A 72089-nucleotide genomic window follows, 5' to 3' on the forward strand; every position below is an offset into this window, starting at 1 on the left:
ACTGATTTTTAAAAGCAATAATAATCTAACAGTGAAATCCAAAAATAGCAGTGGCATTTTATGTTTTGAAAATGTAAGCTTTATAACCTCTGCTATTTCCATCTCTGATAGGGTGAGACACTCTCCCCTGCCCCAGAGTGACCCACAACCCACATGTTATATCCTATGTCTTGAAACTCACATAATGATTTTGGCCTTTTTTACTGAATCACACAACTGTGGTCCATTCACATTTTATCCTGGTATTATAATGTTGTAATTCAATTCAACAGAGTGCTATAATAATCTATAATCTTTTACCATGTATGATAGTTTTCTTCATCTCTTTATCCTTGATTTCAGTGCTATTTATCTAAATTGGGGGATTTTTCTCTCTCCATTTTTTTCCACACAGTCTTCTCAAATTACTCCCTTTTTTTCTGTTTTATTATTTCCCTCACCCCTGCTTGCTTACTTGCATTATGTTCTTTAATGCAATTTTATTTTATAACACCAAATATAATAATGCCATGTATTCTCACCAAGTGAGTCAACTCTCAAGGTATGGATTCAAGAGAATACTCATTAAAAAAAAAATCACATGCCTACTATTATGTTGGTTGCTGGTACTAATTTTTCTTACTCCCATTGTTCATAAGTACCAGTTGCTACATGAAGGCAAGTATCTTTAAGTAATGTATTTCTTTCCAGAGGTTTTTTAGGTTGGAATTCTAAAAAATATTTCAGGTCCCTACGAAGAGGCTCTAGCCATGGGCTGTGGTGGATATGTCAGATTGAAGCCCAAGGGCATAGCCACATCGTTATGACAATAGTTTAAGTAGTTAAGAAGCTCAAGGACCAACAAGTGAGAATGTAATTCTCCATCAAGATTGCCAGCTGTTTTTAAGTGTTTGGAGACCAAGATGAAGACCACAAGAATCAGTGGCAGATTGTCAAAGCAATGATGCAGAAGCCTACCATTACCATTACGAGCCACAAGAGGTACAATTGTGTTTCCTGCGATGATGAAATCCTAGTTGAGCTCATTGAAAGCTGTGGTATAATTAGTTTGTGAACATTTCTAGGATCCAAAACTTTTTTTTTTTAAGGAAAAGAATTATCTGAATATATAGCAAATGAAATAGTGTCTATATTTGTGAGTGAAAATGGGGATAGAAAATAATTTGCACAGTTCTCTTGCTGGCTCAAACATTCTTAATTAGATTTGTGAGTTATATAGTGGAATTGGTAACGGGGCATACTGTGAAAAAGAAATGTAGGAGACAGAAACCTTTGCTCCAAAATGTTTTACTTTAGAGCTAAATGTAGATATGTGTTTTTCTACTGGCAAAATTTAACAAGGCAGAAACATTTATCAGAATTCTTATTTTTAAATCTACCTCCATTCAAGGCAATTTTAAAGATTATGACAGTAATCTGAAACTTGAATTTTATGCAAATCTGTCTAAGCTTGGAATAGTTATGCTAATTCTGGAAGAAAGATATTATCACTTTTATTCATCTTACTTTTAGTATCTTTTAGTGAATTAGATCTTTTTTATTAAATAACAAAAGTCTTACTTTCAAAATGACAAATAGAATCCTGGCTTAGGGTGGATGACTATTAAAATAACCCTTGCCTAAGCAACAAAATTATACATATTTTACTCTACCTTATACAATAATTTTTCTCCTAAAAAGTCTTTCTGGACTCTACTAGAAGATTCAATGTATGGTTCCAACAGGAAGATTATATATAAGGCAGTAGATAGGGGTAAAGGTTTTGAAGTTGGAAAGAATAGTAGCTGGGCTCAAATACTAGCTCTTACATATACTAATAATACAACCTTAGATAACAACTCTAGAGCCTTTTTGTCCCAGTAAAATATCTAATATCTTGGGTTATAGAGAATTACGTATAAATTTCTTAACGCACCACCTGACATTTAGTAAGGATTCAAGAAATAATGACTATCACAATTGGAATTATGGTGAATCTTGAGTTATTCTGTTTCCCTGTGACTCACACAAAGTCACTCCTGCCTCTTTTTAAACATAGATTTACCATCGACTGAGGTCGAGGCAGTCTGGGATATCTCTATTTGAAGTGGTTGGTTCAATTTACTGCGAACGCTAAGATCTAAGATGGCTCTCATTGCACAGTGTTAGGTAATTATCTGCTAATTTCTATTGTGTAATTTTGTTTTCTCTAAGATATAGTCCTGTTTTATCTTTTTAAAAAAGCCTTCCTGAAGTTAGAGTTTACTATACTTTGGTGGCCAATGTTTACTGTACTGTGGAAAGCATTTTGTACATGGGAGAGGGACGTACTAGTCTACGTCTTTGAATATAAGTAAGGGGTTTGATATTTTCACCTGAGATACACAAGACCATCCTGTATAAACTTCTTATCTAGTAGATGATATAACTGGGGAGTAGTGGAGTGATATGATGTGATCAAATGACTAGAGCTATAATCGGAATCCAGGACTCTTGACTTTTGGTTCTGTAGCATATGGCTCCTCTCTACAATTCTTATTTTCTTAAGGATTATAGGAAACATCCATTTAAATGTGCCCATATAAAAATTTCTTACATTGAATGCTATTTCTAAATTGTAAATGGTATGTTTATTAGGCTATGTGAGATATTTCAGATACTATTCAGTTATTAGAAATAAGTATTTGACTCTGTAAATTCCTGTCAAAGAGAAGTCTAATGCTTAGTAATGAAAGTCTTCTTCACAACCTTGATGGTACTATCCGGGTTATTCCTGACTTCTTTTTCTCTTTTCACATCTTGTGATTTAAGTGATTCTTGGTTACTCAGTACTTAGGAAATACTAAATGCCTTGCCATCAAGCATGGTTCCATCAGTATATTTGGAGGTGGCCCAAAACCCCAGCTCACTGTGAAAATTGCCATGACATCACTGCCCAGGCTCTATCTCCCTGGGATAAATAGTGAACTTCAGTTTCCATTGCTGCCTGTTTAGTGCCTGAAATGAATGGACACACATTTCTTATTCCTAGAGTTGAAAACCAATGGAAAAAAATACTTAAGTAGTCCACTGCTGAAAACAAGAGGTTTATACTTAGGGTGGATACACATTTCTTGGATTTTATTAGAGGTTATGCAACCATTTTTGGCTTCAGTTGTATCATTTGCTTTCATGTTAACATGAAATAAAAAAAGATAGGGTGGAAGAAGTGGAAAATATAAATCAGTGTACCTGGCTATTTACATTGTGAGAATAGAACCGTGATTAATGTACTGAATGGTGTTATGTAAAACTAAACTATTGAAATCACACAGATGATTTAAGTTGGATTAATATCCTGAAGCTGTATGTTTAGTGACTTATTAAGGGCATGAATTATTTTGACCATCTTAATGATTTACAAGGTTAGTAGCAGCTATGACAATAGAATGGGAAATTTTCTTAAGATGATAGAATATGAGATAAATGGTTTTAGTTCTAGCAAATTTGTATCAATAATTTTTTACTGTATTTCATGGGTGGGGGGAGAATTGTTTTGTATTAGTTGTGTTATTTAGACTATGTGGTCAGTGCCATGCAGGTTTCATATGGCACATGGCATTCTATAATCATGTGTCTCCCATTTCACCACCAACAAATCCACATAAAAGCCCCATAAATCACACAGAAAACTGCTCTGGGCAGTCTCACGGTGGCTGGGGTGTTATTCGTAATACTAAATGTTATGACTTGAAGCCCTTCAAAACCTTTTCTCTTCCAGGAAAAGGCATTGTCATACCTGTGATCGTCACATCAAATGCTAACAATATAATCTTCATAATCTATCAAGGTAAGCCTACTGCATGTTTTATAGAAAAAGGAAATTGGGGCATGGAAAGCTTAAGCAAATCAGAAACTATCCTAGGCCAATCTGATGCCAAAACCTGTTCTTAGTCAATGCTCTAGATTCTCTGTGTTACAGGTGTCAAGCCTTCGCTCCCTTTGCATTTCAAAATCCTCCTATTTTATTGGTTCCCTTTATTCTCACTTCTAATTAGACCTCTGCGTAAGCTCCCATTCTTCATTCAGCTATCTGGTATTAGCTGGCCAATTTCTTACTTTTGAGCCTAGCTCTGACCTTATTGCTCTAAGGAGACCCAGAAACCTTATATTAGGGGTACCTTCTACTTGTGGGGTTGTTCCTGCTGTTTTGTTGATTTGGAGAGGGATATTGATCACTTTCCTAATCAATCTACACTTGGGAAGTCAGAATGACAAAGTAGCAAGAGCCAAGATACAGAGTAAGATCAAAGTAGATTCAAATCCTGGGCCCAGTGTTTGCTGCTTAATCACTTCAGGCAAATTTTTGTGCCTCACTGAGCCTTCCTTTCTTAGAAGATATGATTTCTACAAAGATTTAGTGAAGGAATATATAACAAAATAATCTGGAAAATTAGTTTCTTTTCTACCTAATTGGTTCAAAGCAGTGGTATAATTCTATTCTTATTACTGCTTAAAACATCGCCATCATTTATTATTTAATACTCATTCTACCTCTACATGCATGATCTGCGTTGTGGTGTGCTAGAACCGGGACTTTGTCAGAGCTTCTGAGGATATGAGAAATGTAAGTGCCACTAGGACCATGTCCAATATGACGGAAAAGTTTACTGTCCCCAGAAAATTCAATTATTTTCCTACATTCACCTCCCTCCATAAGTCAGGCAGGTTCATTTGACTATTTCTGGCCAATGGGTTGTGAGGGGAAATAATGTGATTCTCTTCCAGATAAAATACATTTATGAGCAGGTATGTGGCCTTCATCTCTCTGGGAAGTGGATTGTTCTTTTTGACATCATTAAAGATAAAAGTAGCCCAAATCTCTGTGACATTGATTAGAAGCTACAGAACCCATAAAGGATCTAGTATGAACAACACCAAACCCTTTTACTTATGTGGAGATTCTGTGGTGTGTTTGTTATTGCAGCTAACTTTACTAGTACTTTGGAGAAGTCTGTTTTTTTTTTCTTTTTTTAATACAGTAGGGTTATAGGTAGCTAGAAAATATTAAGAAGAATTGCAATGGATTACCCAAGTGATATAAGTAAACACTAATAGGAAAAGTCACTCTTACCAGTAATAATGTGGTTCCATATAAAGAGAAAAAAATTTTTCTAACATTTTTAAATTGAAAATATAAACATATTTTTTTTTCTTTTTTTCCCTAACATTTTTAAAGCCACTGTTTTATCGTACTGAATATTTTCTTATAGGATTTCCTATGGGATTGATTCAGTCCAGCCATGTTTGGTATTAAATTCTCCAATAAAAAGAAAACAAAATGAAACTAATTATATCATAGCAGGTCAAGTTAATACTTTGTCTAATCTAGGATTCACATCTCTTATATTGTCAAAAATAAATATTGTGAAACAAGAGTGGGAACTCTAGAACTGTTCACTACTGAATATCATCTATAACAACAATTGAATTTACAAAAAAAAAATGATGTACGAAAGTTTCACAATTCAATCATTTCGCTTTTTGTAATGACAAAGTTAGAGTAATGACACAGCTACCCAATCAACATCACAGCGATTTCCCTATAACTGGTTGGATAGCTTATACAGATACTATGCCCAGCAGGACAGTTGAACTGGAATGCTTTAATATCTCAGACTTTCCTAAGTTATCTGCCCAAATATTGTATTTGATAGTGTGGAGACACAGATTAAGTTTTTATTTCATATTCTGTATGATTTGCTTTCGATTTTGTGGTTGATGAGTGGATGACATTTAAACTATAGATGAGATTTCTTATAGTTGATGAAGTTTTGGATTTAATTGGAAAGGTCAAAAAGATATTTCACATTATTCTTTAATTTTACATTTCTACGCCAAAAATTTTAATTATTGTTGTTTTGTTAATGATGGTATAATGAATGAGCAGGATATTGGCAGAATGGAGTATACCAGAATTACAGTTGAGCTGGAAGTCAGGAGTCCTGTGGTTTCCTCCTGGCTTTCTTACAAATGGATTTGGTTACCCGAGTGACCTTGGGCTGGTCACATAACTGTTCTGGGCTTTATTTTCTTTACCTGTAGACTGAAGATATTGATACTCTCTACGGTTAGACTCATAGGATCAATGTGCACACCAGATTAGCTAACTCTTGTGAAAAAGCTTAATGATATACACATGTTATATTTACATTTTTTAATAAAACTTGTGGACAAATAGATAAATAGGGAATCATTTATTTGGTGAGTCCATTCTCCTGGTCCTTTGTCTTCCAACTTCCACTAAATCTGTTTCAGTCTCCTCTTGCAGACGTTTCCTGACCTTTCACCCCATCCCCAAATCTTGACCAAATGCTCCTTATCTATGCTCCAGAGAACCCTCTGCGTAACTACATTATAGCACTTACTGCATTACATCGACAGGATATATGTCTGCTTGTCTCTTCTTCTAGACAGTGGAATTCTTGAAAGCTGTTGCAATGTAGTTTGTATTTTTGTATCTCTCATTCCCAGGATAATGCTTGGCAACGTTGTCAATGCTCCTAAATGTTTACCAAACTGATCATAAAGCCTAGAGACACTATGATGACTACTATATTTTTAAACAAATATTCTCATTTAAAAATATCATTCTACTTGCCTGGTTGACAATTTATAATACATAGGATGTTGCAATTTCTAGTTGGAAACCTTTTAATTTCTTAATTAGCTTCCTACAATTTATGTTACACCTAGTAGAGAGCATTAAGAGGGTAATTATTTTTTTCTACTTCTAATATTACTAGGACTATTTTTTGCAAAACATGAAAATTCTTTGCAACTTTTTCCTTTTAAAGTTCTACCAAGCAGTTTATGGAATGGCAACCTGCCAAATGGTGATCCATTTTCTCAAAAACATCGTTTGAGATCATGCCAACCAGGCACACTGAGCTTATCTACTGCATCATAGTACAGTCACATAATTCGTGCAAAATTATGTTTGACATTAAATTATAAACCCTTAGCGTAATAATAAAAAAATAAATAACCCTAAAAGCAAATTAAAAATATGTTTTCACTGGAGCAGGTTATTAGCCCACTGGAAACTTGATCTGTAGTAGTCAATCCATGGGCATGCTTCCATTTCTGGAGGGGTTTGAAGTTTCTCTCTGTGCAGAGAAAAATCCCTAATTCATGAAAGGAAAATTAGCTAATAAAATAATTTTTTCCTCCTGAACTGCTCTGTTGATGAAAACATGTCCACTGCAATTTTAGAAATGAGTGACTTTTCAAATAAAGTAGTTTGTGTTGCCATAAACAGAAGGATGGTAAGGCCATTGACGTTCTTTGCCAAAGGAAAGAGTAGCCAGCTGTGTCCAGCTTTTTTTTTTTTTCTCTCTCTCTACTGCAGTATTCACATAAATAGTCTCTTCTTTGGGCTGTAGTAGGCCAAATGAAAGCCCATCAAAGAGAATCTGGATTCTCTCTGAATTTGTGCATTCTGAAGCTTCGCTCAGAAAAGAGAAAAAAAAAAACACGTGCACACAAGAAAACCCATAAAAAATCTTAATATGTTGAAAAATACTTCTATTTTATGACACCTACCATTTCAACCTTTGTAATTTTGTCTGTCTCAGTTGTTTTTTTCAGAGGTAGATGGGCTGAAAATTATAGATTAAGATTTTAGTGGTATGTAAATGGTCATTCCTAGCTTCTGATATATAAATCCAGGAGTTTGTGTTCTGGTTAAAGCACAGCTCTCTGCAGTGTGGGCTGCCCTTAAACTGGAATTAAATTGTTATGTAGGTACCTTCCATGATAAACCACAATAACAACTATGCAATCGCAACCAAGTGTATCTCCAACTTATTTATTTATGAGGTTTAATTTTAATTGGTTTTCATATAAGTATAATACTTACCCTTGCTTAGCTGTAGTTAAAAATTAGTATTGTTTTTCTTGTAGTTAAAATATATTTTCTCATCTGTATAAATGTTTATGAAAGATAACGTGTATTCCTTTATGAAAACATCAAAACGGGGTATGTTTTCTTTAATGTAATGAGAAGTAAAGCCCACAAATCAGACAGACTGCATCTGTAGGGAAGATACAAGACTGCATTTTACCCAAGATAACATTTCAAAATGATTGCCAGGTAACCCACAAAATTGAAATGTGTTCTGCTGCCAAATTCATTTTAGCATCGGGAATTAATTTTTCAATGTGTTTTTGGAAGTAAGAGGTGAATTAATTATTGCAGGCACTATGATACCATTGGAAGTCTGATGCTAGAGTGTGATTCAGATGAACACGGAACCGATAATATAATTGAACTTAGCTCCTTTCTCTTTCAAGGGCTCTTTTACATGACAACACAATATTCACACTGCTCCTAGGGATACCTTTGGCACTTCTACAATTCTAATTTCTTTCCACGCTTGCACAGTTCATTGTTGATTCTTGGAACCCAAGCAGGATGGAGGGGAATGGAGCAGAGCTCGGTGTCCAACGGCCTTTCTCGAGTAAGCCCTGGGTCCCTGGTTAGTTCAGGGAGCATTTGCAAGTTTTCCAGAGAGAGCAACTTCTCTTCTTAGTGAGGAATCAAAGCTTTGCTAGGAATGTCAATGGGATTCATGAGTCTAGAGAGGTTGAAGGTGAATTCACCCATCAAGGCACTAGGATTGATCGTGCAGTCTCCTGGGAAAGCTGTACATTTAGGCCCATGATGGGTATGCACAACCACCTTGCAGGAGCAGAAGACAGATCAGGTGGTTTAAATTTTCCCAACAGACAGGTGTGGAATGCTGTCAAGTAATACATGTTTGCCCTTGATATTAGAGATCCAGAAGACTTTCAGCAGTTAAAAATAAGTCCCAGGCCTACAGATGGGAATGGAATGACAGTGGCTGAACAGGCAGCATCATCTGTCTCTACTGGCAGTTACTTTTCCTCTGTTTCTCCTTTCCCTCAGTCTTCTGGTGTATAATGTGTTTGTCTTTCTCTTTGTTTGTTTCTTTCTTTCTTTTTCTTTCTTTCTTTGTCAGTATATCATCTTTTGGAAGAGATCAGTCAGCATAGCATATTAACATTTTTCTGATAGTATTGGTTAAGAGGCTCCCATTTTTTTTCTTTCAAGAATAATGTGTATTAAAAAAACTTTAGATGGCAACGCAAAGATTGTTTGAAAAAAAAAAAAGCAGTGGCTTAAGTACTGCAGATGGTTTTCTGGGACAACCGGCTTCGTCAGCTCCATCTACTCGGTCAAAGGCTCATTGGTTATGAGTTAGTGGCACTTATATTTGGCCTTTGAGTTTCAGATTGAACATCTCTTCTCTGACTAAATTTTATTACTATGTAATAAAATAAAATCCAAGGTACTTAAACTCTTTTTAATGAGGACTACCAAAACATTTTTAAAGTTATTCTGTGGCTCTCCCCTTCTCCTCTCCATATTTTAATGAGTTTTGCAGGGGGGAAAAAAAAAGAACATTTAGACCTTGTCTGTATAACATTAATATAGTGATGGAGGCATAAAAAATTTAGATCAGCAGTCATGTCAAATATGAAAGAAAACAACCAAGGTTTTCTCTTCTTTTTCCTGCTGAATCAATCAGATTAACTAGGTGTTTGTTCAGAATGAAGGCCATTAAAGCTGTTTTCACGTACACACTATTTCTCTTAGTTGTCCTTTTGTTTTTCTATCTTGACCATTTGTTTATTTTAGCCTTGGGTTTGGACCTCCATGTTCCTTAAAGAAAACAACAAACAAACAAACCACAAACTGCCAATTCTAGTATTTTCTGAAGCCTTTTTTTTCTTTTTTAAACTGGGGAATTGACATTTTAAACTATGAGACTCAGTTTATTAGCTAGAACACAAAGTTTGGGTTCTTTGCTGATACACCCAGTCAACTATTATATACATACATGGACATGCATCTACTCTGTTAAAGAGGACTGGAAGCAGCCAGTCTCTTGTTATTTCTGTTAAATATCATATTGACTACTTGCCTACATGGTCATTCTGTTGTAGGCTTCCTCTCCACTATAAAAATAAAGTGGACAATTAAGGCAATATCATAGCTAAATCAGGTAAAATTACCTTAGCCGAGTTATTGAATCGAAAGGAAAAATTTTTTTAAATGATTCACTCTTAACGTTTCAATAAGAAGCACTATGGGCTCTTCTTCAGGCATTCTGCATGCAGTTATTTGAAATTGCACTAATTTTGTATCAGATAAAGAAAATTACACATATCTTCCCAAACCAACACACACAGCAGAGCACACTGGCTATGTCTCCTGCTAGCATATGGTATTCATCATTAGCAGTAGCGGCAGCAGCCACCTCTTTTAGTTGACTGGTAGAAAATAGAGCTCCAACTCAAATCTCTGTCTGTTCACCATAGCTTTTTCCAGTTAAATTGGTACCACAATCTGTATGGTTTCATCACTCCATTGGCAGTTTAATATAAACATCTGTTTCCAGTCTTTTATATCCTATCTGAGATTTATTCAGTCCCTCTGACTTATCTGTCCTTCTCTCCTCCTCCATTTATTTCCCTTGACTTCCAAATGATGTTATATTTTCCAATATTTCCTTGATCTTTTGCTCAGATGTGTGCATCACTAAATGTATTTAATTAACCTGTTTTTTGTTGTTTTTTTTTCTTGTGGAGCCAGGACTATTTGTTTATAATCTGTTCTCTCCCTGGGCATCCTGAAGCTCTTTACTCTCACGGCGCAATTTTCCTTGGAAATAAAATAACATGACTTCGGGTTTCAATGGTGGAGGAGATTATTTCATTGTGATCGGTGTCAAGATCAAATTGTGAAGAATTTCATTCAAGTTAAATGATTTTGTCTCTTCTCCTCCCATATTTGCATTTACTACTGTATCATGCAAAGATTTGAAAGTCCTACTGCTCAGGATTCATATTATTTTGCTTTCTCTTCTATTAAATTTCTAATGTCGGAAAGTAAGGGCATTTCCTGCGAGGTAATAATCTAGGGTAGAAGCAGAGACCCTGAATCAAAGACAGTAGAGTCTTTTAATTCAGCTATTGGTTAAATGTCAGGAAATGTCCGGCCCAGAGGTCATTATTGTTAAGTCAAATAGAAAGCTTTTATTTTCCTATCGCCTTTTGATTTTGGGAGCTGTTCATAAAGACTGATGCTGGGTAAGTCACTAACTACATGGTAATGGTGGAATTCTGTAAACAATTGGCAAGCAGAACTTTGTTCTTGTTGTCCCATTAAGCTGAATATGAGGTGTTAAATATAATGAAATGTGGTGAGTGAAGTGTTATTTTCCTATTGGTTACTGTAACAGTCATTAACAAGTAGGACACGACTAGTACGAAAATAGAATACTGTATCCATGACAACACAGAGTTCAGCTTTTCCATTTTCAGCAAATGGGGCAGCAATTACTTAATATTTTCTTGATTTATTAATTTCCTTATAAGTGGGAGTAACAAGGAGACTCTTGAACTGGGCAGTTAATAGCCCAAATTAGCTACAATTTTTAGTTACATCATTTATATAACCATTTACTCATTCATTCTTGCTAACATTTGTTGAGATTCTACTACATGGTAGACACTAAGCAAACAGAAGTGAGTGAGCATAATTTCTGTCCACAAGGTATTCATGGCCTAATTAATGCAGTGGTTCTCAAAGTAAGGTCCCCGAATGAGCAGCATCAGCACCACTGGGAACTTGTGAGAAATGCAGGTTTTCTAGGCCTTTCCAAGACCTACTGAATTGCACATGCTGGAGTGAGGCCCAGTGATCTGTGGTTTAACAAGCCCTCCAGGTGCTTCTGGTGTTCCCTAGCATTTGAGAACCACCAGGTGCATGAGGATATTGAAAACTTTTCAACTAATAATGTCTTACTTTATATCCAAAATGATTATAAAATAAGAAGATACTTCCATGTTAGAGAGTTATAATTGTATAGAAAGTCGAGGTTCTACAAATATTTACCCTTTTAGTTTATGGCCAAGAAGTACAGGCCATTGATTAACTTCATGTGAGTGAGTCAAATCACAATGAAAATTTAAGATCTGACTGAAAATCTTATAAATTCCATGGGTCTTGCTACATCTCTTTTGTGAGCATATTGTTTCATGAATATTAAAAGACTATCTTTTAAGATAGAATTATATATTAATAGATGCTTGAAGGAAGTATTACCATTGTATATATAGTAAAATCCAGAGTCTACCACAATGCTCGACAGATAAATGTTCAACAAATGTCCAGCCCGTTCATGGATTTAAATCTTGAAAAAAAAAACACATCACATTTCCACTTATTTCTTCTTTTGCAAAATGAAGGTGGAAGTAGGCATTATAGAATGCTCTCTCTCAGATCTTTCAATCTGAGTGTTTTGTTATTCTGTCATTGGAAGCCTATGTTTATTAATACAAGCTTCCCCCATCCCTCTTGTATAAATGTATATATATAGACACACATGCAAAACATATATGTGCACATAGAATCAATTTTCCTGTCTATATTTCTCTATTACTTATTAAACCTTGATTCTTAGTATAATTACATCTGAGTTTTTCTCTATAATCACGGCCTTGAATCTTCGCCCACTCAGAGCTGCATGTGTGTTCTTCCAAGCCATTACTCTATACCCGGAACTGCCTTCTCTTGAACACGCCACAGGATACTTCACCCTTTTACTCTTAGGAGCCCATCTGTTCTGTGAAGCATTCCAATGACAATAACCACCTACCACTTTGTGCTGTTATACACTTATCTTTTCCCTTCCTTCCTCCTGTTGATCTTGAGTGTATTACTTAAGATGTGTACTTTTGTTCTTCCTTTGCTTTTAAATTATAACTGGTGACATGTGCTGTAAACTCACAAAAAAATGATATTTCACAGAGGGACATCCAACATTTCAGGTAGAAGAATTTATAACAATAGGACAGCCATACGAAGCAAGAGTTGCATGCAGGTGGGGTAATAGATCAGCCCAATGGTTTAGCATAGTGTCAAGTTATTTATAGTTCAGGTGTGAGCCCTGTGGGACCACTTACCTATCATCTGCTAGAGTTGAAAACTGTAGCTCTGTCATACACAGACATTTTGAAATGAGGATGATGGTATGGGCAGTGTGGTGGTGGTGGTGGGGATTGTACGGTGTGCAAACAGTGTACAAGCCATAGGACCTGGGTTTGGATTCCCTCACCACTATTCCGTTGCTCCGTAATCCTAAAGAAATGAAAGGATCTCTCTGCATCTATTTCCCCAAATTTAAAGTTATGAAAATAATCTTCACATTTTAGTATTGCTATGAGGTTGAAGTGAAATAACGCATATTTGGAAGAATGCATCACAGGGCCTGACATAAGCCAGTTCAACATATGTCTATATCTGTAATCCAAACTTCTATCAAGAAACAAAAACCTGCCTACCTCTCTCTCCATATGAATTGTACCCCAAGTCCTTGGTATCAACATGCGGAAGAATAAAGGCATCCCACCCTTTCCCTGTAGTCTACTGCTGAGTTCTATCACTGGGTGAATGGTGTTGCTATTCAGATAATATCCTAAGTCAGAATGTCTCTCATCTCTCACTTTGTATAGTTAACAAAGACTAAAAACAGATGGCTTTTACCTTCCGTCTTTACTCCTGCAATTAACTCCTTAAATACTCAAAGTAACTTGCTTGTATCGCAGTATAGTCTCTAAGGCAGCCTTTCAATTCCCAATTTAGGATGTTCAATTCATTCTCCTTATGAACGGAGATCATACCAGGGAGATATTTTTTTTTTTTATTTTTGATTTATTTTAAAGATTTTATTTATTTATTCATGAGAGACACACAGAGAGAGGCAGAGACACAGGCAGAGGGAGAAGCAGGATCCATTCCTCCATGCCCGATGCAGGACTTGATTCCAGGTCTCCAAGATCCCACCCTGGGTTTAAGGAGGCCCTAAACTGCTGAGCCACCCAGGCTGCTCTCAGGGAGATCTTTATTTTTTATTTATTATTATTTTTTAATTTTTTAATTTATTTATGATAGTCATACAGAGAGAGAGAGAGAGAGAGAGAGAGAGAGAGGCAGAGACACAGGCAGAGGGAGAAGCACCGGGAGCCTGATGTGGGATTCGATCCCGGGTCTCCAGGATCGCGCCCTGGGCCAAAGGCAGGCGCCAAACCGCTGCGCCACCCAGGGATCCCCTCAGGGAGATCTTTAAAACAAAACACTTGATCATGTTACTCTATTTCAAGTCAGTTAATGATTTCCTACAATCTTTTAGATAAAATTCAAATGTTTTAATGTAGCACTCTAAGCACTCTCTATTTTCAAGAATAAGTCTCCTTCTCCATTCACCCTGACCTCTCTCGTCACTACTCACATTTCTCTACAGTGACCTTGAATACATCACTTTTTGTCTCTCTTTAGGTTCTACCAAGAGCAGAGCTGCCTGAGGCAAGGGCTTGGTGGCAAAGAGTTTATTTGTGTGGTTAAATAAGGGAGCAGGAATAGAGAGGTAAGGTGTTTTTGTCAGGGTATGTCATTGAAGTGCCTATGTGGGCCACAGGGCTTCATTCCTTGAAACCTCTGAGAAGCCTATAATACTCCCAGAATTTTCAGGTGGACAAGAGGCTGAGTCATTCATCCACTGGTTGGGTGTGATACCCCAACACTTCAGCTGCATTTATGCAGAGGCTAAGTGACTTCTAGAAGTTTAGAAAGTCCCTGAATTGGGGAATGCTTGGGTGGGATGCTTACTGAATTTGTGCAGAACTGTGTATCATAGCTGCTGCTGGAATCACAGATGGGCCAGAGGAACATGACATAGGTGAACAAAGAGATAGCTTCCCTGTGGTCTGTTTTTATGTCTTTGCATGACTTATTACCATGTGCCTAAAATGTGTTCATTGCCTCTTCTTCTCCAAGTTCATATTGTTAACTCATACTGATGTATCAAGTTGCAGTTCCAGAGTCGGCCCTACCGGGGGCTTTCCCCTGGTCACAGATATTGTCCGAAAGTCTTTCTTTTTGATATCCACAGCATTCAGGGTCATGCTGCACTGTGCCCCATGGCACAAGAAATGGCACATATTGCTTTATTTCTGCCTCTAGAATAAAAGCACTTTGAAGGTGGGAAATGTATCTTGCTTGTCTTTGTTTCTATTTGAAGTACAGTGCCTGGATACTCTAGATTTTGCATCAGTATTTGTTGAATAAACAAAAGCATGAATGAACTGAAGAAATTGAATCCCCTAGACTAATCTTTATAAGTCATCATTTCTTATGTCATCTCATCAATAATCATCACTAACTGTACCCCACTGACACATTATGACTATATTCTTTTACTTGACTTTCCAGAGTTTCTATAATGTAATCCCAAGTTGCTTTTATCATCTGATTTCCCATTACCCCCATTTATTAGTTTTTTACTCCAGACACACTGCTCGCTCACTGTCTTTTATACAGCCTGCTAGATCTCCACCCTCATGCCCTTGGGCATCCTAGTCTGTTTTTTAAATGCATGCCTGACTCTTACACATGTTTAGAGGCCGCGTTTAAACCTATTTTCCTAAAAAGAAAAACTCTTCTTGACAATTAGTGCATGGTGGTCATTTTCTCTCCTTTGGATCTTTGCATTTTTTTGTGGTCTAATAATTACTAACAATGATACCTCACATATGTCATCTGCATGTACTGTATCTCCTCAATTAGATTTGATGTTTCTTGAGGTCAGATTCTCGTCTTATATATACTTTGGGATGTGATTCTATTTCTTAGTATCTAATTCAGTGCCTGGAATGGGATATTGCATATAGTGCAAGCTCAATGCTATTTCTTAATTGGTAGGCAGACTATTCAGAGATTTACTTACATATCAGTCATTTCAAACACACTTGTGACTCTAGATAATCAGAATAGAATGGCATGCTACAAAAAAAAAGACAAAAAACAAAAACAAAAAACAAAAAAACAGTAGCCTTGACCTGACTGATGGAGAAAAGCAGGTAGACATTTGCTCAAAACTTTGATGATAGAAAAAAAAAAACTTTGATGATAGGAAAGGAAAAAATTATTTAGAAGTGTTCAGTAAAAGAGAACATAAAGAGGGATTACTTAACAAAGCAATCTGAGAATCTTTCCTAGAACAATGACACTTTACTGAATATAATAATAACCAGAGAATGTAAGTTTATTTTTGAAAAAAATTAAAGCAGTTCTAAATTCCTCTTCTGAAATTTGCTTAACACATTTATTTGATTTTATAGGGTTTTAATGAGGGGAAGTGAGATGTGGTTAAATGGCCTCAAAACATGCTAGTTATTGATTATGGCTATTGCATTTTATAAATTATTAATATTTAAAACTTGGCATTTTAGTTTTGGAAGAACTAAAAACAAGTAGAGGGATTTTGTTTTGTTTTTTTTTGTAAAGAACTGGGAGGGTAGGGGTTACAGGTGGGTAGGTATAGATTGCAAAGTAATACCTCTGTATACTCTCGATAAAAAAATATCACTACTATGTAGTATTTAATAAAAAAAATACTCAAATACTGAAAAACATCTTATTTGATTTGCATCCCTTTAAGGAGTGGAAGTGCAAATATGGATATAATATTGGCAATCTAACTTTTGACTCTTAGTATCATTAATATTAGACCAATTACAAACTATGGAAATTATACATGTTTAAATAGACAATGGTTAAATTAATCAATGAAGCCGAACTAAGAGACTATATTGAATGATAGGAAAATCATTTGTTAATATTTAATGAATTGACCAGACAGATCTTCATTTAAATTATATCTCATAAGCTTTAATTATAATTGAATTCTGACTTTTTCAGCACAATATGGTGTTCAGGTTAATTCTGTGGTTTTACCTGTTTTTTCTTTTTTTTTAAATAAGATAAACCCAAACAAAAGATTTGCTTATCATATGTTAGAAAAAGAAAAAAAGAAAGGATTAAAAAGAATCTCTCCCACCCTCACTTGGCTACCTTCCCTTTAATTCTTCCAACATTAATACAATGTTGCTGACTATGTTATGTTGTTACTAGGTTGTGTCAAATCAAGAGAATAATTGGACATTAAGATTCATCTCTGAATACATTAATTAGATGATTTCTTTATTTCTGTCTTAAGTTACTAACGATTTCCTCTCCATAACTAGGGAAGCTCTGTAAGAACTCATTATCCTTTTGGGACTCTATAGCTACTTTAAGATGATTTTTGGTGAATGTGGTCGTTCTGGTTACAGTAGACTCTACATTAAGTTCCAAAAACTAAAATTGTAAAAAGAAAGGGTACGGTTTACATTTAAAAGGTTTGCCCCTCAGGAGGTTATTTCTTTTCAGAGGGAATTTGTTCCACAACAATGGTACCTATAGAGAGTCATGAGGACCCCATGAATACTAATATGCTCATCAGGATAATCTTTGAAAAGTTGTATTTTCTCTGAGTGCTGAAATTCTACAAATCATGTGGAAGACATGGGCCATAATTCTCTTCAGCTCCGAGGTTGTGTGCCTTGTCACATTGGGAACTCATTATGAGCAGGTTCTTGGGCAGATTTGTCTCTGTGTTCCAAGTGCCTTGCCCAGTGCCCAGTGCAATAGCTACTGAATAAATGATTCCTTATTAGCTAATTAATAAAGTCATTTAACCTTCTCCAGTCTATGGATGCTAAACCAGAAATTATCTGAAGGCCTATCCAGTTGTAACATTCTATGAACTTCAAGCAGGCATCTTTCTATGGACAGTGACAATTTTTCAAAAAAAAAAAAAATTCAATAAAATGTCTCAAGGAATTTATTCCATCATAATAGATCAAATTGCTGTAATTTAATGGCATTTCCTGTGAGTCAAATTTGACTTTATTTTCTAAAAAGGTTTTATGTATTTATTTGGCAGAGAGAAAAAGAGAGCACAAGCAGGGGGAGTGGGAGAAGGAGAAGCAGGCTCCCCACTGAGCAGGGAGCCTGATGCAGGGCTTGACCCTAGGACTCCTGGATCATGACCTGAGTCCAATGCAGATGCTGAACTGACTGAGCCACCCAGGTGTCTCTCAAGTTTGACTTTAAAATGATAAAAAAAAATAATCAGATGTTTAACATTTCTTAGTAATCAATATATACAGTTGAAATTTATCAAATCTTAATCCCAGAGAAGGCTAGGATGATGAGCTAATGGAGTTCGGAGCTGATAATGTGGGAGAGGAACTCTAAAGACAAATCCAGATCCCCTCACCATTTAGCCTAAGTGAGCCAGTCCTTTCGTAACTACTTTTTTTTTTCCTGCCACCTTTGGGTCACGTGCGCTGATGGCATCTCCCTCTTGACACAGTGGATGTAGTTGCACAAGTCTTTGCTATAAATTGAACTTGTGTAAATCAGATCACAAAATTCAATAAAGGATTCTTGAACTGCAGGACAGACTGTGTTCCAGATTATATGGGTAGAGCCAGATCTTGACCTCACACGTTTTATAATTTGGTGAGAGAAACATAGAAGCACATGGATGATGACAACATGAGACATGGTATCAAAGAGAGGAGGAAAAGATACATTCCTCCTAGGACTCGTTTGTAATGATGTGGGAAACCATGCCCTTTGAAATGCCCTGGAGTTCAACAATAAAAGGAAGCAGGTTATGAATACTCTTCAAAGTTCGTATGTTTTCAAATAACATACACTGACATTTTACCTGTCATAAGTTTGAGTTTGCTATATGCATACTTTTTTTCCCCTGTATAGTGGGTTTTGCCAAAGAGCTAAAAATCCAATGACTTACATTTTTAATAAAATGGAAACTTGTACTGCTTGCACTTACTGTTGCCCATATAGAATTGTCCATGTTCTTGAAAGCTGCCAAATATGTTTTCAATTTTTATGTATTTATTATAGGTAAGGACAGAATAATGGATGTCTTTCAGTATCTCCTTGTAATTGATAAGTAAGGTCACTTTGTGTTGAGGGGATGTAACTGCTGCTTTTCTGTTAAAAGTCAGTTGCAATCTTATAGGTGTTGCAGTGAGTGGTTAGCAAGCAGAGACAGTTCCATTCACTTGATGATAATATTCCTCCACTGTTTTATTTTACCTTTTCAGTTCAGGTAATGAAAAAAAAAAAAAAAAGAAAAAAACCTCAAGAGAGTAACTCCAACTCAAAAACCAACTGAAAGCAAGTTTAAATCTGGCTAGTGGATGGATTGTCTTGGCAAATACTATTGTCCACATGCCCTATTCTGGGCACTATGTAGGTGGAGGCGAGGAGCAAAATAAAGTCTCTGCGCTAAGAATGAATTTTCAGGTCTGTTAGGAAAGATATACATTAATAAAAAAAAATCACACAATAAATATGTAATGATATATTTAGAAATTAGTAATAGCCCCAAAGCCATGAAATGGACTTGAGTTTTAGGGATACGTGTGTGTATGCGGCTGGGTGTTGCCGCGTGGTCGTATTTGCATTGATAAAGTACTTTGCACTGTAACTGGTATTGCCCAACAGCAGATGTGAAAAGATCAGTCAGGAAGTCCAGAAAAGACAGCAATGCTAGTTTAAACTAACGTAATGTCAGTGATGACGAGAGATGTAGGCAGATGACCCAAGTACTACTTTAGGAAAGAATTTGAAAGAATTTAAGCATTAATATTTATCAAGTGACTACAATGTGCCAAATGCTCTTCTAGGTGCTAGGGACACAAAAATGAATATATTAAACAATGACAAAAAAAAGTCCCTTTCCTCAATAAGCTCTCTGTTTTGATATTTCTAAGTACGGTCAACTATGCATTCACATAAGAAAAGAATAATATAGAACAGCTAATGTCAGGTGATTTATAGTCACTATCATTTGACTTTGGTGCATATTAGAAAACTTTTACTCTTGGGGATTCTTTGAGATGCAATAGTAATAATGCATCTAGAAACCCTTTCACAGTATAAATATAACTATAAGGCATTATTAATTTTCTCTTCATAACTTCCTAATTATATCTAGCTTAGGCTCATAAATGATTTTTGTTTCCTGAGTACACACAAGGTAGGGAGGTACCTTAGTTTGCATGGGCTGATAAAACACCATGGACTGGTGGCTAGGTGGTGTAAACAAATGACATTTATTCTTCACAATCCTGGAGCCTAAGAAGTCTGAAATCAAGATACTCCTAGATTCTGTTTGCTGGGGGGAGGTGGGCTCTTCTTGGTTTGCAATGTGTCTCGGGTCTTCCCCTGGCAGAGAGTGCTCTGTCTCCTTTTCTCTTCCTATCATACACTAATCCCATCATGGTGGTTCTCTTGACTTCACCTGAAACCGAATTCCAAAGACCTCCATCTCTATCACATCAGGTGTTAGGGTTTCAATATACAAGTTTTGGGGAAACACAAACATTCCACCTATAACAGGAAGACTCCAGAGTGCTAACCAGTGACAAAATAATTTACACTGGAATTTGCTCCTGGTAACAAAGAAAGTGCCAAACAAACATTTGGATTGGAGACTAGCTTTTAGTGGTAGCACCACTGTGGTCCTTCCCCCCACCCCTCACAATTAGAATCAAACTGAAATTGACAGATTAGATTAGTTGATTGAGTCAACTCAATTAGAAGTAAATTAGAGTGATGCTATTTAATGCATTTGAATTCCCTGTTTTTCAAGCCATTAAATCTTTCTTTCCTAACTTTTAGTTATATACAAATTTAAACAAACAAACGCAGAGAGAATAGTGGTGGTAATGATTCCCCTATTTCTATTACCACCTTCAACAATTATCAACATTTTAAAAAATATTTTATTTATTTGAGAGAGAGAGAGAGAGAGAGAGAGAGAGAGAGAAGCAGACTCCCCACTGAGCAGGAATCCTGCCCAAGGGCTCGATCCTGGAATCTGGAGATCATGACCTGAGCCCAAGGCAGACACTTAACGGACTGAGTCACTTGGGCGCCCCAATTATCAACATTTTAACAATTTGATTTCATCTATTCCTTGCTTTAAATTTTTTTTTTTTATTCAATGGGTTATTTGTAAGCAATTTCAAGCAACGTAAGTTTGAACAGTCATGTCAGCTTTTTAAAGTTCCCTAACAACTTTTCTTTTGTAAAGGTTTTATTTATTTATTTGACAACACAGGGGGAGTGATAGGCAGAGGGGGAAGCTGACTCTCTCTCCTCTGAGCAGGGAGCCCAATGCAGGCTCTCTCCATCCCGGGACCTTGGGATCATGACCTGAGCCCAAGGCAGATGGTTCACCCACAGTGTCACCCAAGCACCCGCTCCCCGCAGCAACTTTTCAATAATGATTTTACATTCATTGGTGATCACTGCCTCTGTTCATCATTTCTTCCAGGGTTGCAAACTTGTGATTTTTCAAATTCCATCATTCTTTCTGTATTTACTGTTGGAATTTTTCTAAAAGAAAAGCTTTCGTTAATTCTTTTGTTACCTTAAAGTTACGAACGGATAAATTCCTGATATTTTTCTCTACTATTCCTTTTAAAAAATAAATTTATGGTGTAAGAAGTTGGTGCTCTGACAGCCTCCAGGGTGATCCATTGAATCTTCTTTCTTTCCTTGAACAGTAGGGGAGCATCTCTACACTATCAAGAAAAAAGTAGTGGGATAGAGTTGTGTTTTTTTCTTTCTATTATTTCACATTGCTAACAGATTATCAGGCGTTCATGCTTATTAAAGGAGAGTAGATGCATGTTGGGGTGAATGGAGAACCCAGCAACAGGCAGGACACAAGGAAGGCAAAAATCACCTGTGATTGTAGCACAAGACGAGAACAGGAGGAAGGGCAAGCAATGTTCCCTGTATCAGCAAAATCACAGAGCTGCATGTATGAATTCAGAAGTTTGAAAGCCGAGATTTCTGTTACTCAGGTGCACTTGGGAGCTCTTGATTCTCAAAATGGAAACCCAGAGCCTTTTCAGTATTGTTTTTCCTAAGATGTTTTATAAGGAAATGTCTGAGGCTGTGAGGAGTGATGCCAACTTAAAGTGCAAACCAACTTACCTCACAGCTGAGTGGGTGACCACCTCCCTCCAGTGAGTTCTCCCAATTGGTTCACCCAGTTTTAGAACATGAGTTTCCTCATCTCAAAAGCCCTCTCAAGCCCTGTGCAAACTGAAATGGTTGGTCACTCCAACTAAACGGAATCTTTTTACTTACAAAATATGTGCACCCTATGTTCAGTTTTATAATTGAGGGGGATAAATGTAATTTCCTTGGTTTGCTGGCCCGTCCTATTACTGTTCCCTTTCTTCTCCTTTGTGGCCAGTGGCATGTGCTTAGACAGGACTATGAAGGAAGGACTCTTCCATATTCAGAGACAGAGAGCAGGAGGTCACCAGGCCACATGGGGATCAAAACACTGCTGTTAGCGTTGCTAACACCTGCTTTCGGTTCATCTGAACAGAAGGCTTGGGAATAATGATGTCCACATAATTGTTTTTATATTAGTATTAGCTATATCTTGCTGGGAAAAATAACTGACAAATCCTTTTCTTTTAGCCTTGAAACTGAGTTGCCTGTGTTGCTAAAGATACGCTAGTCAGTTCTCATTCCACTTGGCATATCCGTGGACTCTATGGTCCTGCACATATCTTTATCTTGGTAAATATTTCATTTTAGAGTATTTTCGTACAATCGAGGGGTCCCAATTGACTAGAGGCAATGATTCTGACATATAAGAGGCTTTCTTTCCCTGTCTGTATACCTACCTATGGGATCAAAGTATCCTTCTCCAATCTCCCTCTACGTATTATCTAGTTACCATTTTCCTGGGTGCCTTTGTCCTATCTTGATGTGGTATAGCTGGACGGATATATTCTTCCATCCATTGCAAGTAGCCAAGCGCTGGATTTTATTCCCTTCAGATCAAACATATTCACAGATAGGATGAAGAGCATGATGTAGCTGCTTTTCAGAATTCCCACCTCACTGGCAAAGGTTTTCAACAGTGGCTCTGATTAGGGACATTTTAGCAAAAGCCATGTGGGAAATATAGGAAATCTTTAGTGCCTTAAATGCAGATGATAGGAATTCAAGGTACAAAAAAAATAAAAATAAAAATAAAAATAAGGAATTCAAGGTACAATCTAGAAAGGAAGATAATTAATGGCCACATGGGTAACTTTGGTTAGTATTTTATAAATAACTTTGGGGATGCAGACTCACAAAACGAAGCCTAAGTAAGACACAAATGATGATTTTTGAACATCAGCCAATAGGTAGGTCAGTAATTTGTCCAAGAGAATGAAGAGCTATTGCTGCTTTAGTTTGAGTCTTTGCGCTCATTTGCATTTCCTTTTTGACAGTACACGTGCAAATAGTGCCTTAAAAAAAAAAAAAGTTAAGTCTCAAATTTGGACCAAGTAGATTTTAGATTCTTTTCCTCAAGAGCCATGCATGGGCAAGCAGCACAGCTCCGTGAACCTGGGTTTCCTCATCTTTAAATAGATAATGGGGATCACTGCTCAGTCTGTCTCACAGGCTCTTTATCAGAATCAAATGAGATCATGTAGGAAAAAGGTATTTTCAAGTAATACATCAACTAAGTATCAGTTATAATTATAGAACTACGACCTTCTAAGATTGGAGGGAAACTTTTTATTTGTTGATGTAGTTTTCATAAAAACCATGACAAATTAAAAAAAGTACTCAAGAGCCTATTACACAATGACTGGCACATGATAGACATCAACAAATCTATTATTTCTAATTTGATGGATTCCATCTTCATGTGTATTTCCTTCCAGGAGGAAAATAATCCAGAATTGTCTCATTCTTTCCCTTATTTGGACTTCAATTCTGGCTAGGGTTCTCAATGCTCTATCTACAGATATTCTCTTCCTTTGCACTGAACTATTTTGGGAGAGGAAACAGACCTTGTTTATTCCTAATAATATAAATTTTACAGCATAAAATATAATGAAGCTACTGTTTTTACTGTTTTAAACATTTTCCCAAGGAAAAATTTTTATCCTGGATTAAAGTAGATGTCTAAATTGATTGACTCTTACCCTAAAGTCACTGAAATAACATTTTAATGCCACTTTCAAAATATAAATTTTGATGTGGTTTTTGAAAGGTGAAATAATAAAAGTTTGAAGCTAAAAACAAATGAAAGAATATAATGTGTTACCACCAAAAATACAGATACACACGTTCCATTCTTTTTTAAATTTAAATAATGGCTGTTGAAGTGCATCAACAGTATATTTTTGTCAGGTTTTACTATGTACAGATGATAATTATCCGGTATTTCAAAACGGCCATTTAGGGCTTTCAGATCTGGTTCTTTAAATGTGCTATAGGAGCTTCCAGTCACATTTGTTTTATTTAGGTCTTATGGCATCAGAGGGAAGCAGACCACTTTCTCTTGTGACAAAGAGAGAACCCAGGAAAGGATAGTTTTTGTTTTTTTTTTTTTTTTTTTTTTTTTTGCACTCACAGGTGATCGGGTTTGTATAAAGAACACAGTGGATAATGGCTGGCTTGTCTTCTGAACAGATGGTGATGGTCCTGTTGCTAGGATAAGGCCTCAAGAATTTAGTTTTTAATTCCATATTATGTGCTTCAGAGCCATGACCGTCCCTAGGTTTCCTGAGGCAAAAATACAAAGAAAACAAAACAAAACAAAAAACAACCCACAAAAAAAAATGCACACAGAAAGAGCAGCAGAGAAAAAGAGAGAGGGGGGAGAGGGTATCAGAGGAGAGAGCAAAGACTGGATCCAGGTCAATATAGGCTTTGGGGAAAATGTCTGCTCAGCTGTCTGCAATCACCTGGGTTTGAAAGGCAGGCAGGAAGGAAGATTGGTTTGGCGGAAGAACTGGGCCTTTGATGTCTTCAATACCACAGAGAAAAATACCCATTTCTTCCCATTAGAAGTCTGTTGACTTTCCTAATTAAGATAAACATGTTTCTGAAGGAGTTAGCTCTTACAGCATGGCATTTATAAAACAGCTATATATACACACAAGAATGTTTGCCAAGAATTTTGGCTGATGGTGGTCTTATGAAGCATTTTATAGAAATATTTTAAAATAGTTGTCGCATGTAAAAGTGAGCGACTTTCATTCCCTCCAGTCAATTAAATATCTAATTTCAACTCCAGGAGATAATAACTGAAGTATTTTTTTTTTTTATAAATGAATGAACAGTTAGAAAACTGTTAAACACATAGCCCCGAAGCATGAAAAATACATTCGTTTAACAGCTTTATTCTTTTATCGTTAATTTACTTCAGAGAATTTCCACTAGTGTAATTTTCAATGAAATACTGTTATTTTGAAGTCTCTTTTATTGAATATAAGAGCGATGTATGTGATTATAGGCCAACAGTCTCAAGGCCTTTTGGGATGTGGCTCTGTGTTGGCACAGGGTTACCTGCCCGGGCTGTCAGGTCTTCTGTCCAAATTAATCACTTCAATCCATCATCCACTATGTTGTATGTCCTCCCTCCCTGCACCCCTCCCAGGAGCTGATGTTAATTACTTGCCTCAGAACTATCGGATGCAGCTTTAATAATCCAATCATTGAATTTCTATGGTTCCTAGGAATAATGTGACTGATGGCTTTGTATCCAAGGCTTCCATGTCTCTTGTGTCTCACTGTCAAATGTTAGCTTATGTTTGCTGAGTCCCTTACCCTTTGGTTTCAACTAAGATCAAGTACCTGCTAGTGCTGGGACATCTATTCCTCACTCAAAATTGTTATGGGAATGCACCATGGAAAGCAGCCACTGAAGCCTGGATTAGTCAGGCTGGGAGCATAAATCACGAACTGTTATTGTGTTTTAACAGCTGTCAATCACACTCAGGTTTTAATTGGTTGGTTTGGAGGCAAATGATGCTATAGGCTTTTTCCCTTCCGCGCCTTCTCTAACCTATGCATTTATGACCCTGTCATGCTGCCTCTCCTGTCACACCACCCAGTGTTTTAGAGGCTCTTCATATAAAATGGCCTAATGTTTGTGTTTTTTAGATCCCTGTTCTCATCAAGATTACCTGTTTGGTATTATATATACTCCCGCCGGGCCTTTAAGTAAGGGCCTATCTGTATGGTCTGATTGATTTAATTCAAGGTAAGGTGTTAATGACTTATTAATGGCTTTTTAGATAATACCCTTGCTTTCTGGTAAAGATTTTTAATGATGCGCAAAAATAATGACGAGTGATTAGAATTCTAAAGGCTACAGGAGAAATGGTAATAAGACACGGGGAATGGGACAGATATTTTTGGCAGAGATGCTCTTTAGTATTTCTCAACGCATGTCATGTAGACTGCTGCCTTTTCGACCAGAAGTCTGACCAGCCCTGTTTTAGGGAATTTTTGCCATATTCAACTAACTGCGTGTGTCTGGAGATGTGATAGACACTATAATCTGGCTCTTTATTTCTACTGGCTAAGACATGCTATAAAGTCTATCCTCCAAAAAAGCAGACTTCATTTAAATAACCGATTGTTTTGGAAGTGCCCAATTACTGAACTATTCATTTGGCCAAAATTTCCTTTAAAAAATTATTTCCAAACTTATTTGCATGCCGATGCAGGAATATTTTAGCTCAGATTAATTTATTTCAAGATTTGTACTACAGGCGTTGGATCTTTCCAGAACACATGTCCTTATATATTTTGCATTCATTAAGGAAATGCATGAATCAGTTTCACCTGATTGTTCAAGTCACAAGTGAATTGGATATATACCTCTGCTGTTTGTTATGGTTTCTGATTTTAATATTACAGAAACAAAGACACTGATATCTAATTTTATATATAGAAAAAAAACCACATAAGTATTTTCAAATAAAATCCTGTACTTAAGTGTCCTTTAAATTTAAATTTAAATTTAAATTTAAATGTTTTTTTTTTTTTATTTTGGGATATTTTGCCCCTTAAGTATTTCACTTTGTTATTTCCCATATTTCATGGGTGTTTGTTTATATCTGTATATGCTTTAATGCAGACAGCTAGATTTTGAAAAAAAACTTCATATTTCAGAGTTCCCAGATCCCCAGAAAGCTGACTTTTAACAACTGTGAAGTCCTGTTGAGTATGACCTCAAATCTCCCCCTACCCTTTAAAATATAGAGAGTTCACGCTGGCAGCAGACTTTAAAATGCTGATTTATGACTACTCCCACTTAACACTTTCAGGATTTGAATGACCACTAAGGCAGCTTTGTAACCAAAAAGGAAAAGTGAAAGGTCATGGCTGTGGCTACGGAAATCATGTTGGGTTTTGTGGGACCAGTTACTTCTTGTTAAGACATTTTGATTGGCCAAGCTTATCAATGAGCATCAAGGGAAGGATTTGTAAAGAGATCTGTGGGGAAGAGGAAAATATTAAGGCTACAGAAAATAACCATGTGTTTTTTTTTTTAAACCTTGTTTTCTCTACATGTACCCTCTTTATTTCTTGATTTTAATGAAGTGTATATATTTTCTGACAGCCACAAAAACTATGAGATACAGAGAGAAATACCATTGCTATTATTGGATGATTTCCTATCAGAACACATCAGGGGGTCTGGGTATTTACAATGAAATTCAGTAATTGTACTTATTGCTTGGTGGGTAAGTCATACAGAAGGGAACAAACCGTGAAAACTGTGCCTGTTAGTTTTTGGTGAGCACGTTATCAATCTGTTTAAGTAAACTTTGGTATTACCCAGAAGACTGTTCTCTGCTTATTATATTGCTAACACTGTGTTCAAATTGTGGGAATGTTCTGTCTTAAATGAACTCACTGCGTGCATTTTTTTGTAGAAATCTCGAAACAGAGGGTGGTTTCATTATACACCACAGCTATGGATGTTTTACATACAGCCAAGTGAGTTAAAGACAAAAGTTTTCCTAGCATTATTTGTTTTGTCCTAGATCACTACAGTTTAATGAAAGGATATAAATTTATGTACAGATATGAAAGTGTACAGGCTATGAATTGGTTTTGCATATTTTTAAAGATTTATTTATTTGAGAGAGACAGAGAGTGTGTGCATGAGTGCAGTGGGTAGGGGCAGATGGAGAGGTAGAGAGTCCCAAGCAGACTTCAAGATGAGCATGGGGCTGGACAGAGGGCTGAATCTCGGAACCCTGAGATCACTACCCAAGTGGAAGCCGAGAGTCAGACACCCAGGCACCCCAGCTAGTCCTGTATGGTTTTATATCTGAGTGTAACAACTATCCTGGTCCTTTATAGCTTGGCAGTCCCTAAGAAGTTTAACATGGTACCTTACATAGAATAAAATAACTGATCAATATGATGGATAATATATTAAATCTAAGTATGGCACAGTTCTGTTTCAAGTGCAAATTTAGCAAAGATGTTTGGGAAGAATTTGGGATAAAAATAAAAGTAAGAAGTCCATTGGAAAAGTTAGGATTTTATTCCAAATCAAAATTCTTCTGATTCAAAGGATGTGGATTAACTGGAAGGAAAGGATGACAGAAGGGATGACAGAGATAAGAGAAAGGAATATGTTGCCTTTAGCACTTGCAACTTATTGACTTCATAGTTATAGATAAGAATATAGGATTTGAGAGTCATTGGGGGGCATAGCACACTAAAGTAAAACTTTTACGATTATGACTAAGAAAACTAGCTCCTGTGAGCATTTGAGGCTACACCTTGAAGTTATGAAAATGACGGAATAGTTCTTCCTAGAGTGCTTAACCAAACCGGCAATTGCTTGCAGGGTACATGGAGAATCTGGCTCAATACAATAGAGATAACAGAGCCATATCGGTATGTTATCCAAACTATATGTTCTCTACTATTTTCAGATTATAGAGATTGATTCATACTCCATCCTTTTATTGCTTTTATTTTTTTCTGGAGAAAGGGGAGATAGTTATATATATTATGGAATATATATATGTATATATATATACATATATATATTGATATTCTGCATGTAAGAATAGAAAGATCATTCTTAATGCTTTAAGAGGTTGGATTATTTTGATTTTAGTGCCTGCAGATTATTCTTTGTGACATTCTATTCTATTTCAACGAATGCTTTTGCTCTTTGCTCTGTGTTTAATACTATAAAGATAAAGATGAGACAACTGGCAAAATAGAGAAGAAATAATACACACACACACACACACACACATACCTTTTAGAAAAATATGCTTAAGATCATAAAGTTTTATCCATGATGGTGCAAGGGCTGGCTTACTCAAACAAAATCCAGCCTCTTTTCATCATCTTTCTCTAAGCTTTAGATTTTGACTATGAAAATTATGATATTTGGTAACTCATTGAAGAATACCCAAAGGGACTCTTTAAGTTGGTACATTTTGCAGAGAGCAAAGGTGGAGAGAATTAAGAAAGAAATAACATTCAACATGTAGCTATTTGCCAGCCTCTGTGCTAAGTACTTTGAAATGACTTTATTTTTTCATCTATTCTTTACAAGAGCTTTCCGACATAGCTATCATGACCCTGATTCTTCATATAAAAAGACTGACTCAGAGAGATTAAAAAACTTGCCCACGTTCATAAGTGGCAGGAACCACAACTGTTTTTCCCCCTCACTACTCTCTCCTCAGTACCTAGTAGTTGGCGGTTCCTTGATACTCGTGTATGTTTCATTTGATATTGACTCCAGTTCCAAAGCCTGTGCTTTCCTCATTATTATTATTCACACTCTGAAAGAAACTATATGCAATTATTAAAAGGTGCTAAGCTTGACTGTGCATTATTTAGAGTTTGCTTTATATATTTGTATACTTCAGTTAACGAGTAAGGTTTTGGTGATAGTCATAAGCCAGTTACTAGAAAACAGGAGAAATCCTTACCAGAAATTGTCTCTGTGGCTCATATCCAAGTCCTGTTCCATCTGTTCAAATAAATTATTATCCAAGGGTCGGCTGCCCCTCAATACCATTTGATCAAAAGAATCTGGTCAGCAGATCAGAAAATTTTTTTTGGCTGGCTGCTTTGACCCACAGTCTCCAATTTCTTCCCAGCTTCCTCCCCACTACCCAATATAGATGTCAGCTTCTTAGACTTCCCTAAGAAGAAACCTGGCTACCCAGTTTTTCTCCATATTCTAGGATCTCTTGTATACAGAGTTTCTTCATTTTGCCCCCTGTCCATTAGTTTCTAAGTTTCTTGCAGACAGGCACCATATCTGCATGTTTTACTACTTAATTAGCTGCATCTAACACAGCACCCAGTCTGCAGTATTTACTTAATAGCTATTTTTCAGATAAATGAATAAGTGCCTTGCTCAAGAGCTGCTGTTTACTACTGGAAGGTACCAAGTGTGCCCCATTACTTCTCTTAAACTTACCAATTTTGTGTTATCCCTCTGACCACATTTGTTGGTTTACTGTGGCAACCATAACAAAATACCACAGATAGAATGGCTTAAACAACAAAATTTACTTTTTCACAGTTCTAGGGAATTGAAGTCTGAGATCAAGAAGATGTCAGGGTTGGTTTCTCTTGAGGTCTCTCTCCCTGGCTTGAAGATCTCCACTTTCTCACTATGTCCTCATATAGTTGTCTCTCAGGCCCCATGTTGTCTGTGTCCTAATTTCCTCTTATAAAAAGCAAAATAATATTGGACTAGCACCCATATCAATTCATTTTACCATAATTATCTTTGTAAAAAGCCTATTTCTAAATACAGCCACATTCTGAGACACTGAGTGCTCTTTTCAACATGCCTGCATATTTTCTCTAGAAAAATATTTCAAAGTAATAATACTTTGTGCATATAAATGCTCATGAAAATCTCTAGGTCTATAATGGAGAGGTTATGTAGACTTTCCTACTTTTAAGTAAGACAAAAATAGTTTAGGTTGTGTGTTGCCTGAAAGATATTCCATAGATCTCTCATAAAGTCCTTTCTCTACTTTTTTTCCCCCCTATATTTGAGTAAGGACATTCCAACCCAGGACTATTATATGAGCAAGAACTACATTTCAATAGGGCTTATTTGTTTAACAGTCTGCCTTACCTAATTAAAACAGAAATTAGTATTTTGAAGAATACTGGCATCACATCAAAAACTTAAAATATGGGCCATTAGTTTTAATGGTTGGTCTGCAGAAAGCAATGAACCGAATATTGGGTTATAGAAAGATATTGGGGATCAATGTTATGTAATGCCTAAACATTTGGTAAAATGATTGTCTGCAACAACCTGGAAGGCAGACATACTGAGCCAGCTAGTTTAGGAGAAGTGGTTAGGAAGAGCAAGAATGTTTATGTGTTGCTCTTTGTTGTATTTAACATTATATTACAAGGTTGAGATGAGATCAGGAAAGAATAGGCTAATTTGTAAGTATAAATGACCTCCTAGGAATGTAAGGCTGCTTTTATACTACAGAGAGTAGGCAAAAAGGCTGAAAAAGACTTTGATAGTAAAAGTCCCAATAATTGCTTCCCATTTTAAAAAACGGACTTACCATGATAGCAAAGATAAAATTAAGAGGCTTGGGAATTCTACTTCTAGTATGGCAGTATAAGGAGCTTCTTATATCTTCACCCTGGCAAAACTGAGGAAAATTTTTATAAAGTGAAAGTCTCTGAAAATGACACTATGGACATACAGCAAATGAAGCAATATTTATTCAAGAAAATATATTAAAATCGGTGAGAATATGTGTTCTTTGAACCAAGATCCACACCCTCCCTTTGCTTCTTCACTCTCCCTGAGACTGCTATAGCCAAGAGTACAGGGCAGCAACAGAAGGTTCCCACTCTGGGGAGAATGGACTTCCTTCTACTGATTAGTTGGATAGCTATCTTCCTGAGCAGGGCAAGACATTAGCATTCGTCATCTGCTCCAGTTAGCTGTTGGTGAGGTTAAGTTCTGGGCAAGCATGGCTAAATAGATCCCTTTCTGTCCAGCTGCCACTCGTGGGATGGAGGCTTTACCTTGAGTGTGGTGCTGCTGAGAACATAGGGGCCCTGATCACCTTGTCCAAGTTCATGTGGTGGGAAGTTCTGCAATGAAAGAGGTAATAAGCTAAAAAGACCTGAGGCTGCTGCCCCCTACATCTCTACTGGGTGCTACCTTACTAAAGTGATTTTATTTAGAGAGAAACATGTCACTGCCCTCTCTGTTCCAGCCATGGCTCAGAGACTTTTCTTAGGGGTGCATGTGGGGGGAGAAGAAGCAAGCCATGAAAGAGACATCTTCAAATTTTATCTCCAATACGTTGACCTTCTTTTTGCAGCAGAGTGTGGAGAGATTCAGGCTTGAGGGGACTCTTGAGATGAGTAGAAGTTGTGGTGAAAGGAGATTGATAGATTCCTTGGAGATGTAGTCTAAATTGTGAGCTGGCTAGTTTTCTGGAGAGAAATAGGGACAGAGACAGCTGGAAAGAGCCCTCCTGGGTGTCAGAACAAATCTCAAACACTGACCTAGGAACTGTCTCTTCAAAAGAGTCTGAACTTCATTGTGTTAGTCTGTGAAGCAATTTATCCCGAGAGCATTGTTGAAAACAGTAGAGCAATCAGACAGCAATTAGTGGAGCTGAAGAGTGTGATCAGGGAAAAAACAGTCAAACAGAGCTCTGCCAAAAACTACTGTCATCTCAAGGCATCCCAAGGGCACATCCAAGCTGTTCCCCTTGAGGAACAACAACAGGGGCTTCACACTATGGGGGAGTTGACCTTCCTGAAATAATCCAGACAGTCCCTAAACAACTTAGCAAATAAATAACAAGACCTGAAGGAGGAAGACTATACCCAGATTTGCTACATCAGCTAAAATGTAAGTTTCCAAAAATAAAAAAGAGACATGTCAAGAAAGTATAACCCATATGCAAAAGAGAAAGAAAAAAGCAGGGAGCAGAATTATCTATGAAAACAACTAGATGTTGAATTTAACAGACAAAGATTTCAAAATAGCCATTATGAATATGTTCAGATTTAAGAATTAAAGCAACCACAATTAAAAATTTAAAAGAAGGCTATGATGACAATGCATCAAATATGGTCATAAAAAAGATAGAAAAAATATATGAACCAAATGAAAATTAGGGAGTTGAAATATAATAACTGAATAAAAATATTTACTAGAGAGAGGGGCTCAGTTGTAGATTTGAAAATGGTGGAAGAAACAACCTAAAAATTACAAAATAATAGAGATTATGCAATCCAAAGAACAGAAAGAACCCACTTCATGGGAGGACCAGGAAAGAGGAGAGAGAAAGTAGCAGAAAAAATAGCCCAAGAAATAACAACTAAAAATTTCCAAAATTTATTGACAAACATTATCCTGCACATCCAGGGAGCTCAATGAACTCTAGTGAAGAAAAACACAAAGAAATCTATAAATAGACACACATGGTAAAGTGCTGGAATGCAAAGACAAAAAAAAAAAAAAAAACCCTCTTGAAAGCTACAAGCGAAAAATGACTCATTACTTAAAAGGGAACCCCAATAAGATTTACACTTGAGTTTTCATCAGAAACAATGGAGGCCAGAAGGCAATAGAATAACATATTCTAAATGCTCAAAGAAAAACATTGTCAACCCAGGATCCTATATCCAGCAAACCTATCTTTCAAAAATAAAAGCAAAATAAAGACACCTCCAGATAAATAAAACTCAGAATATTTATTGCTAGAAGAGGTGACTTATAAGATATACTAAAAGGATTTATTCAGGCTGAAAGCAAGTGACTCTAGATAATAATAGAATTTAAACAAAATAAAACAAAAAACCCCCACAGGTATAGGAAATGATATAATTTTAGTAGACTGTACAAATCCATATTTATTCTCATTTTTTTCTCTTAACTGATTGAAAAAAAATTGTATAGAGCCATATGTATATAATGTGTTGTTGGGCCTGTAACATATAGAAATGTAATATATTTGTCAATAATAGCACAAGGAGGTGGGTGGGAGCAAAGCTGTATTGGGCTAAGGAAATGAATCCAGATGGTAACTTGAATTCACAGGAACAAATGACAACAACTAGAAATAGCAAGATTAATATAACAAAACCTATAAATGCTTCTTACTCTCTTTTCTCCATTTAGGTTCTTTGAAGAACATAAAATTGTATAAATACAATGTATTATTTGGTTTATAACATTTATAGATATAATATGTACAACAATAATGCCCCCCAAAAGGGGACTATAGAGCTATATAGGAGTAGCATTTCTGTATCTTACTGAAATTAATTTAGTATAAAATTGAAGCTATTTCTGCTAAGTAAAGAGATATATAGCAATTCCTAGAGCAACCACTAAGGAAATCACTAAAAACAAAAGTAAAAAAAATCATTAAGGATATTAAAAATGTTACAGTAGGAAATGTTCACTTAGTGCAAAAGAAGTAGAAAAGGAAAAATAGAGGAACAAACAACATGAAAAATAGAGATAAAAAATTAAATGGCAGACATAAATTCAATTATATAATAATATACTCAATATGAATAGATTAGACAATCTAATTAAAAGGTAGAAATTGTCAGACTAACTGCAAAAACAAGACCAACTATGTGCTATCTACAGGAGACACACTTTAAATGCAAAGATACATATAGATTGAAAGTATAGGAGCATAAAAGATATATATGATACAAACAGTATTATTCTGATACCAGAGCCAAAGATATCACAATAGAACTATAGAGTAATATTTCCTAGATATGGATTAAAAAAATCATCAACAAAATATTAGCAAATTGAATCCAGTAATACATAAAAGAATTGTACCATGAGCAAGTGGGACTTATTCCAGGAACACAAGGTTGATTTAATATCTGAAAATCAATGAATGTAATACACCATTTCAATAGAATAAGGAAAACAAAAAAGCCCCACATGATCATCACAATAGATTCAGAAAAATGCATTTGACAAAATTTAGCCTCTTTCATGATAAAAACACTAAACAAACTAGGAATAAAATGGAATTTCATTAACCAGTTAAATAAAGGGTAACTATGAAAAACCCACAGCTAATATCATACTTAATAGTATGATTAAGATCGGGAACAAGACAAGGATATCTACTCTTGTACTTTTTTTTTTTCAACATTGTATAGCAATTTTAGCCAAGGACAATTATGCAAGAATAATAAATAGTACATATCCATATTGGAAAGAAAGAAGTAAACTATGTCTATTTACAGATGACATAATCTAGTATATAGGAAATTTTAAGGAATCCAATAAAACTATAAAATATTTTTTAAAACGATTTTGTTTGAGAAAGAGACAGCGAGAGAGAGAGAGAGAGAGAGAGACAGAGAGCACAAGCAGGGAGAGGGGCAGAAGGAGAAGCAGGCTCCCTGATGAGCAGGGAGCCCAAAGTGGAGCTCAATTCCAGGACCCTGAGATCATGACTTGAGCTATGGGTGGATGCTTATCCCAGTGAACCATTTCCAAGCACTTTCCCCATTTTTTTCTCTTAAAGATTTTTTTTTTTTTGAGAGGGAGCAAGAGAAAGTATAAAACATTGTTTAAAGACATTAAAGAAAATCCAAATAAATGGAAGAACACACATATTCTTGCATTGGAAGATTTAATACTGTTAAAAAGGCAACACCCCAAATTAATCTACAGATGAAATGAAATCTCTGAGTCCCAGCTGACTTTTTTGTAGGAATTCACAAGGTGGTCCTAAAATTCATGTGGAACTGTAAGAGACCTGGAATAACCAAAAACAATTTTTAAAGGAAAGAACAAATTTGGGGGACTCACACTTCCCAATTTTGATATACTACTAAGCAAGAGAAATCAAGACAATATAGTACTGGTATCACAATAAGCATAAAGATTTATGGAGTAAAATTGAAATCCCAGAAATATGTATTTATAATCATCTGATTCCTGAAAATTGTGTCCATTTGATGGATGAAAGAATAGTTTTTCAACAAATGGTGCATTGGACAACTGGATAGCCATATGCAAAACAATGAAATTGGATCTTAACTTCACACTATATACAAAAATTAACATAAAATAAATCAAAGACTTAAATGTTCATGCTAAAACCATAAAACTCTCAGAAGAGGGATGCCTGGGTGGCACAGTGGTTGAGCATCTGCCTTATGCTCAGGACGTGATCCTGGGGTCCTGGGATCAAGTCCCCCATTGGCTTCCTGTGGGGAGCCTGCTTCTCCCTCTGCCTGTGTCTCTGCCTCTCTCTCAGTCTCTCATGAATAAATAAATAAAATCATAAAAAACCCTCTTAGATAAAAACATGGCAAAAAATCATAATGATCTCAGATTTGACAATGGGTTTTTAGATATTGCACCAAAAAGCATGAATGACTACAAAAATAATAAATTCAACTAATCAAAATTGACATTCAAGAAAGTTTAAAGAGAAACCACAGAATAGGAAAAATATTTGCAAATTGTATATATGATAAGCAACTTGTATCTAAAATACATTAAGGACTCTTTCAACTCTATGATGAAGCAACCCAATTGGAAAATGGTTAAAGGAGTCAAATAGATATTTCTCCAAAGAAGATATACAAATGGTAAGTAAACATTTGAAAAATGCTTGATATCTTTAGTGATCAGAAGATCAAAATCAGTTTTGACTTGTTTTACTTTTTTAAAAAGATTTTATTTATTTATTCATGAGAGACACAGAGAGAGAGGCCCAGACACAGGCAGAGGGAGGAACAGGCTCCATGCAGGGAGCCCGACATGGGACGCAATCCTGGGTTTCCAGGATCACACCCTGGGCTGAAAGCAGCACTAAACCTCTGAGTCACCTGGGCTGCCCGATTTTGATTTCAAAACCGCAATGAGATACCACTTCACACTCTTGAGAAAGGCTACAATGAAAAAGTCAGATAATAAAAAGTGTTGACGAAGATGTGCAGAAAATGAAAATCCTCATGCATCGCTGTTGGTAATGTAAATTGGTACTGCCACTTTGGAAAAAAAGCCTGTAAGTTCCTCAGATGATTAAACATAGAGTTACCATATGACCCAATATTCCACTTCAAAAGAAATGAAAACATATGTCCACAGAAAGAGTTGGACATAAGTTTTCTGATAGCATTATTTATAATAGCCAAAAGTTAGAAATAGTTAAAATATTCATGAACTGATAAATAGAAAAGCTAAATGTGGCACATCCATTTCCAATGCAATATTATTTAACCATATAAAGGAAGGAATGAAGTATTGACACATACTTCAACATGTGCGTGACCCTTAAAAACATTATGGTAAGTGAAAGAAGCCAGTCACAAAAGATCACCTATTTTATGACCACATTTTTATGAAATATCCTGAAGAGGTCAGATCTAGAGATGGAAAGTCATAGTTTGCTGAGAATAGGAGGGCTGGAGGAGTAGATATGTGGTAGCTAAGGGGAATGAAGTTTCTTTATGAGGTGATAAAAATTCTCTAAGATTGTCATGAGGTTGCACATATTTGTAAATATGCTAAAAACCATTGCATTGTACTCTTTAAATAAGTGAATCGTATGGTACATGAGTTAAATCTCAAAATAACTAAGTGGCTAAACTTTCCATTGGAGCCTATTGTTTTGTTTTAGAAGACCCAGAGCAACTGTCATTCGGTTGAGAGAAAGGCATGAGAGCAAGAGAAAGCAAATAAGTTGATAAACCAACAAAAAATTTAAATCAATAAAAGAGGCCAAAGTCTTAAATCTGAAAAAGAATTCAGTCGGTTGTTACTGACTCCTATAACTGACTGGAAACAAACAAATTAGAAGCCAACTAAGAATTTGAGGGAATTGTATTGCTGGTAAAACATTTCCAGCCTTTCGAAACTCTGTGATTATAAAACAGCCATCAGTTCCCCAAATTTACAGTAGTAGGTAATGGACAGTGATGATTTTAATCTCTGAAAGTAAGTACATTTTTAAGTGCTCATTTCAGATATGGTCATGTAGGATAATGGGCAAGGAAAAATATCCCGGTGGGTGCAGCTAGAGCGTGAAACAGTGGACACTGCAACTTCTCCTAGAGAGTTGAATCAAATTCTTGGAATTGATCTAACTCTCATAAATTGTGGCTTTACTATATATGCCCACTAGGGTTTCATTATTGCTATGGCTCTTTGATTATTGTGTGTCTACCATTTTCCTCTCTTCACCCTTGAAGTCTCTATTGGAGTTACCTCATTTGCAATCTACTATTGATGTAGAGACACTTCTAAGAGGAAGAGCTTTTCTTCTTTGTTTACAGCTCACAGGATCACAGAAAAACACCTCACATTTGTATAGAGAGTAATGCAATCACTCAATGGCCAATGGACTTGAGCTGGATGCATGAAGTATATTGTTTCTTTTCAGCATATCAGTGATTATTGAATATTTGATGTGTAGGAAGAAGGGTCAACGTGACTATGGTGATTGGAAGGGTAAAAAAATGTCAGAAACCACTAGAAAGAGAAAGAGAAAGAAAGAAAAGAAAGAAAGAAAGAAAGAAAGAAAGAAAGAAAGAAAGAAAGAAAACAAGCCATAGTATTTTCTTCATGACCATATAGTTACATTTTTTAGCCCCTGTTATATTTGTGATCATGTGACAATGTCTAACCAATAGAATGTGAGTAAAAGACGTGCCTCCAATCCAGGTCCAGCTCATTAAAAATCACTGCAAGCACTTTTTCCATTCTTTTTGCCCTTGCCTTCTGGCTAGAAGGGAGACAATCCCCATGTTGACCTGAGAAGCCATGTGTTGAATATTGCAGAACCTCCATCAGCCTTGGTCTTTGAGCAACTATACAGAGGAGGGACCCATCAGCATTTTTCCTCTCAGTGCCACTATTTAACAAAAACTCTCTTGATTTTGTGCCATTATACATTTTCAGTCTTCTTCTTTTTTTTTTTTTTTAAAGCAATTAGCCTCCCCTGACTAATATAACTCTCATCATTGAATGCCTTCCCTGTACCTGCTGAGTTTAATAAATTGTGCTCACTGGGTATTCTTTTTTTTTTTTTTTTTTTTCATTGATTCATGCACGCTCTATGTGGTGGTTTCAATGACTACTCAGACAACTTACATTCTATTCAAGGTGTTTTTTCCCTTCTTGGGTTTTATGTCTTTCTTCTTGTATTTGATCTTATTGGTAGTTTTTTCCATGTAATTTTTAGTTGTATGTGTGCTATATCTGAAATTTAATTTTAAATAAACTAAGAAACATGAGGAATTTTCTCTCTAAGGAGGTAGATCAAAGGGAATGAATATAGACTGGCTAAACATGTAACATGGCTATTCTACTTGTCTTCCCTACTCCATATATTTGAAAGTTAAGATTCTTCAACGAGGAAATCTATGTTTGGGGGTGCGTTCGTTCTTCGTGTGTGAAAGGGTCTGTAGTTGTCAACCTGGATTTTTAGACTTTTTAAAAAAGTTAACTTGGAATGTCATCCAGTAAATTTGATAAATAACTGCAGAATCATTTGAGAATAAGACCAAACAGTTTGGATTGACCATTATTAAGTAGCCTATATAGAGCTTTAATTTGGTTCCTGTATCATCTTGGTAGTTAGCTTTAACATTTCTTTCATTCTTCCCACCTTGCATGTTGAAAAAAATCTAGAAAGTAGCATATTAAAGAACCTGGAGTGTTGCTCATTTAAATAATTTATTTTTCAATCAGGGACATCAGTTTGATGATTAATACACTGCATTCATTTTCTCCTTTTAAGAAACCTGGAACAAACAGGCTTGCACGGTGTATATATAATTCATTTAGGTGTTGAAGTCTGAGCCTACATTTGTAAGAGAAAATTTCAAACGAGCCATAATTAATATGTCACTTCAGGAGGAGCAGTGGGATGAGGGGGTGGAAGTAAATGGATCTACCTGATGTTCGTGTAGTGCATGTGAGGAAAGGCGAAATTAAAGTTAATGCACAAAGAAAAGACCAGCTTTGCAAGCTTATTTCTTTGAGCTCGTGCCAAAGTAAATAGGTATATCTATGGATATCTCCTTCTGGAGGTGTGGAAAGTGTAGGTTAAGTGTGATGGACTGCAGCACATTTCACGAGAGGAAGTTTGAAGAGTGCATTAATCTGGGGGGCCAATCTTGTTTTTCTCAGCTCCACTGCCATTTGCTGCGTGAAATGTAAAAAGCCATTTAGCATTTCCAGCTCTCAGTTTCTCTTTTGAATGAAGAGAACCAACAGCTGTCCCCTTTTTACCTTGCCTATGAATATGAAGCTATATATTGAAGGCAGAGATGCTGTGCAAACATGCATTGTATTATATGCCCATATCTCTGCCACTGTCGTGAGAATGTGGTATTTCCACAGAGGCAAAAAGGCTCTCTGGGAGTCCTTTCAGACTTGTCTTCCAAGTGCTTCCCGTGAAATTTGGTGAATTCAGTTCTTTTCCACATACATAGGATGGGAAAAGACTTCCACTTTGTCACTGCGGTAAAACTTGGTTGGGTGTCCCCAAAGAGAAAGACCACTTTTTTTGGCTTCTGGTTGATTTCAGGACTATCACTAAAGGATTGTGAGTAAAGGGTCTTCTTTTCTTGTCTTGGCTCTGCAGGATTGCCCCAGAGGTTTCTTTCCTATTCAAAGCTATTACTGAATCATTGGCCTGGCAAGTCATCCAAAAAGGAAAAAAAAAAATATGAGTCTTTTCAGAATACTATTTGTTTCCTTTTGGCAAAGGCTACCTCTCACTGATTCCAGAATCTAATTGCCATGGCTTTACACATAATGTTAGAACTTTGAGGTGAAAGAGATTGGAACTAAGAATTGGAAGCCTTACTATTCCTGATGATCAAGTCCTTATGGAGGGTTGTGCCCAGTTGAGGTACCTGTTTTCAAAAGAGACTTGGGAGAGCAGTGGGCCTTGGGGGAGAGAGCAGGTATTGAGAGGAGCTGACATATCCTTTCAGGGACATTTGCAAATGAAGATGTTTAGCCTGGGAGTGAGATGCTTTATGGGATCCATGGTGGCACAGTGATAGTGTAATGTTCCAGAGAAGAAAAACAACAACAACAACAAAAAAAAAAAAGATGATGCAAAACAACACAGAACCAGTGCATATAGATTATAAAGGTAGGATTTGGTTGAATATAATTGAAATAACCGTTCTAACATCTGGTGTTGCTAAATCATGGTAGTAAGGTCCATGTCACTGAAATTATTCTAGCTGATATTAATAGTTCATTTTTTAAATAAGTTGGAAACATTGGGAAAGAAGTTTAATTCCTTGAATTTCAATGTATAGAGTAAAATTGATGGTGTAGACTCTGGAACAGAGGGAACAGAATTCCATTCTGGGCCCCATCATTTACTAGTTGGATGTCTTTGGATACTTAGTATCTTTAAGCTTAATTTTCTTACCTATAAAATGCAAATGTTCATAATACTTACCAGATAGGGTTGCTATGAATATTAAATATGGTAACGCACTAAGAGCATTTAGTATACAATCCTGGATTACAAGAAGTGATCAATACAGAGCAGCCATTTATTTTTTATTTTTAATTGTTAGCATATGATTTTCAACCTAAAGAATTGTGCATTATGAAAAAAATATTGCAATATATTTTTCCTGAGGAGGAATATCTTAATATAACAAATACTTTGATTTTTTCATAGTTAGATACATTGCAAAAGTGCTTATTAATAAATCATGAAATTTTGAGTCGTCTTAACAAGTAACCAACATGCTGTTAGGACCATGCTGCATTCTTTGTGTAGAAAGTCCAGCAGTTAGCCCTTCCTAAAAAAAGAAAAAAAAAAAAAAGGACACTTACAAATAAATGCTAGGGATGAGTAAAAAGGAGACTATCTGGGGGAAAATCAAATCACTTTGCTCCCTCTTTGTAATATGTCAGGAATTTGTATGTAAATTGAGACTTCCTTTACCCTATACTTCAAGTTTTTCTCTGCAGGAAAGTCTATTTTATGACAGTGGATTGTTAGGAATTCATGTTGTCAGTTACCTGCCCAACATTAACAAGTCACTGAAAGTTTGAGGAAGAACCAAAATGAACATAGGGTTTTTGTTACTGGTGTTGCAGAGGTTGAAAATCCCACCTTGTCAAAGATTAGAACAAGAAGATAGAGATTTCAGACAAAAAAAAAAATCTGGGGAAATTCACAATAGCCTTAAGTGTTTAATGAATTTAATGCCATTTAGCTTGCATTCACATAAACAGGCTTAATTTTATAGGAGTTTGCAATTGGTGATATAGGAGTTGCAATTTCTGTGAACTTCTTGAAAACGCTTTCTGTGTTATACGCTACTCTCCTCTCCTTTCATAAATTTTGGTGTTACAAAACTGTTAGTCATAAAAAGGCATTTATAGTTCAATATAATTTTCCTGCTTTTTCTTTTATTTTCTTTAAAAATGCAGTTTTAAAAGTAATAAAACCCTTCCTTCTGTAAATCTTCAATCTTTTTTTTTCCTAAGGGAAGATTAATTTGTAAATATGCTAATGGATTTGTATAATATTAAACTTTCCCAAGAAAAATTACATTACTTCATATGAACGAACACATCTATCTTATTCAATTTATAAACGAATGGCTGAAAAGCCGAAAACTGTTTCCTACTATGTGTCTTATAACTAAAATGACTGCAGGCACAGCCACAAACTTGGCATTTCACAGCAAATTTATTGGATGAAAAAATTTTTTAGCCCCTTTATTGGGTTTTCCTCATTTAGCTGTATTTGAATTCTAGCTAATAAAATGCAATTCTGCTTACAAAAAGGTGAAAGAAGTAAACATACCACTCAAAATAGAAGCGATTTCTAAACAGGAAGTAGACCAAAAAGAACAAATGCTTAGTTTAAAAGTGATACCAGTGATAGGGATGCTGTGATGGAGACGTTCCCACAGCTAACTTTCATTACAACGGAAGGGTAACTTCTTAGGTTAGGCAAGGAGCTAACGACCTGGTGGTTCAGTGAGGCAGTTAGTGTGGATTTACTCTGATATTATGTGGGAGAAACCTAACCTCTCCTCATCTTGGCTGTTTCTCTATCACTCATTTGCACCAGCTGGATATTTCCATTGTGTACTACCTGGAGTCAGGCAAAAATGCAGTAGGGTCTTTCCAGTATCCTGGGACGACCTGGAAGTGACCGTTGTCTGTTGTCCCTAGGCATTACCCTAAATTCTGAGGTGAAATTTGTATTATTTAGGCATTTCTCTCTGAGGGACCCGGTGTGAGCTGCCTGGACTCATAATGGAAATAAACAGGGGGAGAAGGGACTCTAATTTGAGAATTATCACTAATAGTTCCATAAATAGATCTAAAATGAACTTCTTGGAATTCTGATAATTCTCCCCAGTAATTAGATACTCTGTTTTCATAAAGGATCTGTACTAGCAACTTGAAAGAATCCTAATTCAAGTGAAGAGTACAGTGAAGGGCAGTTGTGGTGGCGATCTTATTTCCTACGATTTCCCAGAACGGTACATTTAGGAGGGTCTTGGGCAATGTGAAGAGAAATGGGACCTGGTTATCAGTCCCCACAAGAGTAAGAAAATAGTTACAGAAAATAGTTTATAATAAGGTGGTAATTCAAATTATTTTGTTCTTAAATTACTTTCTGTATTTTTGTTGTTGTTGTTGCCCTTCATTATGGGATTTTGGGGCAAGTGATTTATATCCTTTTTGCATATATTTTGATAATGGGACCAACTGACTGCCTCAGCATTGAATTTGCCAAGTTGTTTGATTGCTTCTGATTGAAACCCAATTTACAATGGTTTAAGCTGGATGGTGGGTTGGAAGGAAGAATCTGATGGACTGGAAAACCAAAAAGTCCACAAATAGAGTTAGAATCAGATGTTGCTATGTAACGGAGCTCATACTATGCCACTAAGGATTTGTCTCTTTCCATCTCTCAGCTCTGCTCTCTTTTTAGGGGCTTTATTGTCAGTCAGTTTCCCTCCATGGCCACCAGCTAGTCCAGCCATACGTTGAGTTTCTCTTTCACCATAGTCATAACAAATGCTAGGACTCACTGTGATTCTGGATCTGGATCGTGTGCCCACACTTGGTGCTGGGGTGTGAACATCGGCCCCACCCAATCCTCAAAGACTGGGAGTGGGAGAAAGGTGATTCCTTGGGGGAAATTCGGATGACAGTTCTAGAAGCAAGAGTTATATGTGATATGCAGTCAGAAAGAACATGCTACCACCACCGTGAAATGAAGAGGCACAACACAATGAATAGCTAGGAAAATGACCCAAGAGGCCAAGATCACAGCAGGGGGCATTTTGCTCCCTCATAAAAAGGACCCTGGGAATTCTTGTGGGAACCTTGGCATTCGAAGTGATACAGTTGATTGAAATGTTGTCCATATGGGTATAGATGTGGCTGGAAAAAAAAAAAAAAAGTATCCTTGGCTTATGAGCAGTTGTGTAATGTTATCTGTAAGTTTTATTTCTTCCAACTAGAATGCAATTTCTCCAAAAGCAGGCACTTATTGTACTTCTCTAAGAATACAGTGCAGTGCTGGACACAAAGCAAACACTCACTATATACTTCTGATGGATTCATTTCAGCTGTTTGCAATGCTTATCACACTAAAGGATTTCCCAGGATTTTTCTCAAAAGCCCATCCTCTCTGAGAGCTGCGTTTGTTTCCCATCTTTCCCTATCACTTGAGTAGTCTGAGTATGTCCTTTTAACGTGCCTCTGGGTTTCTGTGCTTCTTGTCACACCACCAACGCTCTGTCTGGCAGGAGCTTGGACCACGGCTGCTGTCTCTCTTCCATCCTGAAGGGCTGTGCTGTGCTGTGCTATGCTACGGCTGCATGCTGCTTTCCTGATCCGCTTTGCATAACTGCCTGGAAGAAAGTATTTTATGGATAATCCACAAGAGGGAAATTGATTGAACATTATTTTGCTTTAGCATATTTTATGGGTGAAATCCATTTAGGATGCCATTGCAGTGAAATTCTACATAGAGCAAGCATTTGGTCAACTAGTTTTAGAGCATATTTGGTGCGTTGTAATTAGAAAACAAGCAAGTAGTTAGGACAGTGTCTTTAAAAACACAGGATTTTAGTGTTCTGTAAGAGTTCTTGATTCCGTTTATGGAAGGGGCCTTTAGAGATAATATAGTCCAGGAATAGAAAATAGATTCATCTTGTGTGCCAAATTTGATCAGTTGGTGGTGGTTGCCTGGAGTGCTGCGTTAAGAAAGAATTTATGGCTAAGTCCATACTTAGTGGGAAAATGTGCCGGCATGTTTTTTTTTTTTTTTTAATGTCTACCACGGTTAAAGAAGGGGCTAGTAGCACCATATGTACCGCATATTTGCCGACTCAACCCAGTCTCCCATTTTACAAAACCAGTTAGTAGAGAAATTAGTCCAAGATCCCACTTCTAGTTAATAACAGAGCCCAGTCTTTTTAGCTCAGTCTTTCAATATTTGCTCAAAGGCTATTTTCATATGGATTAAATGAGATAGGCCTGCAAAGCTGTCAGCATAGACTCTGATATACCATCGAACCTCAGAAACCATTCGAATTAAAATATGCGTTCCTTTATTAACCAAGGAATCAGCAAATATCTCTTGACTGTGTACTATGTGCTAGGTAAACAGGTGCTTGGCACAGTTGATGAGCATGATTTCTCAATTTATGCCTCAGAGGTTGATCTTTTTTCTTTCAGAAGGAAGGAACTGGGTTGTGTCAAGATTCATCTCTGCCATGTTGGCTTTGCTTTCTTTACCTACCGTTCTGGTTTTCTCTCTAAACACTGAAGTCTACTGCCTATGCATAGACGAGGAAGCAGTACATATTCTTTCCATGACTGTGCTCCTGTGTATATTATCCACTTAGAAAAGTACTACCTTTCGGATTCTATGATAAATCTCATGAAAGTGGAATTATATTTAAGGGAATTAGCAGCATGTTATGGACCTGGTTTTCAATAACAGGTGTCTAACGTGTGCATGCGACATGCAAAATATGCTGATGCAAATGGATGATTGCATGTGCAAAAATATGCAGATTAATGTGCAAACAGATGTTCAAATAATTTCCTATTATTGCATGCCATTACCTCTTTTGAAAGCACAACTGCATATTTTGTATATGGACATATTTGCATTGTTTGTATTTCATATGTGCAATTGTACACATCTTTTCAAGGCTTTCTCTCCATCGTGTCCTTAACTGGGAAGGCTTAACCTTCCAATGCATTTTCAGTTCCCTGACGCAGTTCTCTGTGGGAAGGGGGAAAAAACTATGACTTACCCTTAGAAAGCTCAATATCACCAGAAGATAAATGCTAATTTTTATCTGTCTCTCTTTGTTAGAAACATGGTCCTTTCCTATCAATACAGCTTTTGATGTCAGTGTAATAAAATGTAAAATCTGTGCAGATTCTCAAACTGTCAAAACAACAGTATGCACTTAACGAAACTTATCTAGCTCTTTTAAGTGTTTAATTTTTTTTTGTTTTGTTGGTTTACTTACGTCTCCATTCACACAGTGTTATCAAAGAACCCTATGAAATATATTCTTGATTTTAGGTAAGAAAACCTTGGCTTATGGTGAGCTCCTTTAGGGATTTTTTTTTTTCTGGACAAGTTTAGCTATCAGATCAATAAATGGAAAGTAAAATATAGTTAGAAGCTCATTTTTATACCAACCATTTTAGATGATTTGTTCCGAGTTGCCATATTTTATTACTATGTTGGTTAAGTCCATTTCTAACTAGAAGTTCATATATATCATTGGAAAACTGAAATTGTAAAAGCTTGGTATCATTCTGTATTAGTTGTATCTAACATCGCATTTTGATATACTGCAAAATATACATTTCTAAAATAATATTTCACCCTATCACCATTCCTTTAAGCTGAATGTTGGCATCATTCAGTTCAAAAATCTCCATATATTACTCTATTAAAATGCTATTGTCTTCTGGCTTCCTTGTTTTCAAAGACCTCCCAAAGGAACATTGGAACGCATGCATACACGGAATGCCCCTCCCTGCAAATCAAGAGAGTGATATATTTAAATGGAATTTAAATACAAAATAACTGTGTGTGTTGGGGGGGGGGTTGGTAGGGAGGGAAGAAGTCAACACTGATAGAGAATTGCTTCTAAGTTTTATAAAGATAAAATTATGGTGAATCGTCTATTTTTAATCCAACTGGCAACTCTTAAAGTACGAAATCCCTTATATTGCAGCAATTAAAAAAAAAGGGAGGGCCTTTAGCAAAGTTATTATTACTCTAAATGTAGAGCTTATATTGGAAAATAATATTTGAGTTACAGTATCTCCTATGTAATCTCTAAAGAAAACATATATGTTTCAGTGCTGAAACCTGAAGCAGGGAGAAGATGAGTTAAATGTTTCTTCTCTTCCTTTGAGGCCCCCTCCCCTTCCATGCTACTTATTAGGAGTTCCGAAGCATTAAATCTAGAGGTCCATCAGCTCACATCTTCCAGCCCTGCCTGTCTGTGGACAGGACCCTGTCTGTCTGTTTCCTCTATTGCACTATTTTGTTTGTACTACTGTAATCATTTTGCTGGCCCAGATCTGTGTGGGTGTGCTGGCAGCTTTACAACAAAGTTACATGGGAACAGAGTTAAGGTTGAATATTTATTAGAAGAAGCCATCTGGCGTCAGGCTGTCTGTACAGGGGGGCTGGCTTCTCTAGTAGGCTCTCCTCTTTCTCTAGAGCTCTTCCTCCCTTTCTCTCTCCTGGGCTCTCTCCCCCCTGCCCTTCATTTCTCAGTCCTGAAAAAGTTGAATGTGCTTCCCTAACCCATTTATTTTGTCCTTTGCATTTATGTTCTTTTTTTTTTTTAAAGTCGCCAGATCTGTGTGTGTGTGTGTGTGTGTGTTTAAATGTTTCTCTTTTCTTGGAGGCAGCTCCTTGCTGGTTTCCACAATGACAGTGCCCACAGAGGGTCGCCAGTAGAAGGCAGCAGGACAGCCACAATGGAACAGCCGCTTCCTATGTGGGCTTACAAGTTGCCTTAAACTTCCATTTCCTGTTGCTGCCTTTCTTTCTTACCTCCAGTGGGCAAACTAACATAAAAGCACCTCTCTTTGGAGCTGGGCTGCTCTCCACATAAGCACTTAGATACGTTCTTAGTGAGTAAGTAGTTCCCCCAGCCTTTCACCATCCTGCTCCACCTGGGTGACTCTCAATTGCTCGCTGAATCGTCTTCGAGATGTTTAGTTTTCTCATCTCTCACTTTTGCCTCAGTCAGTTGCTCCTTTCCCTTTCTGCAAATGTCCCTCTTTTCTTCCCTTTCTCATTGTTGTAGCTTCAAGTCCCTCTCCCTGTGTGTCGCCCAGCTCCCCACCCCAACTCAAGGGCTCTGCTGAGAGTCTCCCCCAGCTCATGTCGTTTGTCCTGTAGCTAGAAGTGTGTTGCACAAAATGCTACTCTATGATCACCAGCCTGATCAAAGGATGCTCCATTTTAAAATACACGCGGCATGTAACGGATGAAGCCAGTGGGAAGGAATCTCGTGAGCCAATGATCACCATGGCACTTGAAAATCCGTTCAGACGTGGCAACAAGTATTTTGTGAATGCAAAGGGGTCCTGTCATTCCTGCTTTGCTTCTTGTGGGATGACAGCCAATTTCTGGGCTAGCCTCAGTTAAATCCCCACATGTTAACTTTCTCCCCCCGACCCTGCAAAGCGGGGAACTGCCTGGGAAGAGCTACCGTGGTGACATTGCACCATTGGCAGGGAGGCTTTCTCTAAGGGCTGGCCAACCCATAACAGTGCATTTACCCTGGGATTGGAAGGGTGGCGATTTGTTTGCTCAATTCCCTAATTATCCAGAGTACAGGAGTTATCACAGGAATCAGATGGGAGAAATTAAAAGATCAGTGCAGCATTTTAAACCTCCAGTGCAGATGGGCTATTAGGAATCTAAGGAGTTCAACAAGCCTGAATCAAAGTCAGCTTAATAACCACTGTCTCTGCTCCATCATAGGCATGGATTTCTTTTTTCTTTCTGATCATGATTTTTCATCATTTTCTCAGGTGGGATATGGACCAGCCAGTCACTTTAGTAGAGAGCCCTCATTTCAGGCAGCTTCAAATGCCTCATCATTTCTGAACGAGTTTCAGCTCCAGGAGATTTCAGTGCTGGAGGAATTGCAATAAGCTATGAAACTTTATCCCTTCTCAAGACTCTTCCAAGTCACTGGGGAACTCTGGCTTCCACGGGTAATGGTAATCGCTCTATTCACTTATAGAAGGGAAGGTACCACCTCGGGGGTCACATGACAATACGAGAGAGGTTAAACCAACTTCCAGCTGAGGTTTTACAGATACGTTTGGGATCTTGGAATGATATTACCATATTATTGTGCTTTTACTCTTGTTTCTTTTGGCTCAGGGCTGAGGGAACAGTCTTGTGTAATAGATTTACCCAGGGAAAGCTTCACCTGATCTGAGCGAGACTGGGCTCTAATGTCATCCCATTTTGGTTTAACATATAAGAAATGTCTCAGAGAGAAATGTTGTTGGCATTCTGAGACTTGTATTTATCTTTAATTTTTGAAAGACTTATCCAGGAAAAGAATCCAACATAGTATCTCAGGGGAGATGAGCATGGTTTGAGAGTAATAGCTATTAAAAATAAGAGAGGAGCTCAGGGAGATGACTGGTCATTCGATGCTTTTTTTTTTTTTCCTTTCAGAAACCTGCCAAATAAGAGTTACCTGATTCATAGACCACTGGGGTATCTAATTGTGCCAATTTTTAAGAACTTTTGCATTCACCTATGTTTTCCTGCAAAGATTTAATTGGATCAGGAAATAGCTTTAACCCTAATGGTCACCCTAATAATCAAGATTTAATTATGGAATAATCCCTGACAAATCATAATGTAACAATATCCAATTTTTTAAAAATTATATACCCTCTCCTTAAAAAAAGAAAAAAAAAGCAATGGGTAAGGAATATAACACCTGCTAAAATTGCTTTCTGTATAGCAGGTTTCCAAGACATCTTTAAACAACAGATTATCTGTTGTTAAAGACCAGGTATGATTCTTTTTTTTCTGAAGGATTTACAGAGAAGACAAACAAATTATATTGCTAACAGAAATACATGAATACAATAATGACCAAAAAGTGAGTTTTCTGCTTGTAAATGCATGAATTTGTACCTCAGTATTTGAGTGTTTGTCATATGCAAGACACTGTGTCAGGTGCTGTGGTGTATTCTAAGGAAATTTAATGCAATTTTTGTTCTTCGAGGACCTTACAGTATAGATTGGAAGAAAGGCATTTTCATGAATAATAGCCACTAGAAGTCAGTAATTGCCTTAAGAGTGATTATGGCAATACTCAACCACTGGGCCACCCAGGAGCCAATGGGGATAGCCAGGGAGGGCTGCACTGTAATGGTTATGTTGTGCTGGTCCTTTAGGACAGGTGTTATTGGTTTCAGAAAGGGTAACTCATACATAGAAAGTGGCCCATGTCAAAGCATAGAAACTCTGTACAGCAGTAGAGATAAAAAGAAGGTGAGGACCAGACTGAAAAGACTCTTGAATGCCAAGGTAAAGAACATTTACTTTAAGAGATAGTTGGAAGCCATCTGGGGAGGACTGATAAAAATCACAGCAGTGCTGTCAGAAGATAAATTTGGCCACGTGTTGTGCAGCAGGAGAGGGTAGAAGAAGTTAAGGCTATGACCAGGTTATCATTCCTATGGAAGAAGACCAAGTTACATGAAGGTAAGGGTAGTTAAATCAAAGTTGAAAAGAATGAAAAAAAGGAAATGAAATGCCACTTAAAAGACAAGCAAAGCAAAAAGGTTGATACGTCTTGGGCTACTAATTGAGTGAGGAGGAACAAGATAAAGATGTAGTCTAAGATTCTGAGCTTGGTGTACATAAAATCGTGAGAAAGTAAAATAGAAATTGGGAAGTCATGTCGGGAAATACATTTTAAGGGCAGGGTGAATATTTTGATTTTAGACGTGTTGAACTTGAGATGTCTGAAGAACATCCACGTAGCAACCTCTAGCATGCAGCTGAAAAGAAGGGGAGACATGGTTCAAGGGAAAATTGAAAACTGGAAATTTACCAGTTATATGCATAGATGCGATAACTGAATATATGAAATTGGATGACACTTTCAAGGAAAAGCGTGTAGAAAGAAGAGAACAAGGTTCCGGATGATATATTGAGGAAAGCATCTACTTAAAGAGTAGGAAGAGAAAGAAAAAGCAATGAAGTATTGATGAGAAGACTATCAGAGGAAAACCAAAAATCAGACAATGTAGACAGAGCAAGGATTATGGCAAGGATGGAGAAAACTGAATTTGGAATAGACTTGCCAGTAATCTGAGATAGAGCTGGGTCAGTAAATATATTGGAGTGGGAAACATTTTGAAAAAGATATATGGGTGGCAACAAAATGAGAAAAGAAATCCTGACTGCTTTTTTTCAAGAAATTTGCCAAGAAGGGAAAATATAGGCTAACTCAAAGGAATAGGAGGACGTAATTTTTAAATAGGAGAGATCCGAGCTCCTTGGTGGGCTAAGGAAAGAAAAAAATGCCAGAGAAAGGAGATGGTGATGGAGCAAAGTCCTAAAGGTGTCTTTGAGGCCCTCTCATACTTTTTAGGTGAAAATAACATCCTCTTTCCTTATTACTATTCTATTGAATTTAAAAATGAATAATATTTCTTTTAACGCTAAAGCTAGTACTTGCTTATTATAAGCAATAGAGAAAACATACAAAGGAAAAGAAAGTCAACCTGTAATGTGCCATCCAGCGACAACCTCTCTTAACCTCTGTTGCGTATCACACAGTTGTCGTTGTACTATGGGCAGCTTTCACTCCCATCAGTCACCCTTGAGGCCCTTCACATTTTTAGAAAGTTGACTTTACCTAAAGAGTATACAGGCAACTATATGGAGATATCAACATTCACGTAATATTTTTTTATTGTTGGCTTTTTGTGTGTCTAAAATGTCGGTATTAAAACTATAATAAATATCTTTTATAGGCACATTCCTGCTCATCATTGCTCATCTCTTTAGGGTTGACTTGATAAAGGTAATCCGTACAATAGAAATGAAAATATTTTAAAACTTTTGATGTTAACTTCCCAACTGCTAAACATAGTTCCTTACAACGAGCTCACAAAATACTCGTTGAGTAGATAGACGAATGATCAAATAAAATGGCACACGTACCAATTTACTCTCTAAACAATAGCGAGTTTGACTTAACCATAACAAACATGGGATCTTCTATTACTCTTATTTCATTCTAATTTTGACAAGCAGAGAGGGTATCGTACAGTCCCTTTTCCTTTGTCATGAGTAAGGTTATACATTATTTCTCACACACTTGTTAGCACTTTGTACTCTCTTGTTACTTGATTGTCCCTGTAATTTGGTCTTAGATTTTGCTTATTGGTGTGAGTGAGGGATTCACATACTAGGACCACAGCTAATATGTATAAAATATTTTTACAGCTTATTTTCTTGACTTTTGTGTTATTTGATATGAGACAGTTGCTATAAGAATTTAAAAAATATTTTGTGGCCAATTTTATTGATGGGATAAATATATAATTTAGTTTAAAAAGCCCTAGATAGTGAAGTAATTATTAAATTGTATTTTTCTCCACTGGCAGGTTAGATCCTTTCTTGTATCCTATTGTTTACATATGGATTATGGTTTGCTCCTGAGATTTCTGTTCTTTTCCATTTCCTGTCTGTTGATTTAGGGGATAGTTCCATGTTATTTTAATTATCATACTTCTATAATACCTCTTAAGATCTAGTAGGAAAAGTTTCCCATCATATTTTGCATTTCTAAAAATTTTAATTTCATTCCCATGTTATCTATCCTTTCAGATGCATTTTTGAATTTTATTTTAGGTACCAAACAAATCACATTGGGATTTTGTTCTCAATTTAGGACATTCTAACTATTATAATATCCTAGAAAGGTGGCTATTTTTCAGTTTATTGCAGACTTTTATATCCTTTGGCAAAATTTGATTGTTTTCTTTATATAGGTCTCATGTTTTTCATGGTGAGTTTTTTCCTATGTGTTTTATATTTCTGTACTAATTATAAATAAAATCTTTTTTTATCTCTTAAGTGGATATTAAATAATATAGAAACACTATAAACTTTTGTAAATTTATTTGTCCTTGACCTCTCAGATTAAGATCTTTACTCATCATAATTTTAAATTGATTCCTCTGAATTTGCCAAGTGTGCGATCTGCAAATAGGGATAAATATTACTTACTACTCAATTGTAATACTTCTGTCACTTGTCTATTTTACTTATGTATTCCATATTATATTCACACTCAAACTCCGAGGAGGTTTTATATGTTTTATACACACATACATTCATTCCTACACACATAGACGTATATATATAGAGACATATATATACATGATAGACATATACATATATCTATATGTATATGTCTATCATATAGACATATACATATATCTATATGTATATGTCTATCATATAGACATATATATATATCAAAAAAATCATCCACAAGCATGAGGGCCACATGTTTCAACTGTAAACGTGCAGAAACTAGCATTTTGCTTGCCAGAAAGATTATTATGTGCTAAGCATAGTATTAAATGTTTAATCTGCCATTTCTCATTTCATCTTCATACTAGTACATGATGAAGTTATTACTCATTTTATAGATGAGCAAATCGTATGCTAGAGAGATTAAGAAAGTTGCCTACAATGATGGAAGAGGTATTAGAAGCCACCTCTGTGGTCAGCTGGCTGGCTCAGTCCATTAAACAGCTGAGTTCAGCTCAAGTCATGATCTTGGGGTCCTGGGGTCAAGCCCCATGTAGGGCTACCCACTCAGCAGGGAGTCTGCTTGTCCCTCTCCCTCCACTCATTTTCTCTCTTTCTCTCTCAAGTAAATTAATAAAATCTTAAACAAAAAACCCTCTGGCTTCAAACCACTGTAGTACGTACAGTGTACCTAGTACGTGTTTGTTTACTGACCTTGTAAGCAACTGCTTGATGAATGAACGATTGAATGAAGAGAAGATGTAGGGCTAGATGAATAAAAAGCACAAGAGACAGAATGGATTTTAAGAAATGTTTTATGCTTTTCCCTTTAAAACTGGAGACATGGAGTCCAGAAAAAAAGATGACATGAAGAGTTTTGAGGTAGAGGAAATGGAATTTAGGGCACATATCTTATGGGTTTATTCTTCTTAGGAAAGGAAGACCTAGAATCCCGGTAAGGAGAATGAAGTAAATTGAAGGGGTTGGAAGATTTAAGACAGGGGATATAGAATAGCTACCGTGGTTCCTGGCAGCACAGAAGAGACGAATGGGAGTATTTCTGAGTAGCAGAGGATCTGGGATAGGTGGTAGGATGTCGTTCCGCTCATGGGATTGGTTGTTGGTGCTTTGTTATTGAAACAGAAATCACATGTTGACCAAGGAGCTAGGCAAAGGCTCATTGATACTACAGAAGTAGGTAATATGAAATATGAAATATCCTATGTTATATACCCCTGCTTCTAACACCTATGCTTTGTCCCATTTTAAGTACTGAGTATTTTTCTGTCCTTTTTCTTTTTAGGAAGAGGGGAAAATTTCCCAAATGTACTGTATCTTACATATAATAAAACTCTGTGTGTGTGTGTGTGTATACACATATACACATATATACATATATATGTATGTGTATATATATATGTGGTTTTATATACATCCGTAGATATTTAACATCTATTTTTAGAATGTGGCTTTCAACTTTTACAATTTTCAGGGGAAAATAACCCATAATTCCTCCTTATAGTCAATGTGATAGCTCAATCATTGGCTAATTGCTTTTCCTTTCAATAAGATTATTACTTATTGAATGTCAGTCATTACTTAACATTTCTGTCGATTATTTAGGTTAGATTATAGTCCAGTAAACATGGAAAACACATTAAAATTAAAGACTAGTATAAAATTTTACTGCTAACAGTTTACATTTTTATAATAGTGATAGTCTAAAACACCTATTATCTCGATAATTAGTATAAATATCTCTAGCTTCCTATTCAGGCTTTTTATGCCAATACACACCCACACGATTCCAGTTTTTTCCTGTTAATGGCAGACTATTCTGTACCACAAACAACTGGAGGGGTAAAAGAAACTTCAAGTTAAGAAAGGTCAGGGCAGAATGACATTGATTTTATGGAGTGGCACCATACAGACCATCGAAAGAACAGAAGCCACATGCCCAAAGACACAACATGGCGGACTAAAGAATTAGAGGTCAGAAGATATGGATGCAGACTGTACTTCTGATGTTTCTGAGAGCAGAGCATAGCAACTATGTAGAAAACTCTGGAAATGTGTTAATTAAATGAATTAGCCAATTATTCCATTATTCCATTTCATATATGCCTAGGGGAGACGGTTCAGAAACTGTCAGCATGATGACTGGCCAATGGTCAGTTGGGTAAGCTACCATGAGCTGCAGTTGGGAAATCTACCAATCAATTCTTTCTTGTTTCAGCAGATTTAAATGTATCAATCAAGAGTGTGACCAGGAGTTTCAGTCCTCAATTCAGAAAAGAGATTATGATTTGCTTCTTAGTTTCACTGGAATGTTGCCCATATGCTCACTTCTAATGCATGTACACATGTTATCCAAAACATCCATGTTATAATTTTTTGGGGGGTAACTAGCATTCTATTTTACTGTATTCCTTTTATAAAAATTCACTAGTACTGCCAAAAAAGGCATGTTAAAGATATGATGCATGCATTAGAGGGATTTAAGTTGATTCCTCAGCTACTCAGAGAAAAAAAAAAAAAAAGAAAAAATCTCAGCTGTTTAAATCAGGCAGAGTTAGACCTAGTTTACGAATTAGTACATCATTTAAACCAAACCACTTTTGGTGCTTTTTACTTGGTCAAACAAAATATTTTTGTTTCTCTTGACTTTCTCTTCTCAGCTCTAATTCCTTCAGGCTGTTGTGAGTTCACCAAGAATAAAAACAACTTGCTTTAGCAGAGATTTCAGAAAAAGAATTAACAGTCACTTTAATATCTAATAATAAAAAAGTTCAATTTTTTATAATGATATATATAATTAAAATGATTTGACAAAAATCTAAATAATACATACTGAAGAATTTATAGATTTAAAATGAGTTTTAGCATTAAGTTTAGGGAACTAACTTGATATTTATATCACGTATTCTGTATGAATTACATTTAAGTTCATTTTTTCACAAAATACTAAGACTGTATTTAATACATTTTAGACACCTTGCTATTTTAGATTTATGCTCAGAAATTATGAACTTTTACCATTTCCTTTGAGGCTACCTTACTTCCACTTAGAAACATTATAAATTATCAATTATTTGGAAGTAATAATTTAAGAAAAGAGCCTTTTTATAGAGTTACAAGTAGTTAAGTAAAAATGTGTTACCTTTGGTTTTGGTTAATATTAAATGGACTTAACTTTTTGATATTGAATGCCGGATTTTGTAATATTTATATAATGAGAGTACATTTATTTTATGCCAATGACTTCCCTCATTTTTGAAAATATGGTGTTACATTTTAGCAATATTACAATTTTATTACTCTGTAATGAGAGGAAAAGTAAGTTCTTTAATTGCTTTCAAGAGAATATGGGTTTTTGTCTGTTTGGATCATATATAACAAAAGAAAAAGAAGGGAACAGGGCTTTTTTTGACCTTAAATTTGAAAATAAATAGGGTACCACCTATCAGCAAGGAAATCTTGGTGGTTCAAAATGTAGTCCACAAATAATACTATGACATGTTTGTGGACTTTAGTATTTAATGTGTCCCCCGGTTGGACTCCGCAGGCTGTTTTTACTTTTGGCTTTTACATTCCACAGAAGTTCTAAAAAATCCGCAGGGACAGTGCTAATTAATTTATAATGTTGTTTTTGTGTTTCTGAACAAGGTACCTCGGTAATTAAGTGAAAAATTTATGATGAATATAAAGCAATGCAAATTCATTTGTTTGCCTGAAAGCTACCTGTTATTTATTTAGATTGCTCTTTGGGAAGACTTTTTAAATTGAATCATATCATGAGGGGGAGTGGTATTTAGAACAGAGATGGGTAGGATACTAGGGATTGATGTGTTAGAATATATTACGTTATGTTAAAGTCAGACAAAGCTATGGTAGTCATAAAAACTTGGAGCAAATTGATAAGGAAGTTCTTAGTTTCCCCTGAGGAAGAAAATAAACTATAGTGAGAGTAGATCAATAATATATTGTGAAAAGGAAGATGTATAACTCAAATATGCTGTATCGTGTTCAATTGAGCCCCCGATTTAAAATCTCATATGTGTATGTGATGACAGAAGCACGGAGAAGTCATAGTCCTGTGTGCTGTTTTTATAATAAATGTTACAACCATTTTTATTTACACAACATATACTTAATCTGAATTTATCTCAGTCTATATTAAATGAAAAGACTGCTTTACTTTTAATGCCAGCAACTAAACTACGCTTATTCCCCCAGAGGAGACTAATACAGTTTATGGTGTAGCCTGTGCAAATAAAATATCTTCATACTCACAGGTAGGGGATGGAAACATTTCTTTTCCTTAGGAACAAGGCCATATTATTCTCATCTTTCAAATAGCAATAGCTTCAAATGAACACCCACAAACCTTACAAATTTAGTTAATGCCACTCTCCTGGTCTTTTGCATGATCATGATCATCAAAGTTATGGCTGAAATATCACAAAAAAAACCCCGCAAAACTTGGATGTGAAGCTGGAGGAAGAAAAGGATATTCTAGCCAATGGCTTGTCTCTTTTCAAAGAAAAATCTTCTTGTGAAGCTGCCATGCAGGAAAGGCACTGGTTATACTGACTACATTATTCTTTGGTAAAGGGTTGTGAAGATTCATTTTATGTGTTTATTCGCACCAAGCTAAGTGACACCTGATATTGGAGATTGTATACTCACAGACAGGAGCACAGTGTTAGAGACCACACATTCACAGATAAGAATTATGGCCAACATTTATCACAAATATTATATCTCAGGCACTATTCCTTCCCACAGTCCTCTGGGGTAAGTACTTCTATTTTGCCAATTGGGCAAACCCAGGCAAAGCGTGGTGAAGCACAATCCCCGAAATCAAATCACTTGTAAAAGAAGAACCTAAATTTGAATTCAAGTAATTTGACTCTAGAGCTCTTTATTTGTCCTAAGATTGCATTAAAAAAAAAAATTCTGTTTCAGGGCTACGCCAAAACAACGTGAAAGAATAAATGTTAATCTAAGGCCTGCACTGTCCCGGATGATAGCCACCAGTCACATGTAGCTATTTAAATTTAAGTGTGAATTAATTACAGTTGACCCTGGAACCCCGTGGGGGTTAAGGGCACTAACCCCTGACCTTTCTCAGGCTCTGGTTTTAGTTTTTCCACTCGAATCCTTTTCCTTCCTTGTCTGCTTGGCAAACTCTTCTTCTGCTTGAAGGCCCACCTTGAATGTGACCTTCCTTTAGAGTCAGATTTACTGCATCTTTGTGTGTTTTATTTACACTCTATGCATAGCATCTCTGCCAAGTTTTGCATCGCTTTTGACGTAGTTATTTAATTAAAGTTGACTTGTCTTCCCGGTCAGACTGTGTGGAGCTCAGAGACCATAATGACTAGCAGAAAGTAGGCGTTCGATTATTATTCAGTTGCGCTGAAATAGGAATAAAAGATAGGTAACTGAGACTTGAAACCTGAAGGTTGAAGATGAAGGTTGATGATGATTCCTGTTGCTGACTTTTCCTTTTTCCTTGATGCTCATTACCTCTCTCATTGCCTTTTAGTGCAATAACCCTCCCTGAGGGTTCTGTTCTTAATCTCCCTTTGTGTTTTGTTTTTAGTGCCACACAAGATAACCCAGAGACCACAGGCTTGTCTGAGTTCAAAGCCCGCGTTTGTAACCACCAAACTCCACCACCGTATCTCTAGCTGCCACCACTTGATTTGAACTTGGTGGGGGCTGACCTATTCTGAGTCTGTTCACCAGCCTATCAGCCTGGCACATTGAGGGGTGAACGCTAGTGATTAAGATGAGGTTACGCTGTGGTTCCGTAGCCACTGCTCATTTGTCTTCTGTTTTCTCCCTTGAGGTCTTGCCTTACCAAAGTCATTTTGTCTAACTTGATGGTAACCTTGCGTCATAAAAATGACACCGTACATCTGAAGTACTGTCCCGTGTAGGTGAGGTGCCAGGCTGAGTTTGTAATGCTGAGAAAAGGAAACAAGATAAGGGTACTGAAAAAAAAATCTACACAAAAAAGATCTTAGAGTATAGTTCACTGAGAAGGCATTTTTACAGAAGGAAATTTCTGGGAACATTTTACAGTGTTAGGGAAGAACAATCATGAAGTTTTTTTGGGGGAGGAGGGTGGCAAGTAGAGATGAATAAGCTAAACCACCTCATTTCTTTGGGGGTAATTTGCTATTGTTAGGTTTTTCTTTTTACTTTGTCCTTGTTGCTCTTCTCCCGTCAGATATAGCTAAAGAGAAACTTGAGCATCTTGATGCAAAGCTGGTACTAGGTTCACAATTCAGCAGCTTTGAGCACCAATCGCTAGTCCAAGGACTTGGGGGAGGAGGTTACCAAGATGAATAAAATTTGATTCCTGGTCTGGCTAAATGTACAGCCTCTGTGGGTACAGTCCTTCCCCTGAATCTTAAACCAAAAATCGTGACGGTATGCATGTAGCTCAAATAAAATCAACATTTATTCTTCAACTTTAGTCCTTACCATATGCTAAACTTTTAAAGAGGAGGACGCATTGTGGGGGTGTGGCTAAAATAATTAGAAACAGGACTTAATACTGGTAAGGGCCCTCACCAGAGAGGTGAACGTTGCTGACGTGGAAAGCCATGCCTCCGAATACTCCACTTCTCTCTCTTTTTTTTCTGAGTAGGATATTCTTGCCAGCACCCCACAGGTTTAGATTTAGGGAGCAGGTATAAAGATGACTATGAATTTGGGGATGACAGTTTTATATGTGTAATGCTCCAAAAAAGCTTTCATTCACTTGCTTTATTCTTATAGATATGAACGTCTGTCAGTTTTCAATTAGTTGATGAGCAAATCTCTGCCAAGTGGGCCAAAGTTCACGGTGTACTGTGATGTCGTCTAACCAGACCTCCTAGATTGTGCCCACCATGGGCAAAGGTGCCCAGTATCACAGGAGCCAGAGCAGCAAGACAGCACTGTGTGTTCTGAGAGAGGTTGCAGCCTGCTTTACATTCAGAAAATGAAGCTTTGCACTTGGGGTTTTGGGAGAAAAAAAAAAAAAAAGATGTGAAGGAAACAAAACAGAATGAAATGGAAGCAAAATGTTGGCAAAACTCAAATTGCATTGGATTTATACTTATTGGATTTTTGAAGTAAGCTGACAAGAAAAATTACCTTCATTGCAAATCACTGAAGGGCTTTTCTATAGAATAAACACACTCACAGAGAAGAGCTAATTCAAAGGAAGCTTCAGTATGTTAATATAATAATTAAGCAGTAAGGCACAACAGGCAGCCCATTTCGGAGGAGCTCAGCACGCCTCAGGTGGGGTATAAGGTACAAGGCTGAAGGCTAAATGACTTTAACCACCTGAGATTGGCTATAATCATCTTAAAATATGATACGAGATGAATATTGCCCTCATTGGAAGGTATTTACTTATGCAAATAAGGAGAAGGAACCAAATTCTCTGTATTTTGTGGGCAGTCTTTAAGAGTTGAGTTATTGGAATCAGCCTCCAAACTTGGAAACTTCAATACTTCTAATTGGAGCCTGCATTTTCCCATGTTCTTGGTGGTCTTTTCTCCTTTTCTGAGTGTCTCATCTTTTCATCCTTTTATTTGAACCGTCCTGTGGCCAAATTATTTCTGTTTGGAAAACTTGTGTACTCTCTTTGGCTTATTAGTTATGTCTGTGTGTGTTTAAGGTGGTTTTGCTAAAGGAGCTCATCAGCCTTGTACCTGGATAGCTTCATTTACCACGAAGCAGATCAGAATGCTACGGTGCACGGGAGGCCTCTGGGATCTTGTGGAAATGTGCATTCTGATCCTGCAGGTCTGGAGGAAAGCCCTAGGTCCTGTATCTCTGAAGATTACAATATAAATGGCAACCTCTATTAGGTCTTTCAAATATCAGAGAGCCATGTGATGATAGGAAAATAAAGGCTATAAGATAGGGAGTTAAAAAAGACCAAGGTTTTCAAGCAGTTGACACTCTTTTTCTGGTTGTTGATAATTGATCTGATAAGGAAGAAATGACAGACCATGAACCATGAACTTGCTGGGGATTATAGATAAACAGATTAGTCTTTTTTGAGTCTGGGTGATATAGCTAAAGACAAGAGAATTCCATTTTGATATAAATGTCACAAGGAAATCTCAAGGCAGTGACATATTATTGCTTTGGGGCTTTGTTAGCAGTTCAAGTTTAGTCCAGGTAACTGGTGACTAGAAATAGATCGAGAGGAAGGAGGTGAAGACTGGGTTTAACTGAATAGGCCGAACGGTTTTCCACAGACACTTGATACTTTCCTTCTGTGTTTTGGCATTCTATTATGTTTGTGGATTTCTTTGGGCCCTAAAGGTAATGTGAACATGAATTCCATAAATCCGTAGTAAATGAAACTGGTGAGAAAAATAAGACAAATGCTATTTTCTTGAACTCTCTCTAAATGAAAACAAATGATGTTTTTGTTCGTCTGTTTATTTTGTCTTGTTTTTGTTTTTCCAAACAAGAAGTGTCTGGGTGGGGAAGTGCTTGCAAGTATCCCGAGCATTCAATGTAAAACAGCCTCAACTTCCAGCTTCTCTTTTGCTGCCACGTTTTCATCCTGAACGGTTAGCCTTAATGATGGCCGGTCAACCTGAAGTTCTAAGAAAGAATGGTTCTTTTCTGAAATGGGTTAAAAATGTCACTGGCTTGTGATTTCAAGTTCGCCCCCAACCTCAGCTGTATTTCCTTAAAGCATCAACCACAGTCTGAGAAGTTGAAGAAAAGCATGGGCTTTCATGCTTGCTAATGGCCTCTCGGATAGATTTCTTGGTGCTGGTGTCTGTTCTTCATTCTTTTCATATCCTTGACCTGGTTGGGTTCTTCATGATCTCTCATTTGGGTTAGTCCTTGCGAGTAATATGAAACCACAAGAGTGTTGTTGTTACTATAGTCTACAAGAATGCTACTCCCCTGGAGTCATCGAGTACACAGCCTGTGCAGCCTTGCACAAGGGCACTGCTCACGGGCGACTTTACCTTTCCATGAGTGACCCTTGCCCAACTGTCCTAAGGCGGTTCTCACAAAGCTCTTAAAGCTCAGTGCTTAATTAGCTCCCATTTCCCTCAGGCCAAACACCTTAACGTGGGAGAAAACTCGAGTCCAAACTACCTCTGCAGTTCCATCTCCTGTCACCCTACCTAAGCTCAGGGCACTACTTGTCTCACTTGGCCCACACTTGTTCTTATACACCTCCTTTTGCGTGTCATTCCTTCTGTCTAGAATTTTACTCGGATGTTTCTTCCTCTAGGAGCCTTCTCTAATGCTATTGGACCAAATTAATTCCCTACTTCCATTTTGTTGGTCCTGCTGTAACTTTGTTTATATGTGTATTTTGCCAATTTTGATGAATTTAATTAAATTTGTAGCTATGATCCCTATGAAATGGTTCTATTGTCAATTTCTTATCTTTGTAGCCCTGCACAGCTTTGACATCTGATTTCTCAAGGTTAACTGGGTAGTTGGGCTGGTAGGGCTGGGATGCCTCTATTTACTTGATACTTCTGCCTATGACATCTCTTCCTACTACATGCCAGGCTGCAGAGTGCAGCTCTCATAGGGAGAGGACAAAAAAGAAGGTGTGGGAAGGCTCTGATCCTCACCAACGGCCCCCTGAAACCTCTCACATCCTCAAGTGTCACTTGACATGGTACATACTAGATAATCATCATTGATTGCTGTCAAAGCAATACCAATGTTAACATTTGCTGAAGAAAAGTTCTTAATACCAGGTGTTGAGTATTTCCACTCATGATCTTCTTTAATTCTCATCCAGCCCCAGAAGTAGATGTCTTGTGAGGCTAATGAAATTTGTTTTCAGAGCTATGCTCTTACAAGAGTTCCTTCCAAAGAAAGCCCTGTTTTTAAATTGCTTGTTAATAAATGTATAGTCTCTTTCAGATTCTAAGTAAACATTCTTTTCATACCTAATATTGGGGTGTGTGTGTGTGTGTTATTTTTTAAGAAAGTCCTCCAAATGGTAGAAGCCTCAAGACCCACAGAACCTAGACCTGCCTTGTCTTGCCCTTATATTGTAAAACATTGTCGTAACATCAAAAAGTACATTCAGATACTTTAACCACAGAAAATACAGGGTCATATTGCCAAGTTAATGAAAAATTATACTTTTAAATTGGTCTGTTCTGTCACCAAAAAAAAAAAAAAAAAAACCAAAAAAAAAAAAAAACCCACAAAACTAAAGATACTAAGATGTACGCTGTGAATAAGTGGCAACGCAATGACCTAAGAAAGTCCAAAATGATCACAAGTAATCCCTTCTGTAATCCTCATCTTACTGGGCCCACCTTCATTTGAGAAAGGGAATCGAGTGAAAACTAGCAAGGAGCCAGTCACCAGGAGGGCGAAAAAATGTGAATGCTCATGTCATTAGGGTTTTAGTTAGTAAGTGTATTTAAGTCGTATATAAGAACTAAAGATCAGAGAAGTTAACTTGTCAAGATTCACATAGCTACTAGTGATTGAGCTAGGTTCCAAACTGAACTTGTTCTCTGTTTGCTGATTGATTTTAATACTTAAGACAAAATTGAGGAGAGAACATAATTATTGACTTCCTTCCAATCCCTTCTGCTTCTCTTTCTGGAATCCCTTTATCCTAACCCTTCCCTCATGGCCTCAGGGAGAAGTGAGGTCCCCAGGACACCATGATGGAGGGATTGACACCTGTCCTAAGTCTTTCTAATTCCCACGACCCACTTTGAGATTGCCATTCAAACTTTAGAATTGGGCTTGCTCATTTATTTGTTTACTGTCATGGGTATGTCAAATTCTAAAACTTCTTGCAAAATAAGTCTTTGACTTACGCATTGCCACTTTATCTCTTACCTCCCTTGTGTCTTTGGAGAACCCAGACTAAATAGAGATTTCTCTGACCTGGGCTTTGGAAACTGGCCAGTTCTCACCCAAATACACACGGCTCTCTAACATTCTCCTGGGAATCCCTAGTCTGGCAGGGGCTGGCAGCGTTCATCTTTGGCAAGTCCTGTGAGCCAGACTAGGCTCACACCATCATAGAGAAGGGTTTTACCAGGAGTACCTTTTTAGGTGATGTCTTTTTTTTCTGAACCATCAATTAAGGAACAGCTGCAAATGAAAGGAAATAGTCCAAATCAACATTGTCTGGAAAATATAAGATATATATCTACACAGAATCATTTTTTTCCTAGAAAACATTCATCAGTTCGAATCTTAAAAAGTTGTCTTTTGATAGAAATCTTCCTCAAGTGTATCAATATTTTTTTATTTTCTTTCATGAGGTACACTGCAGAGACTAACAATTTCTTAATGACTTGGGGTCAGCACAGCAAACATATTTATCTTATTCAGCACTAACTTAGAAATTCTCTCACTGTAGGGCATCTCTGTGTTAATGCAGAATAAAATAATTGTTATTCATATTTATTGTAGTGATGTTCATACTTAGTGTAGTGATTGAAGTCCTTATGGGAAATGACTCCGGATTGCTCTGCAACCAATTGTGATCGTTGCGTGTCATTTCTCAATCTTTTCTCTCCTTGTAACGCCGTTAATTGTTATTTCTTGCTTTTCTCAGTGAGCCTGCCTTTAACAAAGGTTATTCCCCTCTCTCTAGAACAGTGGATCTCAACAGGGGCAATTTTCCCCCCGGGGGGGGGGAGTTATTTGGCGATGTATGGTGACATTTTTAATTGTCACAGTTTACAGAGGGATGCTACTGGCATCTAGTGAGTAGAGGTCAGATTACTAAACCTCTCACAGTACACAGGCTGGACCTTCTCAACAAAGAATTACCTGGGTCAAAGTGTCAACAGTGGCCAGGTTTAGAAACACTGTTCTAGGATTGTAGAAAAGGGGAAAAGCTCTAAAGGAGGAGCTGGGAACTTTGTCTAAAGTGTGTAAAAAAAAAAAAAAAGTGTGTGTGAATTGGTTCATGGTCATTGGTAAGGTCAGGGGCCAGTTTCACTTATTTCTCAAAAACAAAACTCTTCTCATGGATGGAGATCCCTTGACCTCCAGCTGGTTGAGACATTAGTATTTGACTCTAAAATCAGGTCTTCAACACCTGTGTGCACACAGAAACTATTTTCCTTTAAGGAAGATTGGCTTGTGATTTTTTTTTTTTTTTCTCTTCTGTAGTTATTTGGTTCAATGCTGATGCCACATTAAATGCTTTTCACTTGGTATAAATACTGTGGTATGTAGTATGTTTCTAAGCAATTTTAAATTTCTGTTTAAAAAGGACTTTTATGTTAATTGTATAAATCATACGCTAATTGTTTAAGCCATTTTTGTGTGATTTGATAATATCGGGAAACTTGGTGACTAACAAGGTCTTTCACCCCTGCTTTTTTTTAAACCACATTCTTTGGGGAGACTTGATTTTGACCAACAAAAAGGTAAAATGTCTAGAGTGACATAGTTCTTTTTGAAGGAGATACTATTGAAAGCCAGTTGATTAAATGTAATCTTCTACTTCTTTGCACCTTCTTGTTGGTTTTCCAATAGTTAGAGGTCATTGACCCCACAAGGAATCTTAATGCTAAAGCTTGGGGCTGCATGAACTCTACAAAGTGCACAAATTCTGACCTTGTCACTAAATGGGCTCGAAATAGGAAATTAATTCTTTCAATCTTAGAGTGAAGACTAGTTATATTTTCTGAATGCCCATCTCATCTCAGTGAAAGCTTATTCTGCTTTTCTAGGTTGGAGAGTATTTGTTTATTTTTATTTTTTTAAAATATTTTATTTATTTATTCATGAGAGACACAGAGAGAGTGGGAGGCAGAGACACAGGCAGAGGGAGAAGCAGGCTCCATGCAGGGAGCTCAACATGAGACTCGATCCCGGGACTCCAGGATCACGCCCTGGGCTGAAGGCAGGCGCTAAACCACTGAGCCACCCAGGGATCCCCCCACCCTTTTAAAATATTTTATTTATTCATGAGAGACACACACAGAGAGAGAGGCAGAGACACAGGCAGAGAGAGAGGAGAGTATTTGTTTAAATGATTTTACATGGAGCTGTAAAATCTTTCTATACCGATATTTAGCATATACCTTACTATATACATATATATAAATATACATCTCTCTATATAATACATCAGATAGGGAAGTACTTTTTTTGCAATGCATATTTGGCTAATTGACTTGAATCCCTTGCATTTTCCAATTATGTACATTTATTTAGTGCATAAAAAGTGTAACAATTAATATTGAGGTGTAAATGAGTATGCTTGTTCTACCACTGTTTTATTCAAATGCGATGTGTCAAAATCAATTTGATATGAAATGCAGAGTGATAGATGAGAGTGATAGATCTAAGGTATGTACAGTACATTATGGAATTTTGTCAATCGCCCAGCAGCAGTTGAAAAGAAAGAGTATAATATGATCTTTAATACAAGAGTTTCTTGGTGCACATGAAATGGATCAGATATCATAAATCAGAGTTATACATACATTTAGAGAGAACAGTTAACCTGACAACTGTGACTTTTGTGTAATATTTATATTACTTTTTTGTTTGCATACGGAGTAAACAAATTTAAAAGTAGAAATAATACAATAGACTTCAAATAATTTCTCAGTGCCTTCATTAGTGCTTTTAATTTGATATTTTACCATCATGTTTTCTAGTTTTTGTTTTTCCTTGAAAGCTATTTGATTTTGCTCATGTTTAAAATTTTAAAGGCTGTCTTCAGTGTTTCTGTATATTGCTTTTTGTCACTTTTAAATGAAAAGTATTCTTTGTGTGCCTATTATAATATTTGTAACTTTAAATAAGAAAGAAATTAGTTTTTGTTTCTCAAGGTCACAGAAATTATACAATTTAACATAATCATTTCATTGCTGAGTCTTATAAGAAATAAGCAAAAGTAAGTGTAGAAGATTGTTCAGTACATTATGTCAAATTACAATTGCATATTAATATTTTTAACTTGGAAATTATAAAGGTTTTACTTGAAAAGAAGGCAGTCATTTTTGTACATTGAATGGATTTCTAAAGGTGAACTTGGAAGAAAGATTAAAGGAAGATGGAAATAACTGATGATCCTTTTATAAGTTTTTGGAGAAAAAATATGCAGGCACTATCTTATGAAAGTTTTTCTTAGAAACTGTACTTTATCTGAAATATTACTGTCATATGAAACCCTTAATTCCACTGAAGTGTTCATATGTATAAACTATATACATAGTTTTCTTTAGTTGGAGGAGCAAATCTATTTTGAATAATTTTTTTATACTTTACATATTTTTGTATAAATTTTCTTAGAAGTCATAAATGAAGCATTCTTTTTTTTCTAGAACAAAGCTCTAATAAAACTAGCTAAATTAAGATTATTTTGTAAATTAAATATCTTTCTAAGTACCAAATTACAAAGAGCTAATGGTTTGTTGTTGTTTAAAATTTATTTGAGAGAGAGAAAGAGAGAGAGAGAGAGAGAGAGAGAGAGAATCCCACGTAGACTCCCTGCTGAGAGCAGACTGCCCATTGAGACTGCAGCCCAGATGCTGGATTTGATGCTGGGCTCCATCCCATGAATCTAAGACCATGAGCTGATACAAAATCAAGAGCCGGGGGCTTAACCCCCTGAGCATCCCAAGTGCCCCCAAAGTGCTGATGTTTTAATGTGAGTCACAGCTACAGTAATCATTTTGCTTTTATATTCCCTTTTCCTGACATATATCTCTTTAACCACAGTTTTTATCCAGAAATAAGCAGTTGTTTCCATTAACTCTCTACTCTCACCAAGAAAGATATATGTAATTTTAACATAGCTAGAATATGAAATTATATGAATTTATATATGAAATTATAATGTGTTTTCCATGAATGAGTTTCTGCATCTATTCATTCAGTGATTTAAACTTTCCTGTTTTCTTCTTACACCTAAATTACACGTCAGATATATAGAGGGAAAGACTCAATCTCTTTTCATTGTTCCTCTCAGTGCTTTGAGACACAGATGATCTGTGACAAGTTCTGAGCCTGGTGGTTTCCATGCAGGGCTTATCGAAAGTTTAAGAATCAGCCTAAAAAGTACAAATTTAGATGCCCCTATTCACTACAGCTGTAAACTCAGCTGTAAAGGGAGTGTATTGCACATCTAGAAAAATCTGCTCTGAGCTTCCCTAAGATGATGCTGAAGTAAGGCATTGTGAATTCCAAAATGAATTAATGGAGAACAACACTGGAGATCAAATGTATATGTGTGTGTATCACAGCTAACATGGCAACTGGAACACAGAGCCTTTTTTTTTTTTTTCTCACACTCTGCCAGCCATAGCTTAAACTTCCCACAGAGGATGGGGATTAACAGCCTGTCTCCTTTGGGGTGGGGGGAGTATGAGTCAAATAAAATGTAGAATCTGCAAATGGAGCTCTGAAATGATGTAGTTAATGTTACATATGTAGTCTATTATGGTAACTGAGAACATGTGTGTCATAATGTTGGGCAAACCGATTCTAAAAATGGGAGAGAGGAGAACAAAAACTGACCCCCAAATTCTGCTCAAATCACATGATCCAAACAAGATGCGCTGTTAGGAAAGATTTAATAGAATACAATTCTCTCCTGTCCACCATGCCTGTCCCTTCTCTTTGCTGCCTTTACACATTTTCCCTCTTTATTTTTTAGATATACTTTTCATCTATCATTTTGGATGACTAGTTTCCCTATTATACTGGAGAGCCTATTATACTAGGCTTCTCTGAACCCATCGATAGTTTTAAAATACCATGAACTTGAAATATTTCCCAAGAAAAAAATAATGAAAACCCTCTGACATAAGGACCTGAGAGGATACAGGAGACTGGAAGACATCAAGACTGCTGGACGTTGGGAGACGCTGTGCATTTGGCACCTTGATCACTTACATCATTGGTTAAAACCACGGATGCTGTGTGTGCTCAGGTGTTCCTAGCCCTATCTGGAATGAGTCACTCAAAAGGGAATACATGGGGAATTAGTACAAATGTGGAAATGGTAGTTCAATCCCAGTCTAAAGAGTTAGTAAGTGCAGAGTAGGAAATCAGTGGTTGGAAATTAGAGCACATGAAAGAATTAGACTGAGTATCAAGCAAAAGAGAGAGTTGGTAAATGTGAGGGGTAATGTGAAGATAGTGCACATGTAGGGCACTGGGGCCCTGATGTAATGCAGTTATTTTGAAACTCAGCCGAATTTAGTGACCTTTGGGGGGTTTAATATTACTTTTTTTCTTTTCCTCTCACTAATTTGATGACTTTCATTCATTTAGCCTTATGTTGTCCTCAACTTGTTACTCAGTTTAAGATGTGAACATGACTTAATACAATATACTATAAAAATTTGTCATTCAAGGATGCCTGGATAGCTCAATTGGTTAAGTGTCCACCTATTGATTTTGGCTCAGGTCATGATCTCAGGGTTGTGAGCTCAAGCTCTGTGTTGGGCTCCACACTGGGTGGGGAGCCTGTTTAAGATTCTCTCTCTCCCTCTCCTTCTGCCTCTCCCCTCTATCTCTCAAAAAAAAAAAATTTGTCATTTAAATGCTTATTGGTGCTGTTGCAAGCTCCTGTGCTTTAACCTGAGCTGTGGGAACCCCTCCTCTAGTCACTTCCTCAGGATTCTAGAACACCGGCTCATCAGCAGATGTTTTTAAATCAAGGGGAGGGGGAGTACAGTCAGGAATCAGTTTATAGATGGAAAATTCAATGGAGGATGAGCCCATGACATTCTGGGTTGTACACCCTATCAAATACTGCTGAGGAAGATGGGGAAGATAGGTAGACCACCACCCTGCCTTCCTTCCTCCTCATTCTTCTACCCCAATAGCTCTAGCAGACATGGAAATTTACAGGATAAATGCCAGATAATACTTGCCAAAGGGAAAAAAATAGAATTTCTAACTCTAAATCCACATGGTTACTATTGCTTGCCAATCGTGTCTCTAAAATGTCTTTACAACATTCTTTCTCTCTCTCATTCTTGTAGCTAAGTGCTGGCCTCTTTAACTTCCCACTTGTCATTTACATTGCCTCTTGCTGCTATGGTGGTAATCCCTGTTCTTCCCTTCTTTAGCCTCTCCTCGTTTTCATTCCTTTTGTGAACATCTGCCAATTTAATATTCCCAATGAAACTCACCTACAGTGTACAATGACCTGTCCCTTCTCAACAGTTTTAAGGATTTTACCAGATATTAGCCAAATATTCCTAACTTGACACTCAATGCCCTCGTGTAATATGGCTCTACTTTATTTACAAGCTTATCTCCAAATGATTACCTTTAGGCTCCCTTGTTGTAGTCAAATGGCCTCATTACTGTTCTGACTCAAGCCATCGTTTCCCACTCTCCAGTCTTTGCTGTCACGGGGCCTGGATCTGTATGAGCCTGCTTGCCCATTGTTATGTTCAGTGGTGCCATGCTGGCCCAAGACCCTATACTCCAAGAAGTTTTCTCTGTTCGTTTCACTTAGGTCATCACTTATGATATTTTTATATATGTACGTGTTTTGTGGCACACCAATTTCGCTCTTATAGTATAGTTCTCACATACAGCTATATTTGAATCTGTATTTTTATCACATCTATCTATATCTGATGTGTCTTTCTTGGCTGTATTATTCAACCCATATTCCTTACATGCACGGTCTGGGTAAGATTTACCTTTATATTTCTATTGCTCCTGGCACATGACTTGATGCATGAAAACCTTCAAATATCTGTTGAGTGAATTAATAAATATGCTTAAGAGTTTTAACACTTGTGTATCTTAAATGCATGCACATGGGTTTTGAAGATGGTTCTAGTTGCTTTTTTTTTTTTTTTACAAGCTTTGTCACTTGCCCATAGTTTTTGGTCATTTATGTCTTTATTTCAAAAGACAGTATCTGGAAAGACACTTGGAAATTCTACATTTTAATTGTTCCCAAAATTGAGTCAGCTAGTCATATCATATCAATTATACGAAAGTTTATTTTTTTTCATAGAAAATAAGAAACTGAAGAGAACTCTGGAGAAGATTTCACAACTCTGTTTAGTAATCTAGAATTATGGAGTCTCATAAAAATTATGTCGTTAGTTGCCAAAGGCTAAATTAATTTATTATTCCTAGTTGTGTGTAATAAGAGAAACAACTGATCATTTTGATATTATGCAGACAAAAGAAAATTGGAAAAGTTAAGAAAATATCCATACTATTGTGGTCATATAAGATATGTTTATTAGTAGGTACTCAAGACACATTTGGATTGATGAATTTGCCTTGAATTAGCTGATTCAAAGCCATTCTTCCCTACTAATATGAATTAAGATTGTAAATGTCAATAATTTTTATAAATAGTAACCATTTTGCCTTATTGAAAATATATTTGGGTTTATGCTTGCCAAAATAGATGTTTAAAAAATGTTTTAAAAATTAGGCAATGATATTTTTCATGTAAATAGATGCCAGATAACTGATTTGGCCAATTTTGTGATTTATTTCACAGTTTACAAGATATTTTCACTTACATTTTTTCATTTAATTTTCGAAGTAACCCTATGAGATGGGTAGAATTAATTAATTTTACACATGAGAAAAACAAATTATAACAAATTTAAGTTTTGAATACCCATAGCTAGCTAGGTGCAGAGATATACCTTTGGATTCGAGGCCAGTGTCTTTCAAAACACCGTTCACTTCATAGCAGTATACTATATATTCTCAATAGATATTTGTTAGGGAATATTATTCAAGGCTAAGTGTAGTTTTTTTTTATAATATGAGTATATCTGGCATAAAATTGTATTTGATGAGTGACTATCAGTAGATTAAATTTATGTAATAATAATTATGTAGAATATGATTTTTAAAATAAAATATTGAATTACATAAGGTTTTATCTTTGCCAAAGTCTTATA

Source organism: Vulpes vulpes, chromosome 5 (assembly GCF_048418805.1).
Source record: "Vulpes vulpes isolate BD-2025 chromosome 5, VulVul3, whole genome shotgun sequence".
NCBI lineage: Eukaryota > Metazoa > Chordata > Mammalia > Carnivora > Canidae > Vulpes > Vulpes vulpes.